The 60948-nt window shown below is 40.8% G+C and overlaps 1 protein-coding gene across 2 annotated transcripts; it reads right to left on the minus strand.

The window, feature by feature from the left end:
* Nucleotides 1–26240: 26240 nt before the first annotated feature.
* Nucleotides 26241–39124, minus strand: LOC131226279 (PWWP domain-containing protein 1-like). 2 transcript variants are annotated; one of them, XM_058222085.1, is made up of 3 exons: nt 37559–39124; nt 28393–28899; nt 26241–28335 (listed from the first exon to the last, which is right to left on the minus strand). In XM_058222085.1, the coding sequence occupies exons 1-3, from the start codon at nt 38964–38966 to the stop codon at nt 26723–26725; spliced, it is 3528 nt and encodes a 1175-aa protein (XP_058078068.1). In that variant the 5' UTR covers nt 38967–39124; the 3' UTR covers nt 26241–26722. The 2 variants fall into 2 exon arrangements, with proteins under 2 accessions (XP_058078068.1, XP_058078067.1); XM_058222084.1 differs by having other exon boundaries at nt 26241–28899.
* Between the last annotated feature and the right edge of the window lie 21824 nt (nt 39125–60948).

Consider the following 60948-nt stretch of genomic DNA (forward strand, 5'->3'; position numbering starts at 1 on the left):
TGTGAGATATCCACCCCGTCCATTGTGAATTCATTTTAGGACATAAGGACATAGATGAACCGGATCCAATGCTCAAGTGAACTTAAAACGCGAGAATTGAACATCCACAGTTGAAATATTCATGGGACACGGGAGTTTTTAATCATGCTAATATTTGTGTTTTAGTTAATCCTAATAGTAATGACGTTATAAACGGTACGGATGGCATGGAAACATCACTGTCTACGTACCCTAGGAGGTTTCAACAGTAGGAATTTCCCACTAACTACCTTTTTCTTTAGTACGATCCACTTGAGTCTTTTACCCTGCTCACATTTCGTCTCGTACCTTGATATGAGCTCAAAAAACGGATGAACGGAGTTGATTCCTCACAAACATCACGGTGGCCCCACCTCAGTTTCCAGTGCATGAAGTTCATCTGAAGGCTTTCGCTGGTAATTCCTTGTGAAGCGGATTGCTAGATTTGCTTCCTGTCCGCGCCAGATGCGGATTCGCTGCTAGCAAGACTCGCTACTGAAATGACGTAACTTAGTTCTGTGGGTCCCACCATGATGTATGTCTTGTATCCATACCGTCTATTCATTTGGAGAGAACATTTTAGTGAATGATTGAAAGAATGAATCAGATCCAAAGCTCGAGTGGACCTCACTGGAGAAAATAGTGAGGAGAGTGACGCCCACCGTCTAAACCTTCCTAAGGTCCACCATGATGTATCTGTTTATCCACGCTGTTCATCCCTTCTCTCGGATGATTTTAAGGTATATACACAAAAATGAAACAGATCCACTGCTCAAGTGAACCACACCAAATGATAATTTTGAGTTACATTAAATGCAAGCATTAAAAGGATGTTGCATGAAATTAAGAGTCATCTTTGGTATGGTCGGACGCGGATTAGAATGTGACAAGGTGAGTAGCCAAATGAATAGTGAAGTTAAGTCACCAAGTTATGTGGACCCACATTGATGCATTTGTTGTATCTATACCGTCCAACCATTTTTAGAGATCTTTTCATGGAATTAGAAAAAGAATGAGATAGATCTAAAGTTCAAGTGGACCCACCACAGAAAACTGTGGGAGCAGTCACACCTACCGTTGAAACATTTATATGGCACACCATGATGTATTTTTGAGATCCAACCTATTCGTTAGTTAATATAGAGATAGTTGAAGTGAAAACAAAAATATCAACTTGATCTGAAACTACTGTGGCCCCTAAGAAGTTTTGAACAGTGGATGTCACTGTCCCCACCGTTTTTTTATGGTGGGTCCGGTTGAACTTTAGATCTATCTCATTCTTTTTCTAAAGCCATAAAACTCTCTCTCCAAATGGATGGATGGCATGGATACAACACATGCACCGTGGTAGGGTCCACATAACTTGGTGACGTCACTTCAGTAGCCATTTGGCTACATACCTTTTCAGAATCTAATCCGCGTCCGGTGTGGTCCACTTGAGCGCTAGATCCACCTCATCTTTTGTGCATATACCACCCTAAAGTGATAAGAAAAAAGGTACGGAGGGTGTGGATTAACATATAAATCGTGATGGCCCGCCGACAGAATTGCCCATTCGTGGCTAGGTATGCAATCCGCGTTCATTTTATCAGAATTTTCGCAATGTGATGTTGTGTGCAGGTTACGAATGCTAAAATTTTATCAGAAATCTGTATATAAATTAAGTTATTGTTTGTAATGCTTGCATTAAAAATAGATTGGACGGCTCAGTTTCTCTTCTTCAACTGATTCAACGGCCACGATGTACGTATTTTATCCATGCCGTCAATCCATTTCCAAAGATCATTTTAGGGTATGAGTCCAAACAAGAGGCAGATCAAACTCTTGATTGGACCACACCATAAGAAGCATTGGCGACAAGAATGCCCACCGTTGAAACCTTCGTAGGGCCCGCCGTGCTATTTACTTGCCGTCCAACCTATTCCTGAGGTCAGACAAACGTGGATGAAGGGAAATCAGATACGTCAGGTCGATCCAACTCTTATGTGGGCCCATGGTGTTTTCCATGGTGGTCGGTGTATCCCCACCGTTTCATGTGGTCCACTTGAGCCTTACAGTTACTTTTTTCCTTTTGGACTTATGCCATAGAATGATATGACAAAATGGATTGACTAAGTAGATGTAACACATGCGTATAAGTGGACCCCACAAAGATCCATCTAGGACCGTCCGTCTCTGCCACTGGGAGAAATTTACGGCTGTGAACCCCACCTTTTATCCAGCGGTTTTTTGGAAGCAATACAAACTTAGAATACGCACTTGGACCTCCTCGTACAGAGTCGAATTTCAGGACGAAAATGCCCCTCCCTTTGACGGAAACTGATTCGGTGGGGATGGCGGACGGTCGGTGGTCTGTGGGCCCCACCATGATGTATACTTTTCATCCATGCCGTCTATATATTTTTCCATATCATTTTATGGTACGAGACAAAAATGAGTTATATTCAAATCTCAATGTACTCATTTTATGGTACGAGACAAAAATGAGGTATATTCAAATCTCAATGTACTCATTTTATGGTACGAGACAAAAATGAGGTATATTCAAATCTCAATGTACCACATTACAGGAAACAGTGTTGAGTGAGCGTCAACCATTAGAAACTCAGGTGTAGCCCACTGTGATGTTTGTGAGAAATCCTCCCCATCTAAGTTCATTCATAGGGTCACAAAGACCTGGATGAAGAGGAAAAACAAATTTCATAATGATCCAAAACTTGTGTAACCCCTAAAAGGGTTTCAATGGTAGACGTTCAATTCCCCACTGCCTTTTACAGTGTGGTCCACTTGATAGCTAGACCTGTCTTATTTTTCACCTCAAGCCTTAATTCGAGTTTGCCAAATGGATGGACAGTTTGGATATAACACATACCTCATAATGGGACCCAAAAAAATTGGTGGGAATTACAACAGGGGAAAAAGAAGGAAAAAAAAAAAAACGAAGCCAGCGAGTTGGGGTCGACCGGGTTGGGACCGGGTCAGAGATAGGTCTATCGCTACGAATTATAACCGTAGCCAAAACTGCAGTTCTATGCACTTTTTTTTCTTTTTATTCTTTTATTTTTATTTTTTATTTTTTTTACATGGAGAACGTTTTCCCCCTTACATTTTTCTATAGTAAATAATTATGTAAATATGTATATATAAGTATATAAAAATATTTTTTTTATCTTTTAATTCATTTCTTTGTCTATTTATTTAATAAGCATATCTCCTAAACTAGAATGATTTACTTAACTTACCACATAAGATTTTGGGGTAGGAGAAGCTAATTTAGCCAATCAACCTAGTTACTTTCCAAGATTCCATTGGGTCATTGGTCGAAAATCTATTTCATTCAGTTCGTGGTCAATTTCAATCACTTCGTGGTCAAACTAAAAATTCAGCGGGGAAAACATAAAATTGAGTAAGGAAAATATGATATTGAGCGGGAAAACCTAGAAAGAACTTCATTTTTGTTATATTTCAATATAGGACTTATTACATTAGTTTATTATATTTCAATTACGTGCTAATATTTTTGTTATTACATTAGTTTGTTATTTCAATTACGTGTCAATCCATTACGTGTTAATATTTTTGTTATTCCATTAGTTTATTATATTTCAACATAAGACTTATTTTTGTTATCTATGATTTTATTAATTATATACGTGATTATTCATCATAAAGAACTTCATTTTTTTTCTTTAAAAAACTAAGCTAAAATATAGGACTACTCCTTTAAAAGGTCATGTAGCATAGCACGCAGTCTATTTGGGAGAGAAATCCGGCATATCTTGTTAGCTTGAGTCCTTAGAAATGACGTGGACAAATGAGACCCGACATTTGCCCCGCTGTTTTTCTTATTTGCCCCGCTCATATTTCAGTTTGTCCCGCTGTTTTTCTAGTTTGCCTCGTTGTTTTCCTTGTTTGCTCCGCTCATATTTCAGTTTGCCCCGCTGTTTTTCTACTTTGCCCTGCTCATATTTCAGTTTGCCCAGCTATTTTTCTTATTTGTCTCACTCATATTTCAGTTTGCTCCGCTGTTTTTCTAGTTTGCCCCGCTCATATTTCAGCTTGCCCCGCTATTTTTCTTGTTTGCCCCACTCATATTTCAGCTTGCCCCGCTGTTTTTCTAGTTTGCTCCGCTCATATTTCATTTTATCCCGCTATTTTTCTAGTTTGCCCCGCTTATATTTCTGTTTGCCCCGCTATTTTTCTTATTTGCCCCACTCATATTTCAATTTGCCCCGCTATTTTTCTAGTTTGCCCCGCTCATATTTCAATTTGCACCGTTGTTTTCCTATTTTGCCCCGCTCATATTTTAATTTGCCCGGCTATTTTTCTAGTTTGCTTTTAATTTGCCCGGCTATTTTTCTAGTTTGCCCCGCTCATATTTCAATTTGCCTGGGTATTTTTCTAGTTTACCCCGCTTATATTTCAGTTTGCCCCGCTCATACTTCAGTTTGTCCCACTGTTTTTCTTGTTTGCCCCGCCCATATTTCAGCTTGCCCCGCTGTTTTTCTAGTTTGCCCCGCTCATGTTTCATTTGCCCCGCTATTTTTCTAGTTTGCCCCTCTCATATTTCAGTTTGCCCCGCTATTTTTCTTGTTTGCCCCGCTCATATTTCAATTTGCCCTGCTATTTTTCTAGTTTGCCCCGCTCATATTTCAATTTGCCCCGTTATTTTTCTAGTTTGCCCCGCTCATATTTCAATTTGCCCCGCTATTTTTCTAGTTTGCCTCGATTATATTTCAATTTGTCCGGCTGTTTTTCTAGTTTGCACCGCTCATATTTCAGTTTGCCCCACTATTTTTCTAGTTTGCCCCGCTCATGTTTCAGTTTGCCCCACTATTTTTCTAGTTTACCCCGCTCATATTTCAATTTGCCCCGCTGTTTTGCCCGGCTCATATTTCAGTTTGCTCCGTTGTTTTTCTAATTTGCCCCGCTCTTATTTCAATTTGCCCCATTGTTTTTCTAGTTTGCCCCGCTCATATTTCAGCTTGCCCCACTGTTTTTCTAGTTTGCCCTGCTCATATTTCAGTTTGCCTCACTGTTTTTCTAGTTTGCCCCGCTGTTTTCATGGTTGCTTAACTCATTTTCATGCTTAGGATGAAGAATGACAGAATCAATCTGAGATGCATGATGAAGGAGATTGAGTGATAAAATGAGAACATCCATACATTGTTGCACATCAGAAATCAAAGCGGAAACACTTTCATTGATAATCTGATTTAGTCCATTGTTCCCATACATACCTAACCAAGTGAAGAACATAAAAAGAAATTTCCAACTATACGACCAGTATATGGCCCACAACCTTTTTAAGCCCATTTCTTTTTAGTTGCCAAGAATACTCCCCAGGCGTACGGACGCCCTTGTACACGACAAAAATGCCCATGCTCCAAAACAGACGCGCCTTCCAACGCTGTCAGCCCCATCTTCACTAAAAATCTGATTATTTCTTCTCTCCTCTCCCTGCTCCTTCATCCTATCCAATCGGCTCTGATTCTCCGATTACTTCTTCCCCTCTATGACTGTCCACCTTCCAGTAAAATCCTCCCTTTTCTTCATTTTTTATTTCCCCTATGGCCGGTCGAGAATACAGACCCCACCGAGTTATTGATAGGTCCAAATCCTGTGAATTTTAAATTTGAATTGAGGCTTAACTATTGCGCATTATCTAGAAAGGACAATGACATCTAGATAGCCAATATTTTAAAGACACTGCCTGATTGTTTTGGAAGTGGAGTAAGATGATTTGGGACCACGGTTGTTCAGGTTTGAGTTGATGTGGTGACAGTGGAGGGATTCTCAAACTTGGTGAATGAATGATGGTTCTCTGGTTCTCTTCTTTTATAAAATTTCATCATCTTTAAAAAAAAAAAAAAGAGTTCTGATTGCCTATGTCGTTTCGCTCTATTTAAAAACATCATAACGTTCAATTCTACGGATATTAGAAATGCCAATTGGATTGTGCATTTGTCGGAACGGTCACTTGATATCTACCATTTGACGACATTGGGCAACCGTGAATTAGATTGTTAAAGCATGATAGAAATGATGTAGATCCAGAGCTCAATGGGCCACATGATAGAAAACAGTGGAGAATGAATGCCATCACCATAAAAAACAGTCGGGGTCGACCGGGTCCAACTCGCTGGACAGTTACCTGGTTGACCCCATTTAGATAAATTTCACCTAAATGGGGTCAACCGGGTAACTGTCCAGTGAGTTGGGGTAGACCGGCTCAGACCCAGTCGACCCCGACTGTTTTCCATCACGTGGCCCACTTGAGCTTCTTATTTTGAAGCAAATTTGGAGACATCATTTTCATCAATAGAGAAAGGGTCAGTTTCATCATCTAGTGGAGGATCTGAAGTAGAGGAGGAGGGTCACCATTTTCTAATTGAGAATCTCTATTTGCATGAAGGGGGAGGAGACGGTAGTGATTTAGAGGGTATGTTATTCCACTAGTCAAGAGTCTTGATTTTCTTGAAGGGGCAGAAGGAAATGGTAATGTACTGGAGGGTATGTTACTCTATTGATTCAAAGATAAAGGTCGCAATCATGTTCTGGTGAAGGATTCCAAGTGGAGGAGGTGGGCCACCAGCTACCTAGGCACTATCGCCCGGACCTCCAGACAGCGGCGGCACTACCGCAGGACCACATTTTAAGTGGGCCGCCTAATTTCAATGGGCCCCAAAATCAATGCACATGGTTTGTGTATGCCCCATACTCATGAAATTCAGTTTTGGTGGGCCCCATGTGGTGTAATCTACTTTAGCACTAGAGCTTCTTCATTTATTTTATCATCAAAACCTTCCTAATAATTTAGCGAGGGAACTTAGGAATTGAGCGAGGGAACCTAGGAATCGAGCGAGGCAACCTAGTAATTGAGCGAGGGAATCTTGAAATTCAGCGAGGCAACTTAGAACTTGCATGAGGCAACATAGAAATTGAGCTTGCCAAATGAGCATCTTTTAAATTCACATATGTGGGCCATGTTGGTGCATGTGTCTGCTAGTACACTCATGTTTCTAAAAACCAAACACCAGGTATATGTAAGTTTGCCTTTTTAAGGGAACCTCGTTACTCATATTCTTCTTCTTTTTTAAAAACCCCCCTTTAATCTTAGTTTTGTGAAGCAATGAAATGAGTTGATTACATCCAACCGATAGGACCCTAAGTTACCATTCACCTAGCAGTTTATCATTCACCTAACTGATTTTCTAGTTTCCCCCACTCAATTTCATGTTTTCCCCGCTGATTTTCATATTTTCCCTATTGATTTCCTAGTTTGCTGTAACATCCTGGATTTTCACTGTTTTGGATTTCCAAAAATCCATCAATTTTTATTTTTATTTTTTAATTTTATTTAATTAACCTAAATATTACTTAATAACCATTAGCACTCAATGTCAGTGTACACAGGGGTGGTACCAGTAAAGAGCTGCACCAGTTCAATTAATCAACCGTAGGAAGCCAATGAATCCGCCCAATCACTTGGACATCAGGTGTAGTGTAACGTCCCGCCCAACCAGAACAGTGTCCTGGAGCGTCCACGTAGGATTTGCCGCAGGACCATTCATTTAAACTACTCATGATTTGGTGCCACAACTAAATTAAGTTAGGATTGGCCCATTAGAATAGACCGGTCGGGTTGCGATTGGGCCAAGTGCGGGCCGTCAAGCCAAATGGCCATTTACACTTGGTAGCAGCCCGTGCGGGCTATACCGCGACATGAGAAGGTCAGAAAATTATAAAAATTTAGGGAAGCATAGATCTCACTGGTCTCAGGGACCAACGCGGACCATGGACCCAGTGGACACCCAGAAGTGGAATCTGGCACTTGCCAGATGCGCCCCACCAATGCCAAAATTAGAATCTAGCACGTGTAAATAAAACTGAGATGTGAGACATTTCAGCCGTCAGATTTCTTCATAATTTACGATGAGGGTCTAATGTATTTTTCTACGCCCGTTCATAAACTCTGGGACCCGATCGTGGAACAGTGACCGTTGATCGCAAATCGGACCCGTGCGACCAAACCCCATATCCGATCGACCCCAAATTAAATCGGAACACCTATCCTATAAGTTTCATGGCCAGAGGGCCACCAGAACTACCCCGATTCTCCAAATAAGCTCTAGAACACTCGTTGGTAGGCCATTAGTTTCAAAACTATAGAATAATGTCCATCTTACTGGGCTTGACGCCCATCGCGGGAGTCAGACCGGGGTACTGTCCAGAACCTCTTAACTTGATCCAAAGGACGAGTGCATGAGAAGTGCAAATGCCCTAAAGGAAGGAGTTGGAACTTAAGTGAATTAAGTCATCCACTCTTATGCAAAGTTGAGGATTTCGGACCGTCAGTTTGCTACCAAACTTTACCCGTGGAGTAAGGATAATTCCCTACTCATATCCATATAGTCACGGCCCTGATCAACTATCTGTGACCGTTGAACAGACTTTTAATCATATCTGTCGATCGACACGTCCAAATGGCGGGCCGATCATATACATACGTAGATCATCATTAGGGCCAATTATCCAATGGTCGGTGTCGACTCCTACGCCCCATAGTGGGCCCTAGAGCTTAGAAAGACCCTCTCATAGGTCTAGTATAGTAAAAACTTAGCACTTGGGGCCATTTGCACCAAATCTGGCATTATAAAAGGGCCTCATTTGGGGCACCCTTCTCCCCATACGAAATTGCCCTAGAGAAGGAAGGAGAGAAGAGAGAAAAGTGAGAAGAGAAAGAGGAGAAAGGAGGAGAAAGAGAGAGGAAGAAGAAAGGAAAGGAGTACGTGGTAGGAGGTGGGGCCCAAGGAAGCTCAACCTTGCAACTCTTTACCCATTCTCCAAGGAAACCTCCACCAAACCCACCCATGCCAAGAAGCGGAGATAAGAATGGTATATTTCCCTTCAATAGAGCAACTTAGTGTAGATTTCTAGGCATTAATGTTGTCTTTCTTGATTTTGATTTAGGAAATGGTGGTTTTACCCAAATCCCCAAACCCTAAGATCTCAAAGAATGAAAATCTCTCCTTAAGGTACGGACTATTATCCTTAGGTGGCCTAGCACCAACTATAGTTGGAGTTTAATGATTTTATTTGCTTGGTATGTTGTATGGAATAATCTAAAGGAACCTAGGGATGACACGTTGTTGGAACTGTATGAATTGCATGTTTATTTCTCTTTAATGTTAATCTTGCCTCTTTCATGATTTAATGTATGGATGATTACATACTCATGTTTGGTTGATTTCTTTTTTTCATATGTGTTGCTTCATATTGGATATGATTCATTTGCTCTTATGTATTTGATCCCTTGAGTTGTAGGAAGTGCTTAACTTCCTCACCAACCCACACCACACACATACACCTTATTCATGATATTAATAGTTTGCTTGCTAGAGAAATTTGAATTATATGTTGAGCAACATGAGAACATAGTGTTGAATATGTTTGATGTTACATTGGTAGTTAGCATGCTATGAGTCACTATTCCTACCCTTGGGTTGGTCAGGAACATGAGGAGAGCGAAGGTAGTTCCGTTGGTAGGATCACCTTAAGGCTAAACCCATGGGTTTGGACGAGTACGTGTGGGCGGCAGTAGTTAGGCTACATGGGTCGCTTGTACCCGATGTCGTTCCGCCACATACTTGCCTAGGCTCGTGCGGTTTAGTCCACTGGCTGACCCACCTAGTTTGTTAACCTTGTTTGCTCACATATGTATGGAAACTGGAACACCCCACCACCGTTGTAGCCCATCGATACCGGATGGAATATTGATTCACAGTCTCGTGAGCTGGGCATGGTGGAATGGGACACTATGTCCGAGCTGTCGGCCTACGCTGGGGTGACACGCCTCCCCGTAGTGATCGCGAGCGACCCCACATTCAGCACCCCCCATATGCTTGAAGTCGGGGATGGGGGAAACCCGACGGGGTCAAGGATCGCGGGGTTTCGACCTCACACATTGGGGGGTCTTGGCCTCGCAACTAGTTCAGGACATTTGATACGTGGGGTGTATCAGATTCCCAAATCTGCTGGATGAATGGACTTAATTAAGAACCCGGTTAACATTATCATTGCATGACATTAGCTAGGTTGGCGACTCGGCAGTCGAGGTCGCACTGAGGGAGTGTTGTCATACGCGATCGTTAGATGGAGTCGCTCGAGGGAGTGTTGTGGCAAGGGCATACATCATATCATCCTGCATGCATGCGCATTAATAAGACTAGATAGATATTTATGATTGATTGTTTTTCATTAAATTCTTATTATAATTGATGCTTGTTACAACTCATGGCTAATAGCGCCAACTGAGTTGATCACTCACTCCCACTCTGGGATAGTGTTTTAAAACACCAACCAGACCCGTTCATAGATGCAGGTGATACAGATTTCGTGGAGCCTGGTGATGCAAGCCTCGAGGAGGAGGACGAGTTCTCTTACTTTCAGCTGATGGATGGTTCCCCGTCGGCCTAATAGACGGAATTTGGATCGCTGAGTTGTGGACTCAGCCCTATTCTTTGGACATAATATTCCTTTTGTGATTTTGTTGGGCAACGCCTGATGCGACCCTTTTTATATCCTTTTGGACCATGTATATAATGATCTATTTTCATTTCAGCAGACTAGTTGTGATCGTGCTTCATGTTTCAAGTAATTCCATGCTGCGCCTTTAAACCTGGATTAATCGCATATTAATGAAAACCGATTATAAGTGACCCCGGGAACTCGGGAGTCGAGCGTATGCACGACCCCAGGTTTTCAGGGTGTTACGTTTGCCGTGCTGATTTTCTAGTTTGCCCCGCTGATTTTCATGTTTCCCCTGCTGATTTTCTAGTTTGCCCCGCTGATTTCCTAGTTTGCCCCACTGATTTTCTAGTTTGCCCCACTGATTTTCATGTTTACCCTGCTCAATTTCATGTTTGCCCCGCTCAATTTCTAGTTTGCCCCGCTCAATTTCATGTACGGCTGAAAGTTGAGCGGGTTCAACCCTACCGACCCGACATTGGGTTGGGCTCGGGCAGGATATATCGGGTCCGATCTCAAGCTTGGGCTATACAAATACCAACCCGATAAAACTTAGGTTGGGTTGGGTTAAGGTTAAGCACCAACCCGAACTAACCCGCCCGACTTTCAGCCATAATTTCATGTTTGCCCTGCTCAATTTCATGTTTGCCCCGCTGAATTTCTAGTTTGCCCCACTCCATTTCATGTTTACCTCGCTCAATTTCATGTTTGCCCCCACTGAATTTTCAGTTTAACCGCGAAGTGATTGAAATTGACCATAAACTGAATGAAATGGATTTTTGACCATCGACCCGATGGAATCTTGGAAAATAACTAGGTTAGTTGGCTAAATTAGCTTCTCCTACCCCAAAATCATATGTGGTAAGTTAAGTAAATCATTCTAGTTTAGGAGATATGCTTGTTAAATAAATAGACAAAGAAATGAATTAAAAGATAGAAAAATATTTTTATATACTTATATATACATATTTACATAATTATGTATTATAGAAAAATGTAAGGGGGAAAATGTCCTCCATGTAAAAAAATAAAAATAAAAAGAGAAAAAAGAAAAAAGTCCATAGCACTACAGTTATGGCTACGGTTATAATCCGTAGCAATAGGCCAAGCTCTGACCCGGTCGACCCCAACTCGCTAGTTTTGTTTTTAAGTAAGCCGGCCTATAGCTACGGATTTAGCGGCCTCTATGGCTACGGATTATAACCGTAGCCATAGGTACCGCGATCCGTAGTCATAAGTACCTTGGTCCAGGGACCTGATAAACTGGGTCAGCTAGTTGGGACCCGGTCGACCGGGTCGGTTGTCTTGCCCACTTATTTTTTAAGATTTGTCTCATTTTTTTGTCTTATATCATAATGAGAGTAGTCAATTCATTTTTTTAGATTTGTCTCATTTTTTGTCTTATATCATAACAAGAGTAGTCAAAATGAATTGACATGAGACCCACATAGCTTTCAATAGTAAGGAATTCCTACCCTAAGTTGTTATGGGCAATTTGTATCCCTTTAGATTATAAGAAATTCATCTAACCCTAGGTTATAGGCAAGTTGCATAACTTTTAGACAATTTAATTTGCATATGCCTCAATTGAGTTTCAAAACTAAAGATAAACTTGACTCGACTCGAACCACTAACTCGAGTCGAACTCGACTCGAAAGCTTTGGCAAACAAGCCAAGCCTCAATGTTGAGCTCGAGTGCAAGCTCGAGTTCGAGCTCAAACTCGAGTATAGCATGGACGAGTCAAGCCGAGCTTGGCCCACCTCGACTCCACTCGGCTCGATGTACAACCCTATTTATAGATAATGTGCAATAATTAGGCCTCAAGTCCAGTTTAGGCATGATTTTGCTGGCATGTGAGTGGTGTAATCATGCATCAGTGAGCTATGCCCTATTCTCGACAATAAATACTCGAACATGTCCTATTTCACTCGGTATTGGATAGTGGCATATTTGCATGCATGCTTAGTGGGCTCATCTAGCACTACAAGCTCTAGATGTCCTGCCTGTGTAATTCAGATAAGGTATGGATACGAGGAACAAGACATGTAAACTAGACATGACCAATTCATGATGGTTTCCTCCGTATCAATGACTTGGATAAATATACAGGGTCAAGTGGAATAGATGGTTCTTGTGAGCTATTTTGGATGCTTAGCTAAAAGCATAGACTTCTTTAACTTAGCCACAGAATGTTGTGGTTAGACTTCTTTTGTTCGTTGGAATTCCTGAAGAAGAGTTTTAATGGATAATTAAAGTCTAAACATTGTAAACCCCATGAAATTAGATTTTTCAAGAAATCATTTTTAAAAAATTTGTTTTATTGAAAGATCAAAACATCTCATTTCCCATTTCCCATGAAGATCAGTGGGGCAAGCATAAAAATGACCGGGCCAAACTAGAAGATCAGCGGAGCAAGCATGAAAATGAGCGGGTCAATCATGAAAATAAGCGGGACAAGCATGAAAATCAGCGGGGCAAAGTAGAAAATCAGCAGGGTAAACTGAAATATGAGTGGGGCAAACTGAAGTATGAGCTGGGTAAACTGAATTATGAGCAGGGCAAACTAGAAAAATAGTGGGGTAAACTAGAAGATCAGCGGGGCAAGCATGAAAATGAACAGGGCAAACATGAAAATCAGTGGAGGAAACATGAAATTGAGCAGAGCAAACTATATAATCAGCGGGGGAAACATGAAATTAAGCGGGACAAGCATGAAATGCATGGAAATGACCATGAAGTGAAGTAAATTGACCGTGAAATGCATGGAAATGTGGGTTAACTTGCTAGTAAACACCCATGCCAGTACACACCCTCCATGTTAGCCACCCCCACTAGGGATCAATACCAAGAAAAACGTACCTAAATAAGACTTTAATTTTACCACTAAACTATGGAGGTGTCCTAAAAGAATACTTTATGGATCTTCTGAGGAATGCTGATGTCTGCAAAAAAACAAAGAGTATTGTTAAATATAAAAGCGTATACCTGTTAGAATTAAGCAAAGTAAATGCCGGAGAAAATATAGTGAAAAAACATGAAATTGAGGGAGGGAACCTAGACATTCAGCGAGACAAACATGAAATTAAACGGGACAAACATGAAATTTAGCGGGGGAGAGATTAAATTCAGCGGGGAAAACATGAAATTTAGTGGGGAAAAAAAGAAATTGATCGGGGTAAACTTGATATTCAGCAGGGGAAACATGAGATTCAGCAGGGCAAATTATTAAATTCAGCGGGACAAACTAGAAAATCAGCGGGAAAAACTAAAAGATCAGCGGGGGAAACTAGAAGATCAACGGGGGAAACTAGGAAATCAGCGGGGCAAACTCGGAAATCAGCGGGGCAAACTGGAAAATCAGCGGGGCAAACTAGAAAATCAACAGGGCAAACTGAAAAATCAGCAAGGAAAACTAGAAAATCAGTGGGGTAAACTGACAAATGAGCAGAGCAAACATGAAAATAAGCGGGGCAAACTTAACAAATAATTCCATGGCTTGAGCTGAAAAATCTAAACATATCCAATGTTCAAATAGACCACACCAAATGAAATTTTGAATTGAACTTTTAATGTTGATCATTTCTTAGAAGTCACAGAAGTTTTGGATCAAGCTTATAATTGTGTTTTCTATTAATCCATATCTATATGATCTTATGAATAGGTTTGATAACAAACAAACATCACTGTTGGGCCGACTATGGTTTCAGTGGTAGAAATCATTATGCCCACTGTTTCCCATGGTATGATCCACTCGATCTTTTGATCTGCTTCAATTTGAGGGCTAAACCCCTTAAAATAAATGGAAAAATGGATGGACAGCGTGGATATACTACATACATTCAATGTGGGCCCAACTAAGTTTACTTGGTACAATAGGAGCGTACTAACTAACTCAGTACGCAATCCGATTACGCTTGCTACGCCCCACAATGGTGTTTTATTTGTAATACATCATGTTCATCGGATTATGTAATACCCCTCCGTTTTCATCGCAATATGTATACACCAAAACCCCATATGTGGAAGAGGAACCTAGACATTCAGCGGGACAAACATGAAATTGAACGAGACAAACATGAAATTCAGCGGGGGAGACATTAAATTCAGCGGGAAAAACATGAAATTCAGTGGAAAAAAAAAGAAATTGATCGGGGTAAACTTGATATTCAGCGGGGGAAACATGAGATTCAGCAGGGCAAATTATTAAAATCAGCGGGGCAAACTGGAAAATCAGCGGGGAAAACTAGAAGATCAGCAGGGCAAACTAGGAAATCAGCGGGGGAAATTAGAAAATCAGCGAGGGAAACTGGAAAATCAGCGGGGCAAACTAAAAAATTAGCTGGGAAAACTGAAAAATCAGCCGGGGAAACTAGAAAATCAGCGGGAAAAACTGAAAAATCAGCGGAGCAAACATGAAAATGAGCGGGGCAAACTTAACAAATAATTTCGCGGCTTGAGTCGAAAAATGTAAACATATCCAATGTTCAAATGGACCACACCACATGAAATTTTGAATTGAACTTCTAATGTTGATCATTTCTTAAGGGCCACAGAAGTTTTGGATCAAGCTTATAATTGTGTTTTCTATTAATTCATATCTGTATGATCTTATGAATAGGTTTGATAACAAACAAACATCACTGTTGGGCCGACTATGGTTTCGACGGTGGAAATCATTATGCCCATTGTTTCCCGTGGTATGATCCACTCGATCTTTTGATATGCTTCAATTTGGGGGCTAAACCCCTTAAAATAAATGGAAAAATGGATGGACGGTGTAGATATACTACATACATTCAATGTGGGCCCAACTGAGTTTACTTAGTACAATAGGAGCGTACTGACTAACTCAGTATGCAATCCGATTATGCTTGCTACGCCCCACAATGGTGTTTTATTTGTAATATATCATGTTCATTGGATTATATAATACCCTTCCATTTTCATCGCAATATGTATACACCAAAACCTCATATATGGAAGGGAACCTAGATATTGAGGGAGGGAACCTAGACATTCAGCGGGACAAACATGAAATTAAACGGGACAAACATGAAATTCAGCAAGGGAGACATTAAATTCAGCGGGGAAAACATGAAATTCGGTGGAGAAAATATTAAATTGATTGGGGCAAACTTGATATTCAACGGGGGAAACATGAGATTCAGCAGGGCAAATCATTAAATTCAGCGGGGCAAACTAGAAAATCAGCGGGGGAAACTAGAAAATCAGCGGGGCAAACTGGAAAATCAGCGTGGCAAACTGGAAAATCAACGGGGGAAACTAAAAAATCAGCGTGGCAAACTAGAAAATCAACGAGGCAAACTAGAAAATCAGCTGGGCAAACTGAAAAATCAGCGGGGGAAACTAGAAAATCAGCGGGGCAAACTTAACAAATAATTCGTGGCTTGAGCTGAAAAATCTAAACATATCCAATGTTCAAATGGACCACATCACATGAAATTTTGAATTGAACTTCTAATGTTGATCATTTCTTAGGGGCCACAGAAGTTTTGGATCAAGCTTATAATTATATTTTCTATTAATCCATATCTGTATGATCTTATGAATAGGTTTGATAACAAACAAACATCACTGTCGGGCCGACTATGGTTTCGGAGGTAGAAATCATTATGCCCACTGTTTCCTGTGGTATGATCCACTTGATCTTTTGATATGCTTCAATTTGGGGCCTAAACCGTTTAAAATAAATGGAAAAACGGATGGATGGCGTGGATATACTACATACATTCAATGTGGGCCCAACTGAGTTTACTTAGTACAATGGGAACGTACTGACTAACTCAGTACGCAATCCGATTACGCTTACTACGCCCCATAACAGTGTTTTATTTGTAATACATCATGTTCATCAGATTATATAATACCCTTCTGTTTTCATCGCAATATGTATACACCAAAACCCCATATGTGGAAGGGAACCTAGACATTGAGGGAGGGAACTTAGACATTCAGCGGGACAAACATGAAATTGAACGAGACAAACATGAAATTCATTCTGCCTACTGTTTCTCATAGTATAATCCACTTGATCTTTTGATATGCTTCAATTTGGGGCTCAACCCCTTAAAATAGATGAAAAAACGGATGGACGGTGTGGATATACTACATACATTCAATGTGGGCCCAACTGAGTTTAAAATATACTTGTGTTGGGGTCCTTACTCTTGCTCGGGTGGTAAACTCTCAAGAGTTTCAACTCCCGGTCAAGGGTTCGACTGCCATAGGTGGTGAAATTCCACCAGCGTGAGTGTGTGGGGTGTGTGTGCAACGTGAGTGTGTGGGGTTTATGTGCAGCGTGTAATAATAATTAAATAATATATATATATACCTGTCTTGTGTACTTTCTTCGCTGGACCCACCATTTTTAGAAAAAAAGACAAAATGCTGATAAGGGGCCGACAAAAAGGATGTTTTGTTGGGTCTTTCTACCGAAAATGCAGTGATGAAATGGGGGGTGAAAGCAATGGCAGTGAAAGTGGCATTAGAAAGGGAGAGGAAAAGCAAAGAGAGGAAATGGAGAGGAAAAGCCGTTTCCACCAGGAGAAGGGGTATGTTCGTCATGATATTTCGACTCGTACGCGGAGGTCCAAGTGCGTATTCTAAGTTTTTATTGCTTCAAAAAGACCGCTGCATAAAAGGTGGGGTCCACAGTCGTAAATTTCTCCTGCAACTGGTCCTGGTGGCGATTGATGGCTGAGAGGACATCACCAGTTCGTTCAGTCCCAAGTCCCATTCTCTCTTATTTTCCACGCGTTACTTTTTCAAACGCCTGCGTGGTAAAGGGCACGTGTATTCCCTGGGGTAGCGGATTGCGTCCTGTCGACGCCGGGAGGCATTATAATGCGTCTCAGGGGTAAGCGTATTCACGATGATTTATTTATTTTATACTCTCCGTCCATCCCTTTTCCCGGATAATTTTAAAGTTTTATCCCAAAAATGAGGTATATCCAATGTTCAAATGGACCACACCACAGAAAAAAGTTGAATTGAACATCCACCGTTGAAAATTTCTTGGGGCCACAGAAGTTTTTGATCAATATTATATTTGTGTTTTCCATTCATCCATGTCTTTATTATTATGAACAGGTTGGATGACAAATAAATATCACTGTGGGGCCTAGCAAGGTTTTAACAGTAGAAATCATTATCCCCGTTGTTTCCTTTGATATGATCTACTTGATCTTTGAATATGCTTCAATTTTGGTTTCAACCTTAAATTTGATGAAAAAACGGATGGAAGGCATGGATAGACCACATACATTCAAGGTGGTTCCTACTGAGTAAACTCAGTAGGATAATGTATGAGTTTTATCCACGCCGTCCATTTTTTGAGGTTGTTTTAGGGTATGATTCTAAAAACTTCGCAGGTCCAATAAGCAAGTGGACGGTACACAAGAAGCAACGGTGATAATGAAACTTACTACTGAAACCTTTCCTGGGGGGGGGGCCCACCGTGATGTTTATTTGCCATTCAACCTGTTCATAATCTCATATAGGCATGGATGAAAGGAAAACACAAATATCAGAATGAAAAAAAAAAAAAAAAAAAAAAAAAACCTCTGCCACTCACAAGAAGTTTTTAATGGTTGGAGTTCAATCCCTAATGTGTGGTCCACTTGAGTCTTAAATCTGCCTCATTCTGTAGCTCGAATTGTAAAATGATCTAGAAAAATGGATGGACAGTGTGGATAAAACTCAGGAATGGATTAGCTGAGGATATTAATTAAAATGATGCAGATTGCATCAAACCTGCCCTTCTCTGGCCACGAACAGGCAGTCATGTGGGCGGGCCACAGTGATGTATCTGTTTATCCACACTATGCATTCCTTCTCTCCTATCATTTTAAGGTATGTGCACAAAAATGAGGCAGATCCAATGCTCAAGTGTACCACACTAAATGATAAGCTTAGTTTGCATTAAATGCATAAAGAAAGTTGCCTAAAATCAAGAGTCATATGTGGTGTGGTACATTTGAGAGCAGGATCTACCTCATTTCTGTACAGATACCTTAAAATGATCGAAAAGAAGGTATGGACGGCATGGATAAATAGATACACTGCGACGGGCCCACAGAGATAACTGTCCATTAGTGGCTAGAGAATGGGGGGATTGGATGCCCGGTTAAAATAATCATTAATTATGATATAATAAAGGTATTAATACCATATTTTTAATGCATATCTTCTCCAGCCCCTTGTGCTTTTTGGCTTTTATAATAATGAAAATACTCTTTTGCTGGTTGTCCCCTTGCATGGCGTAAGCTTGTCACGGAAGTTTAGAGGGCCTTTTAAGAATAGACTGTGTGTCTCACTAAATTAATAATTGAGGCCACCTTTTGGCCGATGTGATCCGTTCACTTTAATCAGATAGTCACGAACTCACGGTATGGTCATTTAAAAAAAAATAATTTTAAAGTTCTTTATGGCCCACAACTACATTAATGTTATGAATTAATTTTGAACTATTTCCTTTAGTGTAGTCCATCCATGATTTGTTTTGCCCTCAAACATGGGCAGATTGCATGAAATTAAAACACATTTCATGTGAACAACTATGATATGTTATAACATGATCTAGTGGGGCCCACACAAGATGTGGAATGGGTTCAATAGGTGGGTCCCTTGCGCAGAAATGTCATTTAGCATTTTCTTTCTCTTTTTTTTTTAAATTTTTTATTTTTTATGGGAGGAACCTTTTGGCCATTAGGATCGTTACCCCCTTCGTGGCATCCACTCCGGCGCACTTCCAACGTGCATCTAGCGTCATTCCCTCCATTCTAATGAGTTTTTAAGTGTTGTTATTGTTGTTTGTTTTTTTTTTTGGGGGGGAAGATTTCCGACTACACTCTCCGACACAAAAGGTATGGTTGCCAAAGGCATGTTTAAGTTACGATAATAGTGGCTTTTGTGTATGTATGTGTATATTTTTTATGAGTATCAATGGTGGGAGTTTGTGAAATGAAGGAGGGTTTGGTGATTCCCTTTATAATTCTTTGTTTTTTTTTTTTTTTTGCTATGAATGGTGGAAGTTTGTGAAAGAGATGAATTTTGTAATGGAAGAATGTTATAATTGATGAATTTTGAAATGAAGTAATGTTGTAATGGATGAATATAATGAATGTCAAAATAGAAGAATGTTGTAATGAATTAATGTTGTATGCTGGATCGTTGATCTTTACTATGGATTACTGATATTCACTGAGCATCGCCGATATTAATTGTGGATCGTCAATATTAAGTGATGATTGTTGATATTAACTGTGGATTGCCAATATTCACTGTGGATCGTCAATATTCAGTGAAGATCACCAATATTAATTGTGGATCATCGATATTCACTATGGATCGCTGATTTAATGAAAATGCTCATAACTCCCTTGTTACATGTTTGGTTTTGGTGATCTTATACTCGTTCGATATATATATATATATATATATATATTACACACGCACACACACCCCACACACTCACGCCATAGTGGGCTTTCACCACTTGTGGATACTTAAACCCTTGACCAGGTGTTGAAACTCCCGAGAGTCTACCACCCGAGCAAGAGCAAGGATCTATTTAAAAAGATAATTTAATGAACTTTCAAATGACTTTGGAATTATCTCATTTGGATACCATTTGATTGCCCAAAAGTGAACTTAGATTTTATCAAGAACTAGAGATTGTTGATACACATTGTGGATTGTTAATTCAATGAAAATGGTCATAACTCCCTCGTTATGACAGTTATGACTGCTGATCCATTTCAACATTCATCCACTACAACATTCATCCATTAAAATATTCATTCATTTCAAAATTCATCATAGCCAACCATTACAACATTCTTTCATTTTAAAATTCATCATAATCATCCATTACAACATTCTTTCATTTCAAAATTCTTTCATTATAACATTCTTTTATTTCAAAATTCATCCATTATAACATTTTCCATTACAAAATTCATCAATTTCACAAAGTCTTACTATTCATACCAAAAAAAAAAAAAAACAATTATAAAGGGAACCATTGCACCCTCCTCCCTTTCACAAAATTCCACCATTAATACAATAATAATAATAATAATAATAATAATAACACACAAAAGCTATTATTATCCTAACGTAAACTTACCTTTTCCAATCACAATTTCTACACCGGAGATTGTGCACAAAAATCTTCAAAAAAAAAAAAAACTATGAAACTAGTCAGAATGGAGGGAATGACTCCAAATACACGCTGGAAGCTCGCTGGAGTGGGTGCTACAGAGGTAGAAACAGTCTTAACGGTCAAAATGGTCCCCTCACATAAAATAAAATAAAAATGAAGAAGAAATATAAAGAAAATGCCAAATGTTCTTCCGCAAGGGACCTACCTATTGAACCCATCCCATATCTTGTGCGGGGCCCACCGGATTGTCTTGTAGCAGATCCAAGACGCTCACATGAAAGAGCTTTTAATTTCATGTAATTTATCCAAGTTTGAGGGAAAAACTCTTTGCAGATGGACCACACAGGAAGAAACAATTCAAAATTAAATCACAAGATTAATGCAGTTGTGGCCAAATTTTTTTTAAAATGACCCTATTATGGGTTCATGATTCTTCGAATTAAAGTGATTGGATCAAATCGGCCGATGGGTGCTCCCAATCATTAATTTAGTGGGAGTTACTCATTCTCAAAAAGCTCTCTCAACTTTCGTGAAAAGCTATGGCCGTACGATGAGACGACGGGCATACGAGCATTTTCATTCAAAAAATTAAAAGCCTAAAAGTGACCAAATACCTCAAAAAGATATAGCTTAAAATTCTACTGTGAGCGCCTTTATGACATTATAATTGAATACTATTTTAATTAATTTTCCAATTAGCTATTACCCGTAACACCCAACACCTTAGTGGGTTTTACCGTAACTGTGTGGGGCTCACCTTGCTGTATTTTTTGTATATCTAAGCCATCCATTTATTTTTCCATCTAATTTTAAGACATGATCCGAAACATTAAGAAGATCCAAATCTCGGATGGACAATAGCACTGGAAAACAGTGATGAATGACCGTTAAAAACTTTTTGTGGGCCATGAAAGAGGTGAACCAAGCTGATTTTTGTATTTTTAGCTCCATCCAGATCTTCTTGATATTATTAATAGGTTGGATTGCAAATAAAAATTACAAAAACCTTGTGATGGGCCCTTTTTGAAAGTTTTAATGGTGAGGCACTCAATCATCACTGTTTCATGTGGTGTGGTCCACCTGAGATTTTGATCTGCATAATTTTTAGACCCAAATTGGGCAGGAAAATAGATGGATAATATAGATATACAACACATCATCAAGGTTGGCCATGGTAAGGATAACACCTGGTAACACCTAATCATCCGCTGTTGCCCTATCTTGGACAAAAAAAATTTCACGTCCACACGGCGCATTGGTTTTTTCCAGCTCTTTTAATGAATTATTCTACCAGGGAGAATATAATTCATGGCCAATCAATATTGTGACCTGCTTCACTCCAACAATTTGATCATGGAACTAAAGGCAACAAACGGTGTAGAAACTGAAGACCTAAACATATAAGTTCATATCCGTAGGATGAGTATATCTGCTTGCCTCCTTACACAATAACTCATGTTATTGCATGTTTGCAAACATAAAAGATCCATAACATTCATTTACTCGGGGAAAATTTATTAAAATTTCATTGGATGGTGCATAGGTATGCTAAATTTAGTTTCATGACAATAACATCTTTGTTTTATAGTATGCAAGATATAAAATTTGAGATAATAAGGGCCTGTTTGGGCATTTATGTTAGGGTGGATTACATGGGATAGAATTGCGCCGACAGCAACATTTATGATAGACACTGGATTGTCTTGGGATAGAAGTATACACCTCTATCCCAGGATGGGTCTGACTTTATATTTGGAATTCATGGGATTCCTTTCATCCCATGAGATATCACGGTGTGGGGTTGTTTGGATTGCCCATGGGATACAACATATGGTAAAAACTAAGATGAGCTTCATCAATAGTCCACAGTCAGTACTCAATATCATCATCGGGCATTGTTGGATGGGCCTCGTATTTTGACACAGACACATCTAACGTGGGGCCTACCTGATGTCCACCTTGGATACGTGCCACACCATGTATGTGATTGGGCCAAAGGACAGCCCGGTCCACTCATCAGGTGGACTACAGAAGTACACCGGAAGTAGAATTAGTGGTCATTAACAGTAGGACCCAGAAAGGTGGCTAATGAGTGGGACACCGATTGCTTAGTCTATGGGCCCACCATGATGTATGCGTTTTATCCATGCTATCCATCTATTTTGCAGCACATTTTTGGATTTGAGTAAAAAAAATGAGGCAAATCAAAAAACTCAGGTGGACAACACCACTTGAAACTGTGGTGGTTGAACACACACCGTTAAAAACTTCTTGGGTCACAAGTAATTTTTGAGATAAAGTTGATATGGGTGTTTTCCCTTCATCAAGGTCTTTGTGACCTGATCAACAGATTGGACGACAAATAAAAATAAAAGCAAGCTCTGGAAAGTTTTTAACGGTGAGTGTTCAAAAATCACTATTTTCTTATGGTGTGGTCCACCTGATATTTACATCTACCTCATTTCTGAGATCATGCCCTAGAATAATGATCCAAAATTGATGTACGGCATGGATAAAACAAATACATCGTTGTGAGTCCCAGCACAGCAGCGAGGTGGCTAATCAACATGTCAAAAAGACCATCTGATGAGGGGGGAAAAAAATTTTCTTATCACATGTAACTATTATGGCCCCATTCGATTTTTTATGGTCGACAATCATTCAAAATGAAACCGATTCCTGTAACATGGTCCACTTAAGATTGTGGTATCATACCATGAAATGATGTACGAAAAGGTGATGGACGGCATGGATGAAGGACCTATATCATGGTGGGGTCTACAGATCACCGACCACCAGCCATGAGCTACATTGGGTGGATCACACCCAGGAAATGGAGGTTAATATCTATCTAACATGAGTTGAAATATTACCACAATAGGCATTGATGCTACCACTGATACTTATGCTAGACTCAAGGAATACGTTACATGCTCAAATCATATCAACTCCTGAAATATCCTCAAAAAATTTCTAAACTTCTGTCACGTTGCGTCACTCTCCCCTACCAGACGACCACAATGTTTATGTCATGGTGATAAATCAGATTGAGTCTGCCACCTCACGGATCTTCAAGCGGGAAAATGAAATGTTGTTTGCAAAAGCAATACGAAATAAATGTCGAATTATTATCTCATTTTTTTGCATCTTGGTAAGAAGTCTGCAAAAATAAAAAATAAAAAATTGATATAGATCTGCCGGTCCATTCGCTAAAACTTACACACGCCGAGAGAATCAAGACCTTGACTTGGATGCAGGCCTATGTGGTTGTATGTTGCCTGACCTTACTGTAGAATGATGTAGAATCAAGGCAATCAATCCCAAACTGTTTATTAAATCAATTAGGCACAAATTACGAATGCGTAGATATTTGGTGAAAATCACGTCATACCTGGGGACGAGAATATATGGTTTAACATTAAAAGCATCGTACATTGACCCAGTAAACTGCTTCATATTGTTCTACCAGATCATAAGTACTACCTATTCAAGACGGGATATGTTAGCATGTGATGATTTGTATTGAGAGAATGAAAAGATTAAGCATACCAATTTAACACATGATCCTCCGTTGATCTGGTAGTCATTCTCCATGCAATTGATCGACTCCTATATCTACACATGCGTGCACATATTATATATACGTATAATATAATCGATAGGAGAAGATATGAAAAAACAAAAGAAACAATGGGAAATCACCTTTCTAACAAATACGATACAACAGAAAAGACATGAAAAAAGACTCCCAAATTTTGAAAGAAATCACCTTTCTATCTCCATCCCAAATCCATATAATAAAAGAGACAATGAGAAATAAATTTCATGAAAAATCTCCAAATCGGGTGTCTCATGCAACTGGGTTGCCTCTTCTTTCCACCCCATTTCAGAACAAGGTCCATCCAATATATTGTAAAAAATAAAAGAAAAAACGAAAAGCCCCATTTTTCAGATACTTACAGGAAATCCGTTTTAACTTGGGACGATCAATATCCTCCACTTTGTCCGAAAAGCTCCAAGTAGGCAGAGATGTAACCCGCCTGCAACAAAGGAGCGAACAATGACGAATATCCATCCAAATCCAATTCGTAACAGAGAAATGGAGGAAGAGTTTTTCTGAAAGAAACCCCAAATCAGTGGTCCTCATGAAGGGGCTTACTATTTTCTCACTAATCCTCGTTTCAGAACAAGGAGCCCTCTCCTCCTTATCCACATCCAACCATTGGCTACAAGGGTATAAATCGATGAAGGATTCCCGTCATTTCCGCCACTACCCGCCTCCATTGTCATCTTCATCTGGAGGGAACTTCACATCCTGCTGTGGCCGTACTCTGGATGCGCCATCACTGTGAGACGATGGGCTCGAGAAGTAGTTTGAAGACTGTCCGAATCCCTCTCCTCTGACAGACGATTTTGGAAGTGATAGTTAGGGACGGATGAAAGGTTGCTCAAACGTACGTGGGATGGAATCGGGGTGGATTTTACAATCCTACCCCTCATAAACCACCCTAAAGCAAATACCCAAACACGGCCTAATAAAAAATATGATAAATTATTAATTTTCAGACATTTTTTATCCATATTTACCAAACAAGGTTTTTATGAAAAAAGTGATTATTTTCAAGTATTAGTGCTATTTTCAAACAAATTATATATCAAAAACATTTTTCAATACTTACGGGCAGTTTGACACCATATATTTAGGGGGTTTGAGGGGATTTCAAATCCCTGGTATGTTTGGCACCATATGGTAAGGGGGGTTTCAAATACAAGGGTTTCAAATCCCTTGGAGGAGGGGCTTTGAAATCCATGGTGAAAACTTGGATTACATCTAAAATCTTTCTAAGAGTTGCATGTATAACATGTGTCACCATACTATTAATCAATTGGGCACATGGCTCACTGATAATATCCCTAAACAATTAGATTATCAATGCTGATCCAATTCTCAGGTGGACCATACCATAGGCAATTACAGTGATTGACTATTAAAGATTTATTATGGGCCACAAAAGTTTTAGATAAAGCTGATATTTACTTTCCCCCTTCATCAATGTTTGTGTGACCTTAATAACAGGTTGTATGGAAAATAAACATTACATAAGCATTAAGGTGGGCCCTAAGAAGTTTTTAATGGTGGGGCCTTCAATCACCACTGTTTCCTACAGTATAATCCACTTTAATCTTGGGCTCGTGCCCTAAAATGATAAAACAAAACGGATGGACGACCTGGTTTTAGAATACAAACACGAAGGTGGTCTCCCACGGTAAGTTCCGTTCCTAATCCCTCTCCCTTGAGTTTGTAGAGGTTAGCTACAGTTGTAATGGAACATCTAAACCATGCAAACAATGGGCACCACCATGAAGATTCGGAGACAGGTGTTCTTCACGAAGTGGCCCATCTTTCGCACGGATCCCATGTCCATGATGCGGTGGACGTGCCACAGTGATCGGAAAATTACGAAGCATGCTGGGTGGAGATCAATTAACCGTAAGAAATAACAGAAAAAAAAAAAATTCAGTGATATTAGGGAATGGATGATACAAAGGCACTGGCATATGCATAGCCATATTTACAGACCTGGTGGGCCTCCACTGACAGATCCTACGGTTTTGATTGTTTACAAAAAGAAAAAAGAAAAAAAAGACCCAACTTGGGTGTGCGCCATTCACATCTATCCACAGACCTAAAACGTTACAAAACTAGAGCCAGTGTGACCAACTAAATGGCTAGGATTGTGGCCCACTTGCATCAGCGGTGATAACAGATGGGTCCACATATCATTCCGAAGATTCAATACAGTGTGGCCATTGAATGGTGCATGAGAAAAGGAAAGATAAATCAGTATTTACGTGCACTCCACTCCGTACGTGTTCATTTCCCTTCAACGGCTGAGATGGAATCTCCAGTATTATCAGCAATCCAAACAGAAGGTCCCTCATCCTCACTGCTCACATTGTTTCGGTCCCATCGGAACAGATCATCCTTAGAGAGGATGGTAAGGTATATAACCTAACAAGCGCTTCACATCATTAACTGAATCGTTGCACCTCATCAATAGGCTCAGCATCTGATGGGAGATGTTTACACCCTCGTTTCTTCTCTCTGCCTCGTTAAAATGCAACTTGTGGTGATGATGGGATTGGAGAGGTTTGTTAAAATGGCCCACTTTATGATCAGGAAGAGGAAGATTGGTCGGTAGAGGCGGTGGGGGTGGAAGCTCAACGGTCTTATGCATTTTTGAATTGTTAAAATCCAGTGCCAGGGAAGAAGAAGATAGTCTATCAGCATTACTGCCATTGTTCTCAGTAACAATCATCAACGGTTCACTTCTACTATTGTTTTCCTCATCGCCCAATAAGAATTTTACACGCTGGGTCTCTTTCGAGGGCCCACCAATCATGACCTCATCACCTGATGCCTTCTTCAAGCATGACTTCAGCTGCACAGTTGGCTGCCATTGCTGATGCATTCTTGATATTGGCTCTCCCACAAAACCATTTCTGCCCATTCTAAACTGTTTGGGGTTGTCAGAACTGCCTTCAACCTGCCGCTTGATGGTTTCAGGCACTTCCAGTGCCGGCAAGTCAAGCTCCCGTAGACGGTAGTTCACCTTCATTTGCCCAAACAGTGCTTTGTTTTGAATTGCATGGTTGTAAGCAGCTTGGGCATCTGAATTGTACTTGAACACAACCTTGCAGGTCCATGATTTCCAATACACACGGGTAGCGTCATGCTCAAGTGGGCCGAATCTCGCAAACCTCGCCTTCAGCTGTGGAATCGATGGCAGTGATGATTGAGGCGTGAATTTCATCACCAATGATGTGGGTGTCGCAGCCCTCACCGGAGGTTTTGGCTTGATCACCTTCGCTGGTGCCACCACAGTCGTCTCCTTTTGTTCTACTTTCTGCTCATCTGGTGCTGCAGTTTGAACTTTCTTTTCGACTGCCAGGGACTTAATTTCATTCAATTTCTTCCTCCTCTTGGCAGACATTTCTTCCTGTCGATCAGAAGGGCTTCGCTTGCGGCCCACTTTAGTAGGATCATCCTGTCTTGATGTATGTTTCAATGGCTTAATCTTACCAATTCCAGAATCAGATTCCAGCACGCTGGATTCACCAGAGAGTTGGGACGTTCCAGGTTCAGTTTCTGGTTGTAGAATCAAGCTTTTCTCATAAACAAGCGACCGGAAATTAAGGAAAAAGTGGGTTGTGATTGCCAGGGTGTTACGTTCAATCCCATGAGAGGGGTCAACAGCAAGGGCAAAGAGATCATCCACCAGCTGTGGGAATTCAAGCTTCATGCTTCTGATCCCCAGCTCTGGGGTCGAGACTGCAGGACTCAAGCTCAAAACACCACTGTCCACATGGTCTCTCTTCTGCAACTTCATTTGTCGATGCTCTGTAACGAGCCCAATGGATTTTCCTGCAGCTTTTCTCAATGCCTCTCCATCTTTCACAATTTTGGGATTCCTCTTCCGATCATCCACATGTATTTCCAGGTTTGAATCTTTCTTCTTTTTCTTCTTCTTCTCCCCAGCGTCATCCTCCCTGGGCCGCTTCTGGCTAATGGGCCCGTCCAACCTTGATGATACACTAGGTAACTGTACATCTTCCATTGTCCGATCCTGTTGATGATCTCCAACTCCACCACCAGGTAACTGCATATCTTCCATCATCCGATCTTGTTGATGATGATCTCCAACCCCACTTATAATTCCAGATGATTCTGAATTCTCCAGCATAGCTGAGAATCCAGCACACATTTTCGTAGGCCTGGCAGTTCCATCCAACATCCTTCTTCCACTCATTTCCGGCCGAGCATCCATTTCTTCCACAGCAAGAACAGTGCCATGAACCAGAGAACCAACAGCAGCTGCAGTTGGTAAACTCTCCTTCCCGCCAATCGAACCAACATCAGTAACCACTGTTTTCGCAGCAGCTGAGTCAGCTTCTCTTCTGATTACTTCCCGCACCACAGCCCTCTTCTGTAACACATAACCATCAGCCAGCTTCACAGCAGCGCGTCTCTGTTCATTCGACTCATCTCTCCGTTTGAACAGATGTTTATCTTTCTTCGACAGATCCTTTGCTCTTACAGACTTGCTGGAGCTCTTCCCACCACCCGTAGATTCCGCGATCACAAGTGGGCCACTCAATGGAGCTGAACAAAAATCAGATAATCAGATTGAAGCGAATGAAAGATGCATAAACACCAAAAACCGAATTGTTCTTCCAATGGAAAGATTACAGCAGCTATATTCAAAATTACAAAATCAATCAAGACAAAATCTTCCTCGTCCATTTTTACATAAAATTACAAAAATGGCCCTAGATTAATTACAGAAACAGCCCAAAAGTGGGGGCATTCAAGTAACCGGTGGTCAAATTTGGAGGAACTATTCTTGTTACCGTTGTCTAGTTTTAGATAAATGCATAAAAACATGTTTAGAATTCACAAGGGCTGTGGCAGGTTTACAGCCCCATTTTTCAGTAATTTCGTTACCAGTTTTGCCCCTGGCAATATGATAGTAAAAAAAGTGTTGGCCAAATAAAAGCATTACCAAATGATTTATCGGTTTTAAAAGGCTAATAATCCATAGAGAAGGAGGAATATATTAAGGTTTTTTCAATTATTTTATTAATATTATTGAGAGAGAGGGTAAAATGGTCAGGGGTAGAAAAGGAACACTCCGGTTCACAACACCCAAGAGAGCAGGAGCAATCAGTTCATATGATTAAAAAAAAGCCACCAAATAGACCTCCCACCTTGAAAATTTACATACACGCCATTCGAGAATGTAACTCGCGCTGGATGGAGGACCCACACGAGTGGGTGCTGGGAGCACCACATGGATGGGCAGAGGCCCACCAAAAAAGAATAGTTTATTTCTCTCTCCAATTGAATATGGACCATTGATCAATTTGGTTTCATTCCGTCGGCTACTGTCTTATGTCAGCCTGACGTCATTCCAACTTGTGGCCCACCCATCAGAAGCCCGAAAGGGGGAAGCGGATTGGCTGATGTACCACACACCAGCTACATAGCTGCTGTAGGTAGGTGTGGTGCGAAGACAAGCACGGACGCTCCTCGAGCTCCGAGTTGTACGAACGGCTCCAAGCAGGGTGCGGATTGGCTGGTGTACCTCACACCAGCTATATAGCTGCTGTATTGACGTCAGCAAATTATGTGGGTCTGATCATGAGATGTGTTATATCCAAACCGTCCATCCATTTGGCTTTGGTGAGCTTGTATTAACGCTTGATACGAAAAATAAGACAGATATAACTATCAAGTGGACCACACCGCAGAAACCAGTGAGGGATTGAACGTCTACCATTGAAACCATTTTTGGGGTCACAGAAGTTTTGGATCAATATCAAATTTGTTTTTACTCTTCATTCAGGTATTTGTGACCCTACGAGCAGATTGGATGTAAAATAAACGTTAGGGTGGGCCCAACAAATTGTTTAACGGTGAGAATCATTATCTCCACTGCTACTTATGGTGTGGTCCAGATGATCTTTGGATATCATTCATCTTTTGAATAATGCTCTAAAATGATATCTAAAAATGGATGGACGGTGTAGATATAATAAATACATCACTGTGGGCCCATGTAACTTTGATCTCCCCGTACGTACAACTCCGAGCTGGTGTGAGGTACACCAGCGAATCCGCTTCAAGATCAAAGTTACATGGCCCCACAGTGATGTATTTATTATATCTATACTGTTCATCTACTTTTAGAGATCATTTTAGAGCATTATCCAAAAAATGAATCATATCCAACTACACCACAAATAGCGGCGGAAAAACAAATTTCATATTGATCCCAAACTTCTGTGACCCCAAAAAGGGTTTCAATGGTAGACGTTCAATACCCACCGCTTTTTGCAGTGTGGTCCACTTGATAGTTAGATCTGTCTCATCTTTCGCCTCAAGCCTTAAGACGAGCTCACCAAATGGCTGGAAGGCTTGGATATAACACATACCTCATGATCAGACTCAGACCCACAGAACTTGCTGACGTCAATACAGCAGTTATATAGTTGGTGTGAGGTACACCAGCCAATCCGCTTCCCTGAGCAAGACAGGCGCTCGTGGGGATGTGGATTAGGCATGCCCCTCACCTGGACCCGGCTATCTGACCCAGCGTGGCACAAGTTGATTAAACAACAAGCTGCTGTTAGAAATTGACAGAGATGGATCCCCATCAAGTACTTGAAACAAACAATTTTACAACATGCTTTGCACGCCGCATCTCTGACAATGACTGACATCCAATTTCCACCTCGTCAAGGTCGAAGGGAGCTCCGTCCAAAAGGAGCAATACCCAGCCTTTATACCGCCCATGTACAGTCATGACCAAGCATGGCTGCACAAAATAGCTATGGGCCCAGCAACCCAAACGAGCCATGTTTCCAGGAACACCCATCTTGCATGTTGACAGAACTGTGCACGCAACGTTGAATGTCAGCCATCTATTAGAGTCCACGTTCAAAAGAAAAAGGCTCCCACAATAGGTTTTGCTGTGATCTTCCCAACGGCAAAAAAAAAAAATTAGGGGCATGGCAACAGACCAATGGTTTGGATTGCCCAACCATGTTCCAACTTGTCCGAATTGAAAGTCCAGACGGTATGCACAGATTTGGGTGGGGTATCATATAATTCCTCATTAACCAGATTATAACCAAGGTAACTAACTGATTTTTGAAATATATACTGATCTGGGGGGGAGTCTCCAAACACCCGTGGCACTCTAAAAGTTCCATTACTGAAACCATTGATCCTGTAGTTCCCATCAGGCACAGACCATGACAGGATAATCCCACTGGTTGGGATATCCTGAGGGTTCCATCATGGCCTAGAGATGGATTGTTAAACCTAAAATGGCTAACCATGTGGCTGCAGGCTACCAAAGAGGGTAGGGCCCGTGCACCCACCAAATGAATGGTAACTAAAATCAGGGGTGTCTGGTTGCTGGTGTTTCTATTTCGATTTCAGGTTTATAGTTAGTTTGTACAGTCCCCAAATTCTATTAAAAACTCTCAGCTTTTAGTTGGGGAATTGAAAACCTAGTATTTTAAACTTTTCCCTGAGTTTCCCCAAAATCAACCAAACAGAATTTAATCATTCCCAAACAGGCTAAGCCAATCTAACATTCCCCAGGAAACATAAAAGCTCGGGAATGAATTCTCCAACAATCAACCAGGCCCCAAGGGTGGGGCCATTAATCTCTGTGGGGCCCATAGACTGCCAAACCAGACCAATCTCATCTTACAGTTCAAGATAAAGTCTACTAGGAATAATCATGACATTGTTTCACTAACAAATAACTAGACTTTTTCCTTTAAATACAGAAAAGACGCCAAAATCTGTTAAGTAATCTGTTGTTTCTTTTCCAACTTCAGGGTTTAGAAACGAACTAGTTGTTTCACATACTTGTATATGATCGGTTCTCATGTGTTTGAGTGCAAGAATAAATATAAACATCTTAAGATTCCTATTAAAGATGTTATTTAGTTGCAAGAATACATAGAAACACCTGCAGAACACCCATCCAAAAATAGCTACTATCATCCCCTTGGCCTTGTCACAGCTATTTGGGTGCTTAGCCTTGTTGCAGCTATTTGGGTCGGCTTCAAAAAAAAAAAATGGTATGGTAATCAAGTATAATCGTACAAATGGATCTAGTAAATTTGTCGGAATAGGTTTTATCTGAGCATTTAGACCATGAATATCAAAATATAAGCATGACACCACATATGCAATCAGGTGCGTAAATTTGAGTACAGGATCTTTTTGGGTGTGTGTCTGTGTGTGTGTGTGCAGGCATGCTTGTGAGGGCATTGGGTAGGGGTTGACTTTAGTTTAATCGTTACTTCGATTATTTTTTTCTGGAAAATATAGTTACTTTAAATTTAATTAGGCTTTAATGATTAAATAGATTGCAAAGGAAACGTTGCTAGGACCACAAGGACCCCTCTCCACATGCACATCTACCACAGGTTGGCCCAACCATGAAGATCAATACGTGCAAAAACCAGGTTGGCCCATTCATCAGGTGAACTGCCCCTAGATACAATGGCATGGACTGTGGAAGAATTGCCAGCTTTCCACATACAGCATGCATGTGAGGCCTACCTGATATGAGTGGATTGTCATTGATTTGTTGCATTATCTATCTCAACAACTTTGTTACCAGTGTATAGATATTGATCATCATAATCTAAATTCGAACTGATTCATGATGAAAGTTATGGGGACGCCAGTTGCTAACCTGATGCAACCCTCCTTTCTCAATGCTGGCGACCTGCAATGAGCATAAAACCTCCACAGGCATTATGTATACATAGGCTGATTGCAATTAAGTGCTATCTAATAGTCTATTAGATAGGTTGATGACTATCAACAAGTTTAAAAACTTGACAATATTATGAGTGGAATTTGTTTTATCCTGTTTGGCATTCACTGTAAACTATAACTAAAAGGTCTAGAATCAAAATCTATTGATTTTGATTTCAAATCTCCAAGGGGATCCCCTTATCGTTACCGTTGACCTTTCCACATATTCAACTCAGAAACTCTGGTTTTTTTATGCATCAGGTATCATAGCTTTCTCAACCGGGTGACAGATGCACTTTGTAGGTTAGCACATTTGCTGCTGCATGTGAAGACTTGGGCTAGCAAACTTCTAATTAAGGGCAACTGTAGACCTAGTAGAGAAAAGCGAAGTATTTTTAGGTACTTTTTTCCTTTTCTTTTCAAGGCCCATTTGGATTTCTGCAAAGGATTTATTCGTTTCCCATGAAACTAACTTTTCGCTATTTGTGAAGCCTTTCTTTGTGAAAACTCTTGGGGAACGCCATGTCCCACTCCTCTTTCTATTGGAAAATCAACAAACTTATTTTCCCAGCTCCCCTTCTAAGAAGAGCATTTTGGCACAAACGAAAATGGGGTCCATCTTTAATAGCCTCACATGGGTCCACTCATGCCTCAGTGGTAGACTGAGTTTCAACACTGAGTTCAGGGGTTCGAGTGCCCATGTGGTGTATGTGGGTATGAGTGTGTGTTTAAAAATAAAACAAAATAAAATCAAACGAAGCCACACATGTGCCTCATGTGTCACATGAGCCATCAACCATCTTCGGTTGTGCCCCACATGTAACACTCATGGTTTTAAGATTCGTCTGAGTTGGGTGCAACTCAGAATAGTCGACTCAGATTTGTGACTAACCAATCTGGTTTGATACCACATGTTGACACCTAAGTCACCACGAAATGAGCAAGTCTGCTGACACACCTCACTTACACAACTAGTCTGATTCAGCTGCAACTCAGATGAGTCAACTCGGATTCAGCACTAACTAATCCGGTTTGAAACCATTGGTTGACACCGCAGTCACCCCCAACATGAGCAAGTCAGGCCAACATACCAGTTGACTCATGCAACTCAACTTGAGATCGACTGAGTCAATCCCAAGTCTCTGAATCTAAAAACCATGGTGCCTCTATGCCACATGTGCCAATGTGCAACATGTGACAGCATCCATCTTAGCTCCGTTGCAGCCTTCTAACGGTGTATATATATATATAAAGAAAATGAATTGGTCCGGTACATGACTGTTACAAGCCCATATCATCCTGCTACGGCCATTACAAGCCTGTTGCAGGCCTTCTTTTAGAAGGGTTTGTAACACACCATATTGAGTAATAGGTCTTACCCACTAATACTACGTACTATTTTGGGGTAAAAAATTTCTCATGAATTTATTTATTTTTTTTGTTCAAACAACCAATTTGTAAGCAGGCCCCAAATTTTCTACGAAACTCTTGTTGAATAAAGAGGCAGAAAACAATGTTTTCTTTCCAATAGTTTCTTGATAATAAGGTTTATGGGAAAACAGTTTCCTTTCACGTGCTTTTTACAAATCCAAACATGCCCGAAACTTGAAAAAGTTTCTTTTAATTACATCTTTAGATGTTACAAATACAATTAGATGGACTGATTTTAGGGAATCTGGATCTCTTTTTTTATTTATTTTCTTTAAAATAACAACATTAAAGAAAGAAACAATTTCTTAATTTCTTACAGTAGGTAATGTTTCCTAAGCCCATACACCTATTGTAAGTTTCCTAAGCCCACAGTAGGTAATGTTTCCTAAGCCCATACACCTATTGTAAGTTTCCTAAGCCCACGTGTCATGTGCAACTGCACTAGTTTTCCATTGGTACAGCTCATGCAATATGGTCAAGTTGGCACTTGATTACAAGGCCAAGAAACAGCAATTGGATGAGAACCGGTTGCCAATGCATTCCAATTTCATAAAGAGAATCTCCTGTCTAAATCTCATTAATGGACACGGCCAGTTCGCCTATGTAGAAAAATTTTATTCTACAACACCATGTGTGGGGCCCACCATGATGTAATCTCCATAAGGTGAGCACCTTCATTTTCATGCCAAAAATCAACCAAATACAGAGCATGGTGGGTCACACCACTGCTAACAGTCGGGATGAGGACACCCACAATTGGAACCTTCCACCCCATGAGATTGGTGGCATGGTGCTCACCACCAAGATGAATGAATCCCCAAAAGTCATAAGATTCTAAAACTCAAGTGGGCCACAGTGATTTTGAGGTTCTAGGCATGATTTTTCATGGTGTGGCCCACCTAAGTCTTGGATCCGCCTGTTCTTAAGCTCCAAGGAGAGCACGAGGCCTGTACTCTGCCATTCGCACATCACAGTGGGCCCCACACACCACACTGTAGGATAAGTTTATTCCACAAACATTGTAGATGAAGTAGCCCCTAAAAGAACTTCAAAGCCCATAACTTCAAAGCTCAGCAAGAGACCAACTTCGGAAATCCTACATGCCAATCTTGAAAAGCTCACACGCATTCACAATACATACCATCTGTGGCAATATCCGATATGTGTCATCAGGACAGATAGATATCCATGTGTCAACCATCAGGTGGATCCGACCATGGACTAACCCATCAGGTGGATCCAACCATGGACTAACCCATCAGGTGGATCCCACCCAAAACTCTAGCTGATTAATTAGTCTAGTGGGCAAGTGTTAAAAAAATTAAAAATAAAAAAATAAAAATAAAAATGCACATGGGTTAGAAAACTCTGGCGTAGTTTCTATCAGATGTTCATTTGTTTCATAAATTGTGGACAACGTAGCTAGCAAACCATCCTGATTATCGTGCCAGGGTCCCTACACAGTTCCACCCCACACTAGTATAGGATTAGCTTCCTGAAATTGATGTTGTAGCTTTAAAAGGATTTTTTGTAATGAGATTTAGACTAGGACTATTCTTTCCAAAACTGGGGTGCATTGGCAACCAGTTCCCAGCAGGTTGCCGTTTTCCAGCTTTCCTATAGTCTACAGCCAACTAAACTACACTGCATGAGTGTAGAGCCAACTAAAATGCACTGCATGCATTCCACCAACAGGAAAGCGTGAACTCTACTGGAGTTGCACATGTGTATGGGCTTAGCAAATCTCACAATAGATATAATGATGTTCATCTGGTTTCTGCTGTAAGGAACTCTTAAGTTATTAATTGGTTTGTGTGTAATGTGTGCCGTATCTTCTTATTTCAGGAATTCTGGAGCTGCAATTTCAACATACCTCAACTTTAAAGTTTATGAATTAGTGGAAAATTACTTTATGCTTGCATATTTAGGAAAGGCTCCCTCGTACACCCTTACATACAGCACAGACGCCACCTTCGCAAGTGAGCCTGACTTCTGAATGGAGCAATAGGTGGCCCCCATCATAAAGACAAACACACAAAAAATTCAGACCATTATAATTATGAAGTGGGCCAAATATGTACAACAAATGTGGACAGTCGGCAAGTTTCATTAAACCGTCCATTCCTTTAATAAGATTGGCTCGCCTTACGAGTGGTCACTGGTCAGCCTGGTTTTTTCGTATGGCCATCTTCGCAGAGGTGGTGATATTATCAGAATCCTCCACTCCCAGATATTCCAGGCATTAAGAAATGAACAGATCACTATGAAAAGCTGCTAATGGTCTGAATCCCAGAGGACTATCCAAACAATTAAGAAACAGCAGAAAGCACAAACCAATAGAACTACACTAATCAAGTGAAAGAAGAAAGGACAGACTAAAAAACTCTCTGAATGCCAACCACCACCTCACAAGGCTTCAAGAGATTACAGAAGTCATTGGGGGGAACTACTACTTATCAACATTTGGTTAAGAAATGTTGGAGAAATTGGAAATGCCAATGATGATAGAATCATCATTTTAAGACGTATATAATTAGTTCATCATCTCAATTTCGAAAAATTGGATCTAAAATAAATAGTTTCTTGTAAATTAGTTAAGCATTAGACAAGGAGTACTTTGGCACTGAAAGTAAGATAATCAAGGAAAGATCCATACGACATGACATAATGAGGACGGGGAAGCAGAATCAAATGAACAAGAACATGAATGCAATGTTATTCAAACTTCAAATTAATATAATTCTTCCTTCTTAAAATTAACATGCTTTTTCCTTCTTACTTTAAAATTAATATGCTTTTTTCTTTCTTTTTTTAAAGAAAACTTCAAATAAAATCAAACACCAAAAAATAAAGAAATAAAACAAAACAAAACTCCAAATAAAGATCAGATGATACTTATAAGTACTACTAACAGGAGAAGACACTGCATTAAGATACAGACCATCAGCTTTTATTGCACCAAATAAACATCTAAACAGTATCCAACAAAACATAAAACAACCAGAGTACTCAATTTGCAAATAAATCAGATAGTCATGTATACCTCGAGGTGGCACTCTGTCAGGCTGTTCCAACACCCACATGGCATTACGCGACGGGCGTATTGGTTCCACCCCAAACGCCTGGGCATAAGTCTCATCAAACTCCTCGAACACTGCCTTCCGATAAGCAATAACTGAAGCCAAATTCTTAATCCAATCAAAACTCCTTGGCTCATTACTTCTTGGCATCAATGCTAGCTGCTGTACAAAAGAAAGCGCCTCAATGGGCTGAAAACCATTTCTCGCCTTCTCAATCTGCTTCTTTGAGTAAACCCCTCCAGGTTCATAATTGTCCACATCAACTGTGCAGTACCCCTCAACGCCGGCGGGACTGAAATTGAACGGATTCCGACACCGACAGGCCAACCCAAGAGTGCTTCTCCTCCTCACCTCATCAACAGCCTCTTCGATGGCCTTCACGAAATTCCGGGAGTTTGTCTGCCTTGACTTCTCCGCATAGTGAAGTTCAAATGGTATAAGCTCAGCAGGCTCAAACCATCCATAGCTGCTATCACCAAAGAAGGCAACTAAAACATAACCATCTTGACGTGTCTGTCGTACAGAAGATGAAGCAAAGGCTTCATCAAAGATGTGACCTGGCCACCAAGGGTGGGAAGCGACCTTTCCCCATACCATGTCGCCAGGCTCAAATCCGTAGGTTAAGCCTTCTGCTGCACCCAATACCACTGTATATGGAATCAAAGAACTCAACCCACCAAATATCTGTTCCTCTGCCGCTTCCATAGTACCCTTCATTTTCCTTCCATCAGCTTTACTGCTTATGCTATTAATATATGGGCCGCAATCCTTAAGTTGAGAGATCCTACCTTCAAATTTTCTCCCAGTGCCTCCAGAACCAACCTTTGAAGAGTCCCTAATTTCTTCATTCTTTCCATCATTAATGCTATTGAAACGCAGGTTATGAACCTCAATTTCAGGTTCCCTAAATTCCATGTTTCCCTTGACTTCTCCACCGGAGATGTCCGAAGAAACCCTAATTTCTTCAGACATCGACATCAAACACTCACCCTCGTCATGCCCACCATCAGATTTACCATCACCGCCACCGAACCCCAATTCAGAAATCCTAACTTCAATTTCTCCAGAATCCTCCACCTCACGCTCTTTCACAGATTTCGCGACCGCATATTCGCTCCTACCACCATTCAAAATCAAGTCCCGGCTCTTGCTCTCAGAAATCCTAGTTTCTACATCGATCTCCGAAGAAACCCTAATATCATCAGAATCCCCCATCATCGGACGCTCCCTTTCAGTTCTTCTAGCATCGGAATCGCCTTTCCCAACATCGGAACCTTCCGAAACCCTGGCTATTCCGCGAGTCCGGAAGAGAGATCGATTGACGGCGGATTTCGTATCGATTCCGAAATCGGTGATGAAAAGAGATACCATAGCGAGAGCGGAGATAGAATGGAAACCCTAAAATTCGACGAAGGTCTGAGAACTGGTAAAAGAAACCCTAGAGATGTGGGGGAGGAAGGGCAAACCTTTTCATAGAGACGGAAAAAGGCGTGTGCAAATCTCGCGCTCGGCGTAATGGGAGAATCGCCATCTGAGACAGATGTTTAATAAACGACCCGGACCCGGATACAGACGGACGGTGCTGCCTCGATCCGTTTATTAAGTGTGGGCTGTGATTCAACTTACACGTGTGTGTCTCCTGAATACTCAACCAACCTGATTTTTGTGTCAGGTAATCATCATTGTGTGACCCACCTTATGTACGGCTCAGATCTCAAATACATGCCAGATTTCCACCTGTGCAGTCTCTAAAGTATACGTGTGAAGAGCGTAATACGTGTGGGGACATGAATTTCGGTCGGATCGGGAGTACCCGTCCCCGGGCTATGTGTCCGTTCTTGCTGGCCAACGGGTCGTCTCGGGTCCTAGTCTGTCTTTCAAGAGCCTGAACATCATACGTTCTGGACGGACGCGGATTTCCGGCGAAAGCCTTTCGCAAAAGTTCCCGCGCAACGATTCTGGGTGGGACCTTCTGCGATGTTCGTGAGAAATCAAACCCGTCCATCCGTTTTTCGGCCTCATTTTAAGACATCCTACCAAAAATGAGGAAGATCGAAGACTAAAGTGGGCCATAGGAGATGAAACGGTGGAGAAAGGAATGCCTACTGTTGAAACCTTCCTAGGCTCCACCTTGCTGTTTATATGCCATCTAAACCGTTTATAAGGTTATTTTCACTCAGATAAAGTGAAAACACCAAAAATTTAGACAGTTACAAAACTTTTATGGCCATATAAATGTGTCAACGGTGATCACTAAATATCCACTGTTTCCTCTCGTGTGGCCCACTTGAGTCCTGTATTCTCCTCATTTTTGGTCTCACATAATAAAATGATCTTAAAAAACGGATAGAGAGATTGGATTTATCAGAAACATCTAAGTGGGGCCACACAGAATCCTTGCGCAGGAACTTCCTTTGGCAGGAAAATCCGCGTCCGTTCCGGACGCCATTTGGCATTGGACTTTTTTACGGGTTTGATACTCCAGCGTAGTATGATGGATCATACGCATGTTAATCACAACAAGTGTTGTTGATTGTGACCCACTTGTAATAAACATTACAATTCCATTTAAGGGTGTGTAAATAAATAAATATCAGGCATGTCAGAGTTGTATTGAAGTCTAATCAAATTAAAAGCCTTCACTCTAGGCGTCCACTTACTGAATTAGGATCAAATTCATGAAAATGACGTTGTTATTCAACCATCGATTATTAAAGCAACCAAGCAATTTTATTTTTTTTCACACACGCACACACACTCACGCCATGGTGGGATTTCACCACCTATGGATATTTGAACCCTTGACTAGGAGTTGAAACTCCTGAGAGTCTACCACCCGAGCAACCAAGCAATTTACGAAAGGAATGGTTAAGTGAGACGCTTTTTATTTTTTGGATGGTTGTTTCTAACTTAAACTTCATTAGCACGTTAGATCTAAGAAGGGTGAGATTTTCCTCGCATAGGGCCGAGTAGATGAATAGTCTAATTGGATTAAGAAGTTGGTGGAAAAATGGACGGTATAGCATTTCTATTGAGAAAAAATTGGTGGGTCCTCTGAGGGGTATGTACGCAGAAGAGGGGGCACGAGTTGCTGGCAACCCCTGCTACAGGGAGCCTGAGTAACCCAAAGCTCTGTCGGGCCCACTACAAACTGCTTGTCACGTCCGGAAATGGATTGGCCACTCCCCCTGCCACCAGCCCGGTGGCTGGTGGTCGGTGCTCCGTGGACTCCACCGTGATGTATGTGTTTCATTCATGCCGTCCATCTATATTTATAGATCATTTTAATATATGAGGTTAAAATTAGAGGAATATATAATTCAGGTGGATCACATGACAAGAAAACAATAGTGATTGGATATCCACCATTAAAATCATTGTAAGGCTCACTGTACTGTTTATTTGTCATCCAATATGTTGAGTGGGTCATAAAGACCCGGATCAAGGGAAAAAATAAATATCAACTTGATCCTAAACTTTTATGACCCCCAAAAAGTTTTTAATGGTTGACGTTCATTCAACACTGTTTCCTGTAATGTGGCCCACTTGAGATTGTAATATATCTATTTTTTTTTTATACCATAAAATGATCTATAAAAACATATGGACAGCATGGATGAAACACATACATCATGGTGGGGCCCACAGAGCACCACCATCAGCCATTGGCTGGTGTCGGGGGGAGTAGCCAATCCGTTCCCGTCACATCCGCTCTCTCGATGAGTTTCGGCCGATTGGATGTGATCTCAAAAATAGGCAGAAGCCGCAGAACTCAAGTAAAACACACCACAGGAAAATGTGGGGACGCAACATTGACCGTTGAAACTTTCACGGGCCCACGTGATCTTTATATGCCATCTAACCCGTTTACGAGGTAAACCACTGGGATGCTGGAAAAACACGAATATCCTTCTTATCCAAAACTTCTTGGGTTCCAATAAGCTATCAATGGTAATCACAGATTATTTAATCCGAACAGTTTACTAGGGTATGGCCTATATGAGCTTTGGATGTGCTTTACTTTTGGACTCACGTTCTAAAATAACCTGGTGAAAGTGGAGGACTGTGTAGACACCCCTCCCAGTCTACAAGCTAACTAAGACAAACACTGACCCTTATATCTAAACCCCGGAGCTTAAACCTAGCCCTAATTCAAATTCTAAGCCTAATCCAAACCCAAAAACCTAATCTTAAGAAAAACCTAGCTGAAAAAATGCCACACCCTCAGTCAACCCATGGAGTCAATTTCCCAAGTCAACTCACTAAGCTGATTCACTCAATCAGCCTACCCAATCAAATCACCAAGTTAAGCCAAATCCTAAACCAAGTCCAAATCTTAGGGCCAATCAAAGAGAAATGTGCAAACAGCATCACGCCACCCCTAAAAGTAGAGCATGGTGTGGAGGAGCTAACCTAACAAAGCAGGAGGCCCGTTTTGCACTGGCAGCTCCCTGGGAGCCACCAACCATGTGACAAGTCTCCAGCCTTGACAGGGCCCTACACGAGTGCAATCTCTCTCTTTGCAAGCTCCATCCGTGTGCCACTATGACATGACCCTAGTACCCTTCCCTTTACTCATATTAACTATTTTACCAGCCCCTCTAGACCCCCCGCTCATCTCATCTGTAGCATTTCATATGTAACATTATCATCCAATCAACTCGAGTGTATGCTCTAAGGCTTGTTGAGTTTCTCAAATCTCATCCATAAAAAAATCAGGTCAACTGGCTATTTTGCTCAACAAGTAAGTGAGTCAAGGCATATTTATCTAGCCCAAGACACCGCTTGGCAATAATGGTGCAATAAACATAATGTTTTACACACATTACATACATCAATGTGCAAATACTAGTTTGATCATCAAAAGTTCGAAAGATCTAATGAAGTAGAGATCATACGTTTGTAAGAGCAAAGTGGGTGCCTAACACCTTCCCTCTCTATAACTATGGTTCCTTACTCAGAATCTCTAGCCACAGATTAATTACTCATTTTAGGGCGGGGAATCCTTATATTCTCTATCCTAATGTTTCTACAAGGTTTAGCCAACTGTGGAATTGGATTAATTGGTTAGTGGCAACTCTAGTCAAATATAACATCTTTACAATCTCACCCACAAACATCTCTAAATTTACAGTCAGCATGACCACGATTCGACATCCAGGATCTAACGTCTACAGAATAGTGACTCTACTGGGGATTTTCCAGTCCCACTAGTCACAACCCAACCTGAAAAGTAAGATCTCTCTAACATGTGGCAATCTATAACATTTGTGCATTTATATTTGCATTTAGCATACACTTCAACTATAAAACCCAAAAATAATAATAATAATAATATCCCAAAACCATTGTGCCTCTTCGAAGCAAACGTCCCCAAAAAACCTCTCCTTCTATAGCTTATTTCGTACCATATCACAAATAGCCATGGCAAACTATGAGGAGGATGTCCAATTATTCCCCATTCTCAACATGACAAAAGCTCATCCCGTACGGCTGCAGCAAGCAGAAGTCGTTCCAGTGACTTGCATCCAGGAACTAATACAAGGAATAAATGTCATGCAAGAAATGTTCCTACAATTCATGCAAGCACAAGATCCTATAGCCTGCACCCAAGTTGGCTAAGCACAATCGCAATCACCAGCTCTTGTAGCCTCCAACTCAGCCCAACTACAATAGTCATAGTTCGCACGGGACACCTAGCACCAGTCAACACAACTATCCATCTCGAGGCATTTCTTCCAATATCCTCCCACGAACGAGGGTCAATTCCATCATCTCATAGGTTGGACCCCCAGTCAATTTTAAAATCATCTCCCTAACAGGAGTTTCAGTCAATTGCAACCTCCCCCTAAAACAAGGGTTTCTCTACAATCTCATTTGTTAATCCCAGTCCAACAAACTCCCTATAATGAGAGTAATCACTAGCTCCAACCTTCTCCAAGCAAGAGTCATAGGGGCATTAACAATGCCAATTATTATGAGAGGTGGGCAGTTCAAGGCTGACAAGGGGCAAAACCACTCTCGTCCGATCCCTCCAAAATTGAACAAATTTAAGAGCAATTGCTAGAGATGAAAAAGAAGCATCAGAAGCAGCATGGGGTGGCCCTCTGTAACACCCCGGTTCCCGAAACTCGAGCACACTACTCGTTTTCTAAAAATCCGAGTGTTATCCTTTCACAGTGGCTCAAATATCACGTACATTTTTTTTATCAGAATTAATAATCTAGCGGAATATGAGCAATCAAATATAAGAGGGAGTCTAAATATACAAAATCAAATATTCGAGTGGTTGCCCGTAAACTTATGTAAACCAATGTCTTAACGTTTTACAAAATATGACAATACAATTTAATACAAATGAAGTCAGAAATGGAGAGTTGCAAATCATTTGGCTCTTCCAATTCCACATGAATATCAATATATGCATAACTTGTGTCTCCTGCACACTGAATACGGTTTGATAGCGTCAATAGCTATCGAGTGAGATATAACCCCTAAGATTTATCGTATCATCAAGATAATTAAGCATAGTTATCAGAGACAGTGTATAACAAATATTACACAATGATTATCATGGAAATCAGATAAGATTCATCAAATATGCATTTATTAAATAAATCACACAAGATAATCTTGTTTAAATGCATGGATGCATGCACATGCTCACAAACCTGGAGATGCATATCCAACTGGTAAAAAGTCGCCCAAAGAGAACTAGCCACTCGGAAAAGACTATGCAACGAGGTCGCCCAAGGAGAACTAGCCACCCGAAAAAGTACTCAAAGGTACGCCTAAGGAAAACTAGCCACCCAGAAAAGATCATGTGACAAAGACACACAGTGGTACAAATGCACAAAATAATAATTTAGAATCAACTATTAACATACTTTATGATACGGCCCATAATGATCTAAGAAAACCCCCGTATCTTACATCGACCGCCCAGTAAAGCCTGCATGCCATGAAAATGTATGATTAACCCAACCATTATTATTCCAATTTCAAACAATCATTTTAAGAAAGCTCGAAGGTCACTATGGGGAGGTTTGTCACCCAGCATAGGCCGACAAATCAGACATAGTGTCTCATTCCACCATCCCTGGCTCATGAGACTAACAAATAGGATGTTTAAAGATAACATACTCAACTAATGGCCAATTATAGTTCTACAAGTGGAACTTATCATTGCAAAGTTATATAAAGATGATTCCTTAAAGCCACATAGGACAAATATTAAATCAAGCCGTATAGGGCAAACAACTCATCCCAATGATGTAATGAAAATGGATTATCCTAAAAGTCACTTAAGCAACAAACATTCTATAAGATGACAAGTCCACATCAAATGTTCCATTTAATTTATTAGACAAAGTGGCCACTAGTTCTAGGACCTCCAAGCATTCCATCAAGTAATCATGGATGATAAACTAAATCATGTATAATATTAATATCGAGATATCACATGCACATCTAAAGCATACATTTTGAATTAGATTAGAGGCATTTGATTCACATCGAATCCAATTCATCAATTATCTTAAGGAATCAAAATCAATAAAAGCAATCAACTACATTAAGCAATTAATGAGATAAATGAGTAAGGAGAAATATCAGGGCTAATTATCAAGATGTGAAAAAAGCTTGAAGGTAATCCTCACATTTCAAGAGTTGAATTGGATTCCTATGTTGTTAGAATTGTTTTCGCACGTCCACGAATCCGATTCTAATCGCACTTTAACCCGTTTAATCAATTAAATCACAACACCAATCCCTAAAATTAATCCTAAAGATAAAATATTGTAGTATTTGAGTATGAATCCATGATTAAGAGGAGGTGGTTCGAATTCTAATATAAGAATAACATAATTAAATATTCATTGTATTGAAATTTAAGCTAAAATTCTAAAATCAATTTCGATGAATCACGGTGCGACTCAACTCAATTCGAATCAACTCATATGATTCGAATTGATGTGAATTCGCCTCTCTACAAAATCTTATCGCACTACCTTGTTAGGGTTGACTAATTGTGATGGAATTAAATTTAGTCAAAACAAGCCCAATTTAGCGAGACGACTCGATGGGTTAACACGTTTATTAAAGAAATGACAGAACCCTAACTTCCTTGGAATTATACTTGCGTGAAATATTAAAATTGGGAAAAATTTACTGACCTGACTAAGCTTGACTTGGCTTGTTGCGGACCAACGAGTTGACTCAGAAGACTAGAAATCCATTCTTTTTCACTCTTCTCTTTATTTCTTTTTCTTTTTCTTTTTTCTTTCTCATTCTACTCTCTCTAAAGTCTCACAAGGCCCAAACCCAAGTCAGGCCCATGCCCAAATCGACCTAGCTGACTCGACAGCGAGTTAGCCCAATCTCTCTCTTCCTCTTTCCTGCTATCTTCCTTATCTTTCATTCCTTGCCTCTCTTTCTTTCCTCCATCCTTTCTATACCTCTACACTGCCCAAATGGTCTGTACTAAGCCCAACATCGAACCAGATCTAAGACTCATAAACCCAACTTAGACAAACTCGCTTCAAACTCGGTGCGATAATAACCAAGTCTGATCTTCTCCTTCTTCATCTTCTTCTTACAGATTTCTGTTGCAGTGTCCAGTCCTACACCCGGACTAAGGACACCAGCAATGAACCCGCCCCAACTCCATTAGGACTCGACGAGTCGACTCAATGTTTGAACCGATCAACCAGCCGTCATCATCTCTTCTTCTCCTCCCTTTTCCTTTCTCCTTCCTGCAATTCTTCTACTTGCTGAAGAATAACTAGCAATGGCCTCCAAACCGACTTGACTCGGTCCAGACTCGGCTCGATTTGAGTTGGTGCGATGGCACATGCTCTCTCTCATTTTCTCTCATTTTCTCTCTCCCTTTTTCTCCTATTATAATGACCCTCAAATATTTTCATCATGAATTTCAACTTGAAATAGGACCAACTACCCCACCTTCCTACACTATGAACTAACCAAAATTTGGTAGCGATATCCCAGTCCCAAGAAAGATTCTATCTTAACTTAAATACATCTTGGGATTGCTAATTTACATGCCAAAAATAGAACTAATGGTCCCAAATTGAAGTGATCAATACTCACGAAGAGTAAATCCAGAAGTAGGACCTTTGTAAGAGTAAAGATAGATAGACCTTCAGTCCAGAGGGTTTAAAAGACCCGCCAAGAAAAATTGGTCTGTCCAGATCATGTTGATCATCATGGGGACCCCACTTTTGAAATATGCGGGTACACATATTGTGTACACTCGCTGTACATGAGACCATGTAAATGGTCAAATCGGGTTTGACCCGATAAGAACCAAAACAAAATCAAATTTCTCGTTCTTTCTCCCGCCCTTCGCTAGCTCAAAATTGATTGTCTGTGTGATGGTGCAAATGACCATCATCCGAATACAAAGGTGAGATCCAGACCGTTAACCTGATAGATAGGGTCCCATTGACCCTGACCCTAGTGTTACCTGGGATTGAAAGTTTCTTATGCGAGCTCGGTTAGCACCTGATTTTGTATTGCAAAGGAAAGGCACTGACGAAGGAGATAAAGCCACACACACCGCCCCTCTGGTAGATTCGACCGTTGGAAATAGTCAGACGGAATCCACGCACGCAACCAAAGCCTGTCAGCCCTACTGTTTCCAAAAATGCTCCCCTACCCATCGGAAAGCAGAAAAATCCTTTCCACTTATAGTAACAACGCATCTCATGCGTTCGTTGGTGCCTAGAAGCTTCTTCCAAGTTAATCCAGAGCATTGAAATTAAGACTCAATGAAAATATCCTAGCAAATGAGATGAAAATGAGAAATTACAGCGGCGGTGTTTTTTCGCATGTTGAGTGGCTGTCTTAATCAACAACCCTCCTTACACCATGATATGGACCCCACATTACTTTTAGGCCATATCAGGACCGTCCAAACAGCCTTGATCTATGGATAAACTACCCAAATGAAAAACACCATTATCATCCTCCATCTTCCTCAAACCAATCGTGAAACCCACATTTTGCATGGGTGGCCTTTTCACTTATCCAAGTCATTCGTCGAATGGCCCACCCCACCTATGGTCCATCAGGGACGAACGTTTAAACCCATGCATAAGAGCTAATGCATTTGAGGACCCGTTCGGCTAGCCAGTCTAGGCTAACTTACAACCTCTCCACACTAATCCTCGTGATTAGTCAGGGAACTCTCCAGAAACGGAAAAGTTATAAATAGCCGCGGGTTAGGGCAAATCCTAAGGTAAGAAAGAAAAAGGAAAGGAAATGGTAAGAGAGAGAGAGAGAGAGAGAGAGAGAGTGTGTGTGTGTGTGTGTGAGGTTAGCGGGGGCAAAGGCAAAAGTCATGCCAATCTACCCCATTCCGATCCGACCGAGTTCGCACCACTCTAACTTGCTACACCAGATGCACTTCATCCCCTTTAACCGTCCCAAACCCCTTCCAACATCCGAACAACGCCCCTCTCTAGGTAACCTTGTCAATCTCCCCTCAGTTATTAACAAAACTCATCTGTTCAACTGGCTGTATTCACAGTCACCCCAACTCAGTTACGAGTTGAGTGACTCAGCTACATTTCTGGGTGAAAAATCCATATCAGAATCCATGGCTGTGATCGGCCTGCCTTGTAAGAACCGTATCGCAACCCATACCATTCCGTAGACTTCCGCGATCTTCCCGGTCAAATTTTTGGCAACCTTCGACCCTTAACCGGTATTTGCGCTCGACCATGCATCATATGCCGTCAACCCGAGTCGACTCAACCCAAGACTTGTACCCCTGCGACCGCGCCGTCGCCGCGGTTCCGATGCCACATCTCACGCGCCGAGATGATACCCGAACCAGGAGATGTGGGCCCATGTTCATTTCGAGGGAAACGCCGTGCGTTGCAATCCCAAGAGAATGTCCCATCAATCGCATCAAGTTTCAAGTACTCCATCCCATCATGTCAAGTACAAACACCCATCCCTAAGCAACCCCTAAAGTCAATACACACTCTCTCTCCACCCATCAAGTACACCTATCCATCACTCACATCTCTCACCTATCACCTCTCTCTCTCTCTTCCTCATTTTCTCTCTCATTTTCTCCCAAGCTCCATGAGAGCAACTCACGTCCAAGTTTTTCCTCTATTTTTCCACCCACCATGAAGCTTCATACCCCATCATCCAACCTCTAAAATCCAATCTCAACCATTGATTCTTTCTCCTTGGAACTAGATTGCCCTAGTGCGGAAGGAGTAGTAGTTTTGAAGGTGGGTGCTTCTCTCTCTCTCTTTTCATTTTTATGGGATGTGTGGCCCATCTCTCTCTCTCTCTTTTCATTTTTATGTGATGTGTGGCCCACTAGGATGGACCCCACCTTGATGAATGTTTTATCCACACCATCCATGCATATGGTGGCCCACCTAAACCGTACGTGTGAAGGTGGGGCCCACCTGAACAAGTCTCCAGCCTTGACAGGGCCCTACACGAGTGCAATCTCTCTCTTTGCAAGCTCCATCCGTGTGCCACTATGACATGACCCTAGTACCCTTCCCTTTACTCATATTAACTATTTTACCAGCCCCTCTAGACCCCCCGCTCATCTCATCTGTAGCATTTCATATGTAACATTATCATCCAATCAACTCGAGTGTATGCTCTAAGGCTTGTTGAGTTTCTCAAATCTCATCCATAAAAAAATCAGGTCAACTGGCTATTTTGCTCAACAAGTAAGTGAGTCAAGGCATATTTATCTAGCCCAAGACACCGCTTGGCAATAATGGTGCAATAAACATAATGTTTTACACACATTACATACATCAATGTGCAAATACTAGTTTGATCATCAAAAGTTCGAAAGATCTAATGAAGTAGAGATCATACGTTTGTAAGAGCAAAGTGGGTGCCTAACACCTTCCCTCTCTATAACTATGGTTCCTTACTCAGAATCTCTAGCCACAGATTAATTACTCATTTTAGGGCGGGGAATCCTTATATTCTCTATCCTAATGTTTCTACAAGGTTTAGCCAACTGTGGAATTGGATTAATTGGTTAGTGGCAACTCTAGTCAAATATAACATCTTTACAATCTCACCCACAAACATCTCTAAATTTACAGTCAGCATGACCACGATTCGACATCCAGGATCTAACGTCTACAGAATAGTGACTCTACTGGGGATTTTCCAGTCCCACTAGTCACAACCCAACCTGAAAAGTAAGATCTCTCTAACATGTGGCAATCTATAACATTTGTGCATTTATATTTGCATTTAGCATACACTTCAACTATAAAACCCAAAAATAATAATAATAATAATATCCCAAAACCATTGTGCCTCTTCGAAGCAAACGTCCCCAAAAAACCTCTCCTTCTATAGCTTATTTCGTACCATATCACAAATAGCCATGGCAAACTATGAGGAGGATGTCCAATTATTCCCCATTCTCAACATGACAAAAGCTCATCCCGTACGGCTGCAGCAAGCAGAAGTCGTTCCAGTGACTTGCATCCAGGAACTAATACAAGGAATAAATGTCATGCAAGAAATGTTCCTACAATTCATGCAAGCACAAGATCCTATAGCCTGCACCCAAGTTGGCTAAGCACAATCGCAATCACCAGCTCTTGTAGCCTCCAACTCAGCCCAACCACAATAGTCATAGTTCGCACGGGACACCTAGCACCAGTCAACACAACTATCCATCTCGAGGCATTTCTTCCAATATCCTCCCACGAACGAGGGTCAATTCCATCATCTCATAGGTTGGACCCCCAGTCAATTTTAAAATCATCTCCCTAACAGGAGTTTCAGTCAATTGCAACCTCCCCCTAAAACAAGGGTTTCTCTACAATCTCATTTGTTAATCCCAGTCCAACAAACTCCCTATAATGAGAGTAATCACTAGCTCCAACCTTCTCCAAGCAAGAGTCATAGGGGCATTAACAATGCCAATTATTATGAGAGGTGGGCAGTTCAAGGCTGACAAGGGGCAAAACCACTCTCGTCCGATCCCTCCAAAATTGAACAAATTTAAGAGCAATTGCTAGAGATGAAAAAGAAGCATCAGAAGCAGCATGGGGTGGCCCTCTGTAACACCCCGGTTCCCGAAACTCGAGCACACTACTCGTTTTCTAAAAATCCGAGTGTTATCCTTTCACAGTGGCTCAAATATCACGTACATTTTTTTTATCAGAATTAATAATCTAGCGGAATATGAGCAATCAAATATAAGAGGGAGTCTAAATATACAAAATCAAATATTCGAGTGGTTGCCCGTAAACTTATGTAAACCAATGTCTTAACGTTTTACAAAATATGACAATACAATTTAATACAAATGAAGTCAGAAATGGAGAGTTGCAAATCATTTGGCTCTTCCAATTCCACATGAATATCAATATATGCATAACTTGTGTCTCCTGCACACTGAATACGGTTTGATAGCGTCAATAGCTATCGAGTGAGATATAACCCCTAAGATTTATCGTATCATCAAGATAATTAAGCATAGTTATCAGAGACAGTGTATAACAAATATTACACAATGATTATCATGAAAATCAGATAAGATTCATCAAATATGCATTTATTAAATAAATCACACAAGATAATCTTGTTTAAATGCATGGATGCATGCACATGCTCACAAACCTGGAGATGCATATCCAACTGGTAAAAAGTCGCCCAAAGAGAACTAGCCACTCGGAAAAGACTATGCAACGAGGTCGCCCAAGGAGAACTAGCCACCCGAAAAAGTACTCAAAGGTACGCCTAAGGAAAACTAGCCACCCAGAAAAGATCATGTGACAAGGACACACAGTGGTACAAATGCACAAAATAATAATTTAGAATCACCCGGAAAAGACCATAATATATAAATCACCCAAGGAGAAATAAATCACCCGGAAAAGACCATATGCCATGAAAATACATGATTAGCCCAACCATTATTATTTCAATTCCAACCAATCTTTTAAGAAAGCTCAAAGGTCACTATGGGGGGGTTGTCACCTAACATAGACCGACAACGCAGGTATAGTGTCCCATTCCACCATTCCTGGCTCATGACACTAACAAATAGGATGTTTAATTATAGTTCTACAAGTGGAACTTATCATTGCAAAGTTATATAAAGATGATTCCTTAAAGCCACATAGGACAAATATTAAATCAAGCCGTATAGGGCAAACAACTCATCCCAATGATGTAATGAAAATGGATTATCCTAAAAGTCACTTAAGCAACAAACATTCTATAAGATGACAAGTCCACATCAAATGTTCCATTTAATTTATTAGACAAAGTGGCCACTAGTTCTAGGACCTCCAAGCATTCCATCAAGTAATCATGGATGATAAACTAAATCATGTATAATAATATCAAGATATCACATGCACATCTAAAGCACACATTTCAAATTAGATTAGAGGCATTTGATTCATATCAAATCCAATTCATCAATTATCTCAAGGAATCAAAATCAATAAAAGCAATCCACTACATTAAGCAATTAATGAGATAAATGAGCAAGGAAAAATAGCAGGGCTACTTATCAAGATGTGGAAAAAGCTTGAAGGGTGATCCTCACATTTCAAGAGTTGAATTGGCTTCCTATGTTGTTGGAATTATTTGTGCACGTCCACGAATCCGATTTCAACCGCGCTTCAAACCGTTTGATCAATTAGATCGTAACACAAATCTCTAAAATTAATCCTAAAGATTAAATAGTAGGATTTGAGTATTAAGAGGAGGTGGTTCGAATTCTAATATAAGAACAACATAATTAAATATTTGTTGTATTGAAATTTAAGCTAAAATTCTAAAATCAATTTCTATGAATCACGGTGCGACTCGACTTAACTCGACTCAACTCATATGATTTGAATTGATGTGAATTCGCCTCTCTACCAAATCTCATCGTACTACCTTGTTAGGATCACTAATTGTTATGGAATTAAACTTAGTCAAATAAGTCTAATTTAGCGAGACGACTCGATGGGTTAACACGTTTATTAAAGAAATGACAGAACCCTAACTTCCTTGGAATTATACTTGCGTGAAATATTAAAATTGGGAAAAATTTACTGACCTGACTAAGCTTGACTTGGCTTGTTGCGGACCAACGAGTTGACTCAGAAGACTAGAAATTCATTCTTTTTCACTCTTCTCTTTATTTCTTTTTCTTTTTCTTTTTTCTTTCTCATTCTACTCTCTCTAAAGTCTCACAAGGCCCAAACCCAAGTCAGGCCCATGCCCAAATCGACCTAGCTGACTCGACAGCGAGTTAGCCCAATCTCTCTCTTCCTCTTTCCTGCTATCTTCCTTATCTTTCATTCCTTGCCTCTCTTTCTTTCCTCCATCCTTTCTATACCTCTACACTGCCCAAATGGTCTGTACTAAGCCCAACATCGAACCAGATCTAAGACTCATAAACCCAACTTAGACAAACTCGCTTCAAACTCGGTGCGATAATAACCAAGTCTGATCTTCTCCTTCTTCATCTTCTTCTTACAGATTTCTGTTGCAGTGTCCAGTCCTACACCCGGACTAAGGACACCAGCAATGAACCCGCCCCAACTCCATTAGGACTCGACGAGTCGACTCAATTTGAACCGATCAACCAGCCGTCATCATCTCTTCTTCTCCTCCCTTTTCCTTTCTCCTTCCTGCAATTCTTCTACTTGCTGAAGAATAACTAGCAATGGCCTCCAAACCGACTTGACTCGGTCCAGACTCGGCTCGATTTGAGTTGGTGCGATGGCACATGCTCTCTCTCATTTTCTCTCATTTTCTCTCTCCCTTTTTCTCCTATTATAATGACCCTCAAATATTTTCATCATGAATTTCAACTTGAAATAGGACCAACTACCCCACCTTCCTACACTATGAACTAACATAAATCCGGTAGCAAAATCCCAGTCCCAAGAAAGATTCTATCTTCCTTTAAACACACCTTGGGATTGCTAATTTACATGCCAAAAATAGAACTAATGGTCCCAAATTGAAGTGATCAATACTCACGAAGAGTAAATCCGCAAGTAGGACCTTTGTAAGAGTAAAGATAGATGGACCTTCAGTCCAGAGGGTTTAAAAGACCCGCCAAGAAAAATTGGTCTGTCCAGATCATGTTGATCATCATGGGGACCCCACTTTTGAAATATGCGGGTACACATATTGTGTACACTCGCTGTACATGAGACCATGTAAATGGTCAAATCGGGTTTGACCCGATAAGAACCAAAACAAAATCAAATTTCTCGTTCTTTCTCCCGCCCTTCGCTAGCTCAAAATTGATTGTCTGTGTGATGGTGCAAATGACCATCATCCGAATACAAAGGTGAGATCCAGACCGTTAACCTGATAGATAGGGTCCCATTGACCCTGACCCTAGTGTTACCTGGGATTGAAAGTTTCTTATGCGAGCTCGGTTAGCACCTGATTTTGTATTGCAAAGGAAAGGCACTGACGAAGGAGATAAAGCCACACACACCGCCCCTCTGGTAGATTCGACCGTTGGAAATAGTCAGACGGAATCCACGCACGCAACCAAAGCCTGTCAGCCCTACTGTTTCCAAAAATGCTCCCCTACCCATCGGAAAGCAGAAAAATCCTTTCCACTTATAGTAACAACGCATCTCATGCGTTCGTTGGTGCCTAGAAGCTTCTTCCAAGTTAATCCAGAGCATTGAAATTAAGACTCAATGAAAATATCCTAGCAAATGAGATGAAAATGAGAAATTACAGCGGCGGTGTTTTTTCGCATGTTGAGTGGCTGTCTTAATCAACAACCCTCCTTACACCATGATATGGACCCCACATTACTTTTAGGCCATATCAGGACCGTCCAAACAGCCTTGATCTATGGATAAACTACCCAAATGAAAAACACCATTATCATCCTCCATCTTCCTCAAACCAATCGTGAAACCCACATTTTGCATGGGTGGCCTTTTCACTTATCCAAGTCATTCGTCGAATGGCCCACCCCACCTATGGTCCATCAGGGACGAACGTTTAAACCCATGCATAAGAGCTAATGCATTTGAGGACCCGTTCGGCTAGCCAGTCTAGGCTAACTTACAACCTCTCCACACTAATCCTCGTGATTAGTCAGGGAACTCTCCAGAAACGGAAAAGTTATAAATAGCCGCGGGTTAGGGCAAATCCTAAGGTAAGAAAGAAAAAGGAAAGGAAATGGTAAGAGAGAGAGAGAGAGAGAGAGAGAGAGTGTGTGTGTGTGTGTGTGAGGTTAGCGGGGGCAAAGGCAAAAGTCATGCCAATCTACCCCATTCCGATCCGACCGAGTTCGCACCACTCTAACTTGCTACACCAGATGCACTTCATCCCCTTTAACCGTCCCAAACCCCTTCCAACATCCGAACAACGCCCCTCTCTAGGTAACCTTGTCAATCTCCCCTCAGTTATTAACAAAACTCATCTGTTCAACTGGCTGTATTCACAGTCACCCCAACTCAGTTACGAGTTGAGTGACTCAGCTACATTTCTGGGTGAAAAATCCATATCAGAATCCATGGCTGTGATCGGCCTGCCTTGTAAGAACCGTATCGCAACCCATACCGCTCTACACGCTGCTAACCAAAGAAACTAGGCTAGGTCGAGCTAACACTGAGTCAGTGACTCAGGTTCAGTTTTGGTAGGTAAAACTCCGACTCAGCTGGGCCTGGGTAGCGGTTCGCCCCAGTTAAGCTTGAGCCCAGCCATGAGCGTTACAGATTTACCCATTTAGGGGCTAACCCAATCATCTTACACAACTGATTCAACGCAATACTCCTTATCAGGCTAACTCGGTCAGTTTTCTGGTTGAGTCAAGCTAACTCCAACCAGTTGAGAATGATTTTGAGAAGCATTGGGTTCAATAGACCTACAATCTAACCCTATGGCTAACAAAACCCTAAAAACAAGCTCAACTAGTTATTAGTTGAGAACCCCAACTGGGTTAACTCAGTCGTGACTCACTAGAACTTGTGATGCCTCCTACCGGTGTTGTTTGCAACTGATATCCCTGAAGGACACTTTCCTTCAATCAATTTCAATCAAGTAAGTGAAATAAATCTCAAGGCAACCATAGTCCATTCATTAGATAGAATAGAAATTGGTTATTAAATTCAATGATTTAGAAACTCATAAGCTCACTTGGGAGAAAATTCAAAACAAGGGAGACATCCATTCAAGGTGAGGGATATCGCACATGGCTTCATCATTTCATTGACTTCTAAGATAGTTGCATAAAGATATTTTAATTGTACAAATAATAGTTTTATTTCTTTAATTTTGAATTGACATGAATAATCATGTGGGAACATCCTAAAATCGTGTTACTCTATCTACCTCATAAGAGTTATAGCACATTCATTACGCCACATTTGAAATTACTTAAGTACTTGTATATTCCTACTAGTTGCATTAAATTTAAGAATGCTTGCTTCCATTCTAATGATAAGTTTGGTACATAGATTGGATTTGTTATTACTTGATACTAATGAAGTTTTAGGATGACACCAGTAGTAAGTAGCTCTTTAATCTCCCCTATGGATGTGATGAATATGAGTTAGTACACTAAATTCCATTACTCAAGCCCCACAGTTGATAACTATGTAGTTGGAATTTAGCATTACATTCTCTATGATATTTTAGTAATGACTTGATCTGGGGCATAGTCCTATTAGTAATGACAAGGGTTAAAAGGTTTCATTTCATCGTATCTTACAAATTAAAGTTATGTAGGTGTGTTATCTTTCATTAGAAATGTTGAATAAATTTGTTATTAACCTTACATACTTGAAATGTTATAATTATGGGCCCTCATTGAGAATAAAGAATGTGAATGGACTTATATTGGGCTCACATGTGGATGTTTGACATTCTGTCAAAAGACCGTGAACTTTGATCATACTTATGGAAGCAATCTTGTTAAATGTATATGAATATCATGGTACATGACATCCACGCATAACATATAGTCTTTTCTGAGTGCTCAATGTAAGTCACACTCTGTCTGATTTGCTGTGAGTCCTATCACTTCAGTTAAAGTCATAGAGCATGTGCATTTGTGTCACTTTGGGTGCTCTTTCTTTTCATGAGGCATTTTCGGGATTAGACACTCTTTGGATATACCCCGTATATTTTTCCAAGAGATATCCTTGGGCGCACTCACCTGCATGGTCTTTTCCGGGTGGCTAGTTCTCCTTGGGCGTACCTTTGAGTATTTTTCTAGAAAACTAGTTCTCCTTGGGCAACCCCTTTATTTTGACAGCTGGATGTGCATCCCCAGATCTATATCTTGAGCATGCATTCATATATCCATACATTTGCATTTAAGTTCATATTATCTTCAAGATAATTGATTACGTTTGGTTTAAACTGTTTTGGAATGATATGGTATGCATGAATCCTTGCGGAAAATTCCCACTAAGTTTTCACTCACCCAATAGTACGGTTACACCAAATAGATACAGGTATGATGGAGGAATATGGCGCATATAATTAAGACACATAAAGATTGTACACGAAACGATCAATGAAAGCTTGGGAAAGTTATTCCCAAGTTTTAATTCGATGGTAGTCTAATGACGTGTACCAATCTAACGCATCACCTTTTAAGAATTTTTGAACCAAACGGATCAACACTCCATTATTACCTGCCACAATATTCAGCTCTCCACAAAATACTCTTAAGTGGTCCATAGGACACCCTATACCATCATATTTGTTGAATTTTGGTACCACGAAGTCTTGAGGTACCATTGCATTAGGGAAGGGACAAAGATCCTTGAACTTGGTGGATGGGAGATCCACCCCTTGCTGCTTTTGTAGCTTCCTCTGCATATCTTGCAATTTCTCTCGGAGCTCTTCAATTTCGGAGGGACCGGTCTAGAGGGGTTTTGCCCTTTGGAATTAATTGGATCTCTTATTAGGAGGAAGATGTGCGGGAGGGTTGCTCCTGTTTGTATGTTGGGCTGATTTAGGTTGTGTTGCCTACATGTTTGGTATGGCACCTGGTACCAGGCGAAGCAATAGCTCCTACAATGTTTTGAGATTTTGGGCCATCTCATTTATGGCTGCAATAACTGACAAATCTATTGGAGTTGTCAGAGGTGTCGGCGCCAGTGCCGGTACTAGTGCCAATGCTGATGCTTCAAGAGCTAGCAGAGTTGCTGGCTCTTCTTCATGGGTAGCTATAGCTGCATGGGATCGAGTGGTCGTGGCTAGGATTAATGCCCAAACAAGTGTAAACCAAAGATGTTTTTTTTTTTTTTTTTTGTGAATGTAATGATGAATGTCCTTTAAGATTGGAATACCACACATTTTCGAGTTGGGTCTCAACTAGTGTGCTTTAGCAAAATTCCTAGTGGAGTCACTATTCTATGGACACTGAAAATCGGCGCCCACACTGATTTAAATGTTTTTGGTTTAATAGGTGGGAATTAATAAGTTGATTTGTGGATGTTGAAGTCGCCACTAGCCAATTAATTTCAGAATCCCGCAATCGGCTAGAACCCGCAAAATATGTAAGGTTGGAGAAATTCGAAGACTCTCCTACCTTAGATTGACTCTTGGTCTACGATCCGGGATTCCAAGTAAGGGACCTCGGTTACAAAGTGGGAAGGTGTTAAGCACCCTTTCTGCCCGTACAAAGGTACGGTCTCTACTTGGTGTGAAAAAATAATCTTAAGGGATGATGGATGCTGTGATCGAGATGGGACTAGGCACACAAGCAGATTTTTGATGTAGCAAGATCCGATATTTCGGCAAGCCATAGAGCATACGTCCAACAGCATGTCTAGAAGGCGGATGTGATGATGCTTATACAAAGAGGTAATAAAAATAGACTAGACTACTAGGAATTTCTGATGTGACCAAATCCGATGTATGGCAAGTCACAGAGCATACGTTCACTAGCAATCTAGAGGAGCAGGGGGGTTGAGAAGGGAATAAATGTCATGATGAATGCTTGTATATGAGATGAATAGATCTTTAGTTTGAACTTGAGTTGGATAGAATATGAGGTACACCATGGTTAATTCGGGCTAGACCTAGGGGTTGAGATGGTTGAGGTGAGGCTTGGGGATGCCCCCCCCCCCCCCCCCACTCTCACTCTCTTCTCCTCTCCCTCTCTTTCTCTCACACTTGGAAAGTGAAAGTTGTTGTGTGAAAATGAAAAGAGGAGAGGGCTATTTATAGCCTTCTCCAATGGTTTTATGGTAATTGTAGGGTTTATGAGGGGTAAAAGCTGATGTGGCAGTTTGTGAGTGGTTGAGGAGAGAGAAACGCCATGTGGCGCGCTCCCATTAGCTTTTGGGGTTAGTAAAAGGGTAAATAGGGTCGCTGGAGGGGTAATTTGAAAAAAAGTTGACTTTTGGACGCTGTGACAGCTGTTGCTCGGAGGACACACATGCCCCACGAGCGAAGGTAATCTGAATACCGCCAGCAGTAGTTAAACTACCGCCCAGGCCAGGCTCTAGCCGAGCTCGAGCGTGTGGGTATTGTTTGGTGCACTGGTTCATCCGATGGTCTTCTTTTCGAGTTTTTTGGCTCAACTAAGTGTATTTCATGCTGATCTGGCTCTAATGGGTTTTAAGTTAGGCTGTGGGGTTTTGGGTTCGGGTTAGGGTTTGGATTAAGGTTTTGAGCTCGGATTAGGATTTTAATTAGGGTTTGGGTTTGGGTTATTAATCATGGTCCGAATTGTCCTTCCCTTTTCAAGATGTTAGCCTAGATGGGGTGTCTACAATGTCAAAATTCTAATCAATCCAGAAACATTAACTAACACTTTTCAGGTCTTGGACATCTCAGCCTCATTGCATCTCCTTCCCAATCAGTCTCGGCTTCACATAATAGGTGTCATCTCTTTGACCCTTCACTAATGGGTTTAGTACATCTTTAGAGATAGGGCGCTCACTATTCTGGAAGACCCTAAACAAATCTTCATGGTAGAAGTAGCCAACCCACAGGAGCTTGACATCATAGCCATAAATGTACAATGCTCTGATAAGTACATCCCATACCATAGTTTAGAGCTTGAGAATACAAATTGTATCCCTCATGCGTGTCTCATCAGATCAAACTATGTCCTACTTTCTACCGAGCGTCCAATCTTTTATTATCAGCTCGAATATCGAGACTCGTCCTGGGTGAGAAGATGTGGATAGGAGAAGGCTGGGATACCATCCTCATCAAGTTGAGAAACCAAAGCGCGGAGGTACAAGAAGAGGACAAGGTTGTCAAGAAAATAATGATTCCTTCATCTGCACACTTATCCAATTTATCGGTGCAGGGGTCATCTACTCTAATGGTAGTCCAGATTCCACCCTAGAGGACTAAATGAGAAAATTGATCTTGACTGAGCTGCCCGAAGAGGACTCGGGCAAGGGGCAAGAAGTGCCTTTGATTGATAAGACCACAATCTTGGTCCCACCTGAGCGGAAAAAACCTAAGGAGTTGCAATGCATCAAGGATGAGCCTCAATAAAGCGCATTCAACATTGACTCGGAGCCTAGCCCCAGATCTATCTTAACACTTAGGCACAATGGTGGGGGCCCCCCTACTGATCCCTTCGACCCTACCTCTTGAGGGGAGGGAGTGCAGGGCAGTAACTAGTTCACGGTCCCCATGGCGACACAATAAAAGCCAATGTAAGTAGTGTTTGGCTCCCTGAGTCAAACCATGCAACGCCTAGTTCGCAACGTCGTCTTGCTCGGAGTCTCCTAAAATAACAACTCCAAAAAGTCAAAAAATTTGAAAAACCCAAAATATTAGATATTTCAAATTTTTAAAATTTTCAAAATTTTCCAAAAAAAAAAATCTAGATATTTGCAAAATTCCAAAAAAAAAAGTACAAAATTTTTCAAAACCTGAAAAAAAATCCCGAAATATTTTTGCAAAAATCCCAAGTAAGAAAGTGAAGTCTATCTATCAAAGAACTTGAGCATGCAGTCAACTCTTAGGAGATCTAGAGTTAGACTTTGGACTCAATGGTTTTGACGAAGCTGATGATAAGGGAGATGATGAGCTGAATCTTGAACTAGAGGGTCACCTTGAAAAGTTCAAAACCAAAGCCAATGTCATCCCAAAAATTTCAAAATTGTAACCTAGGATCTCTCAAAATCCTTATGGACGTGTGGCGCATTGAGAATCCTTGTCTCCGAAAAGTAGGCAGAGAATGAGTGAATTTTTGAAGCCATTTGACTACCCAACCTTGCATCCTATAAAGACTTGTCCATACTCAATCAAAACTTTTCAACAAAGCCTAAAATCAAGCATGTCAAATAGAAGTTGTCAAGACCATGCATGCATTCCATGCCGAAGTGTGTGACCTACACATGAACAGACG

Source organism: Magnolia sinica, chromosome 14 (genome assembly GCF_029962835.1).
Source record: "Magnolia sinica isolate HGM2019 chromosome 14, MsV1, whole genome shotgun sequence".
In the NCBI taxonomy this organism is placed as follows: Eukaryota; Viridiplantae; Streptophyta; class Magnoliopsida; order Magnoliales; family Magnoliaceae; genus Magnolia; species Magnolia sinica.

Excerpts from the sequence above, each read along its gene's own strand:
- LOC131226279 (XM_058222084.1), bottom strand. The coding sequence starts at position 38,966 with ATGGTATCTCTTTTCATCACCGATTTCGGAATCGATACGAAATCCGCC. Across the intron at positions 28,900-37,558 it reads TGACAGAGTGCCACCTCGAG|CTCCATTGAGTGGCCCACTT; the intron begins GTATACATGACT and ends ATTTTTGTTCAG.